Source organism: Coffea eugenioides, chromosome 3, assembly GCF_003713205.1.
Source record: "Coffea eugenioides isolate CCC68of chromosome 3, Ceug_1.0, whole genome shotgun sequence".
Classification (NCBI taxonomy): Eukaryota; Viridiplantae; Streptophyta; class Magnoliopsida; order Gentianales; family Rubiaceae; genus Coffea; species Coffea eugenioides.
In genome coordinates, this window is record NC_040037.1 from 5,383,369 (window position 1) to 5,452,722 (window position 69,354).

The 69,354-nt window shown below is 34.7% G+C and overlaps 7 protein-coding genes across 10 annotated transcripts; 5 read left to right on the top strand and 2 right to left on the bottom strand.

Moving 5' to 3' along the window:
- Positions 1-13,346: 13,346 nt before the first annotated feature.
- Positions 13,347-23,385, top strand: LOC113765497 (serine/threonine-protein kinase tricorner). 2 transcript variants are annotated; one of them, XM_027309704.1, is made up of 15 exons: positions 13,347-13,543; positions 13,627-13,715; positions 14,479-14,857; positions 16,834-17,008; positions 17,723-17,806; positions 17,897-18,138; positions 18,246-18,465; positions 19,129-19,208; positions 19,299-19,383; positions 19,493-19,624; positions 19,714-19,827; positions 19,936-19,983; positions 20,710-20,794; positions 20,995-21,051; positions 22,480-22,973. In XM_027309704.1, the coding sequence occupies exons 3-15, from the start codon at positions 14,640-14,642 to the stop codon at positions 22,575-22,577; spliced, it is 1,638 nt and encodes a 545-aa protein (XP_027165505.1). In that variant the 5' UTR covers positions 13,347-13,543; positions 13,627-13,715; positions 14,479-14,639; the 3' UTR covers positions 22,578-22,973. The 2 variants fall into 2 exon arrangements, 1 of the variants encoding a protein (XP_027165505.1); XR_003467727.1 differs by lacking the exon at positions 13,347-13,543 and adding an exon at positions 23,045-23,385 and having other exon boundaries at positions 13,568-13,715; positions 22,480-22,693.
- A 326-nt stretch (positions 23,386-23,711) lies between these two features.
- Positions 23,712-25,413, top strand: LOC113765209 (uncharacterized protein At4g14342). Its single transcript, XM_027309301.1, has 4 exons — positions 23,712-23,803; positions 24,036-24,121; positions 24,207-24,330; positions 25,143-25,413. Exons 1-4 carry the CDS (start codon positions 23,798-23,800, stop codon positions 25,188-25,190), a joined length of 264 nt encoding a protein of 87 aa, XP_027165102.1. The 5' UTR covers positions 23,712-23,797; the 3' UTR covers positions 25,191-25,413.
- Positions 25,414-26,305: 892 nt separating this feature from the next.
- On the top strand, positions 26,306-28,556 carry LOC113767008 (putative pentatricopeptide repeat-containing protein At3g23330). 2 transcript variants are annotated; one of them, XM_027311180.1, is made up of 2 exons: positions 26,306-26,823; positions 26,896-28,556. In XM_027311180.1, the coding sequence occupies exons 1-2, from the start codon at positions 26,306-26,308 to the stop codon at positions 28,523-28,525; spliced, it is 2,148 nt and encodes a 715-aa protein (XP_027166981.1). In that variant the 3' UTR covers positions 28,526-28,556. The 2 variants fall into 2 exon arrangements, with proteins under 2 accessions (XP_027166981.1, XP_027166982.1); XM_027311181.1 differs by having other exon boundaries at positions 26,306-26,764; positions 26,936-28,556.
- Positions 28,557-33,518: 4,962 nt separating this feature from the next.
- Positions 33,519-41,119, top strand: LOC113765047 (casein kinase 1-like protein 11). Its single transcript, XM_027309098.1, has 13 exons — positions 33,519-34,308; positions 34,406-34,446; positions 34,902-34,971; positions 35,073-35,221; positions 35,296-35,391; positions 37,548-37,618; positions 37,831-37,892; positions 37,997-38,060; positions 38,152-38,236; positions 38,520-38,646; positions 38,769-38,852; positions 40,320-40,441; positions 40,528-41,119. The coding sequence occupies exons 1-13, from the start codon at positions 34,233-34,235 to the stop codon at positions 40,807-40,809; spliced, it is 1,329 nt and encodes a 442-aa protein (XP_027164899.1). The 5' UTR covers positions 33,519-34,232; the 3' UTR covers positions 40,810-41,119.
- Positions 41,120-50,960: 9,841 nt separating this feature from the next.
- LOC113764728 (COP1-interacting protein 7) lies at positions 50,961-60,108 on the top strand. 2 transcript variants are annotated; one of them, XM_027308703.1, is made up of 15 exons: positions 50,969-50,999; positions 51,131-51,233; positions 51,342-51,474; positions 52,457-52,636; positions 53,632-53,752; positions 53,827-53,866; positions 54,105-54,157; positions 54,234-54,289; positions 54,710-54,862; positions 55,050-55,267; positions 55,554-57,172; positions 57,588-58,529; positions 58,979-59,369; positions 59,631-59,696; positions 59,788-60,108. In XM_027308703.1, the coding sequence occupies exons 3-15, from the start codon at positions 51,416-51,418 to the stop codon at positions 59,853-59,855; spliced, it is 3,966 nt and encodes a 1,321-aa protein (XP_027164504.1). In that variant the 5' UTR covers positions 50,969-50,999; positions 51,131-51,233; positions 51,342-51,415; the 3' UTR covers positions 59,856-60,108. The 2 variants fall into 2 exon arrangements, with proteins under 2 accessions (XP_027164503.1, XP_027164504.1); XM_027308702.1 differs by having other exon boundaries at positions 50,961-51,233.
- Positions 60,109-61,605: 1,497 nt separating this feature from the next.
- LOC113765827 (adhesive plaque matrix protein 2-like) lies at positions 61,606-63,048 on the bottom strand. The gene is made up of 5 exons (XM_027310074.1): positions 62,952-63,048; positions 62,686-62,847; positions 62,046-62,171; positions 61,836-61,922; positions 61,606-61,673 (listed from the first exon to the last, which is right to left on the bottom strand). Exons 1-5 carry the CDS (start codon positions 63,046-63,048, stop codon positions 61,606-61,608), a joined length of 540 nt encoding a protein of 179 aa, XP_027165875.1.
- A 1,085-nt stretch (positions 63,049-64,133) lies between these two features.
- LOC113764650 (putative protein phosphatase 2C-like protein 44) lies at positions 64,134-66,227 on the bottom strand. Its single transcript, XM_027308620.1, has 5 exons — positions 66,195-66,227; positions 65,502-65,804; positions 64,861-65,153; positions 64,420-64,519; positions 64,134-64,271 (listed from the first exon to the last, which is right to left on the bottom strand). The coding sequence occupies exons 1-5, from the start codon at positions 66,225-66,227 to the stop codon at positions 64,134-64,136; spliced, it is 867 nt and encodes a 288-aa protein (XP_027164421.1).
- Between the last annotated feature and the right edge of the window lie 3,127 nt (positions 66,228-69,354).

Here is a 69,354-nt window from a genome sequence, read left to right on the forward strand (position 1 = left end):
ATTCTAATCCACTAGGCTGACCAAATACTAGTACTTCCATTTCTGTCATCCTTTGGCATTCCTATTTTAGCAGAAAGCTGATTGTTTCCCTGTGACAGTTCCCTGTTTGATTACTAGTTTCCGCTGCATATTACAGAGTTAGTTCATGCATGGGTCACATCCTTTTTTGGCATCTTTGCTATCTGTGTTGACTTTACCGTCTCCCGTGGCAGAATATCTCAACAAAAACCAATCAAAATTTAGATCTACCTGTTGAAGAGGTACTGCAATCTGAGTGGCAGGGTACTATTTCTCTTCTATTTGTGAGTGTCAGGGTGCTAAACTAGTAAACAGTTGAATCCAGATTTACTAAATCTACTCCGAGCTTTTTTTAATAAACACTGTTAACACATTTAAATTTCATCCAACTTATCGTATATATACGTATTAACAATTAGAAGTATTATATTTTTTTGTATTTATATACTTTTTTCTAATTAATTTAATATTTTCAAAATTTAACACCTGAAGTATATCTTGAATATTCGTTAGACAGACCCTTACATCAATGATGCCAAAATTTCAGTTTACAACTACTAAAAATTCAATCAAAATAGGGGTGACTCAAGAAGAATGAAAACACAAATTAATGAAAATCTTCAAAGAAAATGATACCATCCAAAATGGGAAAAAATAAAAAAAAAAAAGGAATTATCAACTCAAAAAAAAAATATTAACACTTCTATCCGAAATATTTGGACCAATCTCTATCTTATAGACCCTTCAATAGCAGAAAACATTGGTAGATTTTCAGGCACAAGATTTCTTTTTTCTTTTTTTTTTGTCGAGAACGGTAGATAATTCAGGCACAATATTTCAACAAGGCCCTCGTATGATCTAATGTATCCCTCAACCTCATAGGAGAGCCCATTAATCCTTGGGCTATATGCAAAACAGCTTGAAGCTTAATACAACGTGGTCAGAGGCAGATGTGGTGTTCTTTGATGAAATTGACTAACAATTGGTCTTCGAAAAGGTAAGGCAAGTTCTGCTTCTATTACTCCCACCGCGTGTCAGGACATACTTCTAGCACCACAAATCGCTTATAAGAATATTTATAGATTATTCATTATTACAAAACTTATTGGACTAAAGTAATCTGTTCATACCAATTGAGCGAGGATGCTTGGACGACAAAGTACTAGTAATAGAGATTTTGCTTCAGTGGTAAAGCAATTCATTTTTTGGAACTTGATACTCGAATTTGAGGTTCATTGCCTCGTTTCCTTTTCCCCTTCCAATGAAAAGGAATAAGAACGAATAATTCTTAAGCAAAATGAGAACCAAAACTGAGGGGCCATACCACCAACTGATTTAACATCTTTGGCTATGTTGGTCAACCTGCCATGTTGGGCAAGTATATCTGCCATAGTACCATGCCATGCATGGATGTCGCATGACATGTAAAGGATCTGAATCCAAACATGTATTCAGATTCAAAGGCACATGCAGTGTTTCTGGGGCCTTTCCAATTAAATCAAGTGGGCACTTGTTTCCTATCATCAGTAACTTGCTTAGACATCTTGTGGAAGAGCATATGGATTGAGTACGTAGATCCTCATAGGTGGATAATGGTTTTGTTATTCTTGTTCCCATCCATTTCTCTAACTAGCAAACTTATTGATAACATTGGCTAGAATGTTCCCATCACTAACAACATATGCTACTACCTGTTTCATATCCCTTCATTCCTCTTCCTCCCAAATATGTCTGCTTAATTAGGCCATTCTCTGGCATCAGATGTTTTGTTCTATTAGTAATATATATTCATGTCAACGTCTCTTCTAGGTTTTGTTCTGAGGTTCTTCTGTCCTTGGGGCACAGAATAAGAAGTGCGGGTCAATTACTTTTCATCTGCAAAAGTTTAAACTTCTTATGCAAATGCGTACGCAGAATAGAACGTGGGGGATCGGATAACTTTATAATTTTATGGTGGATCCATCGTCTGCGTTAGTGCGTTTAGTATACTTATCATAATACCCTAACGTATAGAATAGAAAAGGCCTTGTTTTATCAGTATCTTTTCTTTTTCGAAAACGATAAAATTTTTATTGATGAGTCAAAACTGTACGGTATCTGAGCAACGGCTCAAATATCTTTACATAAGTGTACCATGGCACTTAAGAAAAGATATAAATTCTCTCCTCATCCAGTATTAGTGAATATGCAGTAAGAGTATTAGTGAATATGTAGTAGGCATACTAATGGATCAGGGGAGAATCTATATCTCTTCTTAAGCGTCAGGGATGAGCAATGACTCAAACTTTGTTTTATCAGTATCTTCTTTTGTTTTTCAACTCATTTACTTTAACTGTAGTGAATTATAAATTTAAGATGAGCAAGGTTCAAGCCTATTGACTCTTTAGAACCCCACACTAACTCCATCAATATGGCACAGTGAATATTGATAATGGCCAGTATGGTGCTAGCAATGATAGCTTGCATAATAGTAGTTAATCAAGGAAAAAGTTGAATGTATATTCTCTTTATAAAGGTTTGTTTAATGTTGAAGAGTTGTGAGGAACAATGATCTTGCAGGATAATTTGGAAAGCTAAATTTCAAACTTAACCTTTTCCTTTGTTGTCGAACCAACCAAATGCTTTGACAATGGTCCCCAAATGATATCCTTATTCCCTTAATTTTGGGGCATCCCCACCTTACTCAAACTCAACTTGCCTGTCTTGCGGGCTCTCCACCCAAATCTCCTCTCTTTTTTAAAGCTTACTACTTAAAAAGTCAAATTGCCATTTATGCAAACGTTTCACATTATTGGTCCATATTCACAGCAGTAGAGTATCCGATTTGCTGAAAACAATTTAAAAAAATAACAATAGGGATCCGAAAAATGTACAAAAATCATTCACACGAATCAAGATTTAAACTCCCTACATTTTCGTTTGATCATTTATTTGTTTTGTGATTATTTATGATTTGGACTACTAGTTACAAAGCGCATACGGGTTTTTCTTGGGTTACAAAAGTAAAAGTCCTCCACTTAAGTTCAAGAAACCGGCTGACTTGACTCTTCCAAGAAGTAATCAATTTGCTAGTGACCTTCTCAAAATAGAAGCAAAAAGGGCAGAAATAATTGTGGATGATAAATTATTACCTGACCTTTATTTTTCTCTTCTAAGCCATACTCATGTTGTTGTTTCTTTTTCCTTCTTTTTTTCCTTTACGTAGATGATTTCAGATGGATAGCTTGACAAATCACAATTGCAAGGTCCAATGTCTAAATAAAAGCCAAGCCAATGATGTGTAATAATACACCTATTTGGTCCCATCTTTCTCTGTTAATGTGGTCAGTGATCTTAAACCTGAGTTACTTTTTTATGAGTAGTAAAGTAGGATGACGGCTTTAGGATAGTGGAAGGAGGGCTAACTCTTGAAGTTACCAATGGCTTTCGCAAACTCAACTTTAAAAATATGATCATGCAGCTATCTTTAAAGGTGTTATTTTTCCTACCCTTATCGTTTTCTTTCTGAGAAGATCAAATTCATGTAGATGAGCCAAATAGAACAGACAAATTTAAACTTGGACTCAAAATTGAGATTAAAGGAAAGGAATCGTTTGGATTGAAGGAAAGGAAAGGAAAGAACTTTAGTAGCAAAAAAAAATAAAGGAAAGGAGAGTAGAGGAAAGCGAATTCTATCCATTTTATTTTGATTAAATATGAAAGAAAAGAAAGAAAAAGAAACTATTATGCATTAGTTTATATTTTTATCTATAATTTAAAAGCCTAACATATAAAACAATAGGTTTTTTTAGAAGACTTTAAAATTTTCATTAATCTTGATTTCCTTTTCTTTCATTTTTGCCCACCTTTGGACGGAAAACAGATTGACAAAAAAATATTAGATCTGATCGCTCTCTGCCCTTTCCTTTCCTTGCTCATAAATCAATCCGAACATACAAAATATTATCCCTCCTTTTTTCCTTTCCTTTCCCTCCTACTCCCTCAAAACAAACAATACCTAAGAGTATAATACTTCCCTTTTCTTTTCTAATCTTTCTAAACCATGCAACCAAATGACAAGAAAATTTTTTGGAATTTTTCTTAAACACGTTGTTCATTAATTTTTTTTCATCTCACATATATAAGATCATAAAAAGTGCTATAATAAAAAATGCAATCCAAAAGTATTAACGTATAATAGTGTAATATCACATGATATTATCATTTATATCTTATTCTTATGTGACAGACTTATCATTTACCACGACATAAGAAACTTTTTGTATCAATCTTGGATATCATAAATATGTTTTTCATTCATTTTTTAATCTTTTCAACTATCTTTGAGATATATCATCATATTGTAAAAAAAAAATACTACAGTTATTATTCAAAATAATATATCAAATAATCTCTTAATCATACGCACCCAGTCTAATACTATGATAAATTAACAGTAGACGGCAGGTCAACATAGAAAAAGGACCAATGCAAAGAACCCAATAAAGTAAAACTAAATAAAACTAGATGTGGGAATACGGCTGGCTATTGTTGTTTGGCAATCAGAAGGAAAACCCTTTTATGGACTTCACTGCAAAGCATAGAACAGCGATTTTCCAACCAAAAGGGCCCAAATTGGGAAGGAAAAAGTGGTTTGGAGGACGGCTGGCAGTAGAGTTTTGGTGGAACAATGTGACAATTATGCTCTGCAGTGTTTCAGGCGGACATCAAGGCTATCTATTTGGTTTTCTTGTTTGTGGGGTTTGCAGCCCAGCCAAAGTAAAGGAGTAGTACATTGAGCATTAAAAATTGTTTTCCTTCTTTCTTCCTTTATTTTTTCCACATTTGAAGTGCATGTTCTTGTAGCTTAAAATATTTGATGGTTTAATTGTTTCAAACAAAATTTGTTTTAGGCTTTTTGTTTGTTTTCCTATTCTTTGTGGTTTAAAAGATAAACGAAGTTAAATGTTAAGAGTCTCTTGGGTAAGTTTTTTGAGAGAAAAAATTTTAGTAGAAAATCGTTCATTTTATGGTCAGTTCTCTATCGATTTTTTTTAATCCGACTTTAGTCTATGATTTTTTTTTTTAAAAATCAATTATGTGATGCTCTCAACTACGTTTGCTCTTAGATGTTAGGTTTTTTAAAGTTACAAAAAGTCTAAATCAGAAGTTACAAAATGCATGTTTTTTGGATTCTGGTTTTGACTTTCAAAAATCAAATCAAAAGAAGAACAAGTTCTTAGTCTTCATATTAATTTATCAAAAAAATTTGTTCTATTAGAAACTTTATAACTTTTTAATTCATGCAATGATCCTATGGCCGTGCCCCTCTTGAAAATATTTTTTTTTTGGGAAAAGGATTCGAACCTGATATTTCTCGCTTACACTCCATCTCCCTTCTTGAAAAATATTAACTCACTTGTGAACTCAAATTATCATTCTATGCATTATAACTATAGAAAGGGCTATGATACAAAAGTTCTCACAAGAGATAAGCCCTTCTTTTCCTGTATAGTAATTCACGATGTCGATTTTTGTTGTCAAAACATTTCCTGTCAAACATGATTGTTGAAATAATAATAATTTCTGATATCTTACGTAGCAAATTCTAATCAAATGAAGCATGCCATTTTTTTCTCAAAAAAAATTTATTTTTTTCGTAAATATATTTTTCAATCACCTATTTATCATGCATACAGCAAATCGTTGCGATACATTTTTGTACAAAATCTCCAGAAAATAGCAATTTTTTTTTTAACAGACAGCAAATGACAGTTTGGCCTTCAGATTATATATATATCAACCAAGTCTCATTCATTACAAGAATTCCTTTTAATCCATCTTCAAGATATTTATTACTGCTTACAAGTTTTCACAGAATTTTTACGCGGATGGCTTGCAATTTAAGTTGTTATCTTTTGGAGGAAAAAAAAAAAGTAGTAGTCTTTTGGAGCAGTTATGCTGGAAACGTGTGATTATTTTATTGTGATTTCTCGTACTAATAATTTTTAATAATAATTTCTTGGGCTGTCTTAGGTAGTGGTCCAGCGCAGCTGCCGCGTTTTCTCACTTTTCTGATTACCATTTTCTTCAGACTTTTCCCTTTATATCCTGTGTCTTTATTGTGATTGTTGGAAACCCGCGTTTTCTTAAAACTTTTCTTTTTCTTATTTCTTCGCTTTTATATTTTTATTGAACTTTCTTTCTTTTTTTCTTTTTTTTTTTATTCTACTTCAATATTAATTTATCCAATCCAAAAAGTCAAAAACTAAGAACGACTAATATTCAACATGTTATCACAAAGACTATTCAACATGTTATCACACTTCTAAAAGAAACAATGGGCGTAAAACCTTTTTTTTTTCCCTTCATTTATTGTGGTGATTCTGTGGTTTTAGCTTCTAAAGTGAAGGTGGAACTAAGAAAATTGTAGTTCTGGTGTTAGAGGTAGATGATATTTAAATGTGGACCAAAATTGGCTTTGTTGTGTAATACTCCTTCCGTCCCACTTTGATAGTCCTGTTTTCCTTTTTCATCTGTCCCAAATTGTAGTCCACTTTTCAATTGAAGAATGTAGTTGTATTTTAATTTTCTAAAATACCCTTATTGAATGTAAGTTGTTGTTACTATAAACCTACTACATTTAATGAGAGTTGACTCTTTTTTTACCATCAATTCAAGTTCCCATAAAGTTGTACTCTATTTAATGTGAGGATATTTTAGAAAAATAACAATCTAAATTTACTTTTCTAACAAAGTTAGTTATTTTTTCTTAAACTGTGTGAAAAAAGAAACATGACTATCAAAGTGGGACGGAGGGAGTATATTGTTTTTTCTCTTTGCCAGAATCATAGTTGTTGAATTGCAATTTACTCGATAGAATTAATACTTTTTTTTTTACCCTCTCACCCTGTCCACATCTTTCCTCACCCTCAATTTTTAAGTACAGTATTTGAATTCTGAATTTGGCAGCGGGAATATTATAATATGTATCACTAATGAATTTATAAATAGCTCTTTCCTTCACAATAATATTAATATGCGTAGACAATTGTAACAAAAAAGTCAGAACAAATTTTACTTGGAATGACTATTAAAGTCAATCTTGAACTAAGTTTCTTTTAAGTATCCATAAAAAGGTGCTTAAAGGGTTGGCAAGAATTGATGTTCTATGTATTCAATTGGAACCAATCACTTGCTCACAGGGCTGTTAAGCACTGACTATCTTTTCTTCAAGGGAATTTATGTAAACAACCTAGACTCAAAGGAAACACATGATCAGGTGGCGCATCCTTTTCTTTCACCTTCAAGGTTCGAACTGGGCACTGAATTAATTAACACGGCAAGACTTTCCAAGACCACCATGATTTGCATTACCGGTCTTCTAAGGTAATTAGAGTTGTTGTGTATTTGTAATTGACCATTAAATTAGTATTTGGATTGGAGATTATTTGGGATAATTTTTTTTAAAAATGATACTGTTACACCTTTTTTTTATATGATGTATGTGAGATAAAAATATTGTAAAAAAAATATATTTATAATGTAAGCAGTCAAACTTATATAAATAATTTGTTATCCCCAATGCATAACAATTAAACCTATGTGAGATGGTCATAACTTGTCTACTCAAATCTCTTTTCCATTCAAGAAAAAAAAAAGCCCTACATAACAAGTATCATGCTCATGATGAAATCATTTGTTTGATAGAGATTTTGAGTCATTTTACACTTAAAGCACATTACTTTTTTTTTTCTTTCTAAATCTCATGCCACCATCAAGAATCAAGACATGGAAGCTGCACGATCAAGAAGCTAGGCTTTGTACCATTTAATAAGTGCTGCCATTTATGTTGGTGGAACAGCACAATATTCGATTTCATATGCAATAAAGGGCTTGTCTTTGTGGATGAAGTTAAGGCATTTCTGACAATAACTGATGGTAACTGATAGCCAGATACTGCATTTTTCTATTGGCAATTATAAAACCAGAATATCCACCTCGATTTGCATCCCATGCACTCCAAAACAGTACTAGTATTGTATGGATAGGGTATTATTCGAAATATTATTTAGAATAATTACTGTAGTACTTTTTGTGATGTGATATATGTGAGATAAAAAGGTAGTTGGGAATATAAAAAGGTGGATTGAAAAATGTGTTTATGATGAAAGCGAAATATTATTTGAAATAAGTTCACTATCCAAACAAATTTGGATTTTATTTTCTTATTCCTCAGTGGCTCCAAATAAAGAGCTCATAGAGTAAGATTCAAAACCCACAAATAGCAAATAGACAGAATGGAATACAAAAGTTAAGAGTCCTATTCGTCTTAAGAGAATATATAGTAAGTTACATATGCAAAAATGGATTTCATTTAGAGCATAATAAGTCGTTTTTTACCTCATTCTTTATAGGTTTCTCCGTTATTGGACCCAAAAGAAATCAATCTATTTTAGCAGTCATTATTCTCATTTTGAAGGAAGTTTGCTTTGCTGTGCCTAAAACTAAATTCTAATGAAGGAGATGTTGCATCTTTTCGATATCTAGATTCTATAAAAGAATACCCCTCCCCCCGGGGTTAGATCACCCGGTCTGCGGCTGGAAAACCACTCGCAAGGTCGTGGGATCGAACCTCACCTAACGCCTGGGTGCGGTTGGGGTGGCGCTGTACTCCAGGCGCAGGGGATTAGTCGGGCCGCCTTCGGGTCTTGACCCGGACACCCCTGTGTTGACAAAAAAAAAAAAAAAAAAAAAAAAAAGAATACCCCTCATTTGGATCTGTGCTTCTAATTTAGATAAACGTGACCTTTGACTTGCTGGATAAAAGTAAGTTACTGAAACTTTTCGCACCTTTCTAAATTATTTAGGAGTATTAATTTTTTTTACACCAACAGTGTATACACTGTCAATATTAGATAAATACTCCCTCCCTTTTTTTATAACTGTCGTTTAAGGAATTTGCTCTTAAGTACTTTTATCTGTCGTTTTACTATCCCCATGCAGCATTTATTATTTTTTCACAATTTTACCCTTTTATCTCTCTTACAGGATTCTTAATTACTACTCCTAGTAATTATTGCTTCTCTCTGCCCTTCCATATTCTTTCCTAGAAAACATGGGTGAATTGAATAATTAATGAGGGTATAAAAGGAAAGTGGTGTATAGATTTAAGCAATGAAAACTTTTCTTAATTGGTGTGCAAAACCTTAAACGACAGTTATAAAAAAAGGGAGGGAGTAATAACTATACAAAATTTGAATTTGAAATTCAATTTTTACACATATGCCATGAATTTAATAATAACAGTGAACATACTGTTAAGTATATAAGATTTACTCTTGTTAATAAACTAACAGTATTTTGTCTCTGCACTGTACATATACGTTACCTAGTGAAGTTTGATTTCATTTCAATAACTCATCGTGATTTGGGCTTTGAGAATGAACAATGTAGTGGTTGTTCATGTCTTAGTATCTATATGTAAGAATCAATAATATTCTTGAGAATTTGAATCAGTAAATTTTATGGTACATCATATCTCTTTAAACCTTAGTTGGATAACTGTGTAATTTACAAGTTAAAGTTTTTGCTTTAATCTGAATTTTTGGTTTAAACTCGTCTTGTAGATATTAGAGCTGATTACGGTACATGGACAGACTTGTGAAGCATTTAATTGAATATTTTTTCTTAATTAGAAACTTAGGACAAAGTGCAGTATGTTCTTTTTTTTTTAATTCAAACATAAAACTATTTGTTCTTCAATCCAAGCAATGTGGTATTTTTTCTTGATGGAAACATTGAGTTTTGGACCTTTATTTGTTTTTTCCTGTTGTGTTTTCTTGATAGTTTTCGTGCTTATATTATTCTACAATGACCAGAGGTTATCTACACAGCAAATACAACTATTTTTCAAGATTCAAATTCAAAGCAAGTCATGACTAAAAAAATGAAAAAACTTGATTCAAAATATCAACCTTTTTAATTAGATTAATATTTTATGCAATGTAGTGTAAAGATGACTTTGCAGTTTCGATGCTGCATGATGCATAATTTCAATTCAAATTTTAAATTTACTTTTATACATTTGTCATGCATCAACGGTTACTCGTGTGTAAAATCTGATAGTGGGGATAAATGGTCCTTGTTAATTAGGTTAGGTTTGCACACAATACTTTTCTTTTTTCTTTCTAAAAAATAAAAAGAGCTTTCATTTCATTAAATTAAGTTGAGCAGGAGCAGCATATATAGGTGGCAAACACACCTATTTAATTAAATTTACCCATATCTGTCCATGAATAGATAGATATGAATATCTTAAATTTATGTATATGAATATAAATGAGTTACCAGCAGCATACAAGACTTCTTTGGGAAAGCTAACAAACCATCATACATAGCTTCCATCAATGGACAATAAAACCTTAGGCATAATTTCTCCCACCGTTCTTGAATTTCAGAACATAACCTAAGCCTTACGCATATGCGTGCAACAGTCCACCAAAAGTACAGAAAAAGCCATGTAAAGTAAAACTCTCTGCAAATGAACAACTAGCCTATGAGAGTTGGTCTAAGACCTCAACTGTCTAAGCGAGTATAAATAATTTCTAACGGGATAAAATGTTTGAACCGGTAACCAACGTAGCTGGCTTTGAGTTGGCCACTAGCGAGGGTCCTCCTAATCGTAGGCCGTGGAACCAAGTCTCTTTTTTTTTTTTTTTTTTTAATCAAAAACGACACAAGACACACACCCAATTAATTAAATATTGACTGAGGGTTAAAACTAAGAGGACCTAAGAGGAAATCTAAGGGAGACCCACAAAGCTTACCTATCCAGCCAATTGGTGGAACCAAGTCTCTCGATTTGCATTTTTTTTCATAATTTGTTGAAAAATTTTGCTAAAAGGTGATTTGGTGGCTGAATTTTTTGAGGAGTGTTGTAGTTTTGTTTGAATCGGTAATTACTTAGAAAAAAAATTTAACGTTTGAACACCAGCATTTTATTATCAAAATAACACAATTTTCTCGTCTTTTCTCATATGGGAAGGAGAAAATTCAGTGACTTTAATTACAATGAAAATCATTCAATTAATTTCACCGTATGCTACTTAGCAGACTTACATGACAATTCATTTATGGATGAATCAATTTGGAAAATAAGTTGATCCAATCTATGATAAATATTCTCTGTTTGGATTGTAAATTATTTGAGATATTTTTACTGTAGTACTTTTTGTGATGTGATGTATGTGAGATAAAAAGGTAATTGGGAAGATAAAAAAGTGTGTTGGAAATTGCAATGATGATGTAAGCAAATAAATTTTGGCAAATAATCCTCAATCCAAACAAACATAAACATGTTTGTTTGGATTACACGTTATTTACACACGCTAATTTATTTGCATCATTAATATATTTTTCAATCATTTTTTTATCTCACATAATCACATAAAAAAAGTGTTACAATATTTTTTTACAAAATTATCTCAAATAATTTACTATCCAAACACCAACCATTCTCCCAACCCAAAACTTCTTGCCTTTTGGGATGAAAAAGAAGAAAAAAAAAAAAAAAAAAAAAAAGACCAGTTGTATGAAAAGAAATTAAAGAAGGAAAAGTCAAAAGCTAAAAAAAAGGATGCAAATCTTGGAAGACCACGCCGCATTGAGACATTCGACATGATCGCGATTTCCCAAACTTCGCGCGAGAGACTCAATGAAACCGTCCATCCGGCGGCGTTAGGTTTGGTGCTGACTTTATGGGTCCATTGTCTATTAACGTTTGGTTCCGCAAAACATTTGCTAAAGTCATACAGTACTATATAAGTAGTACTTAATTCGACAATTTGACGTTTCAGATTTTTCTTAAGCACCTGATATTTCTAAAATCAACAGCTGCCTGAAATTGGTAATTAAGAAACCGGGGGAAGCATTAATGGCGTTCTTTTACTTGTTAATTATTCGAACTCGTGATCTGTCGATTACAAATGAAACGTTTTATTAAATGAACAACAATAAACAACATGGAAAGTTTTAATGAAAAATACGAGAGATATTATTGTCATTGATGATTCATCTATATCTATACACACATATTGACGAGTGAGGGATCATTTTAGGATAATTATAATTGCACTCTTAAGTTGAGACAGATTATTCATCTTTTATAAAAATTATTTCAGTTTTAATTGAACCAAAATAGTTATACTAAACACTTCTAGAGATACAATAATTATACTTTTTATCTTTGTGTGAATTTAGAAAAGCATGGAGTACCAATAGTGGATCCTTTTTTTTTTTCTCATTTTAAATTAGTATTTGTATATGTTTGCAAAGAAATTGGAGTCAAATGCGTCCTTTTTACATCTGATGACTCGAGGCTTTTTGTAATCTAAATGATTACACGTCATAAACTCCACGCTTTCAAAAACAACTGGAACAAATGACAGGCTGAGAACACATTATTAGTAGAAAACACTAGTTTTATTCATCATGTATTCTTCTAGTCTTATAAAACTCTAGATAACGTCGCTGACCATTTTCATCATGCTACCATGTTATCTTATTTTCAATGCAAAATCTATTGACAAAACAAACTATCATTTCATTAGCAAGAAAAACTCATTGCCTATTAACTTGAACAATCCAATTCCATTTTAAAATTCTCTAATTAATTTCTAGAAATTCGTTGCAATTCCATTTCAAATGCATTAATAAAAGAAGTCATTAGGGCCTTCATAATTGGAAGTAGTTAGGCATAAAATACTTGGTAATAATAAGCTATGTTAATATCATCTATATCGACTCTATATATTGACCCTTCTATTTTAATAATGAGTTTTCATTTTACTTTCTTACGTAACAACCCTATATAGATATCATAATATAATGCAAAAGACGGCTTATGATTAAGATAATTTTTTCGATGATGTTAGAGTATCCCATTTTCCTAAATTTTTTAAGTAAAATATTTGAGTTTAATTTTTTTTTAAAAAAAGAATCCGGATCACTTCTATACATTGTACATTTATCAATTTCGGTAATCTCATTTAATATATTGGCAAGAAACCAAATTAAGTATTCTTTAATGGAATGCTTGGTCAAATTCACAATGGGATCCACCTTACTCCAACTGTCTTAGAACTCTGATTCCAGACATCTCTATCCCTAATAACAAAAAAAAAAAAAAAAGAAAGAAAAGAAATTTTGTTACAAAATACTTAAAACCTCACAATTTTGTTAATTTAAAAAAAGGCAACTAATCAAATCAAAGAAGTCCCTCCTTTTTCTTTTTTCTCTTCTATCTCTTGAAGGAAAGCTGAACTGTGTGTTGTATTTGTTGTTTCTGGTATGTGTTGTGTGTTTTTTTCCCTTTCTTTGGTGAATGAATGATGCCACCACAACACAGCACAGACTCAAAGTGGTCATCACTCATTACTATTGCTTCACCAACAACAGCTACAAAAATCACCAGTCTTCTTCCCTACCTAAACTGAAACCATCTTTTTGCTGCTTTTCTCTCCTTTTTCTTTCTCTTTTTTTAGGGGTGGGTTTTTTCTTTTTCCTTTTTTCATATATATTTTTTAAGATATACTCTTATGCTAATCTTACTTTACTCCTACTTCTTAGTCTCTCCAAAAAGACACCCTCCACACTGAAAAAATAGCACTGGAAGGCTAAAATCAATCCAATTCAAAATTCTTGCTGGGTTCTTGGAGGTGAATTCTGGGTCTTTTGATTTTTCTGGAATTTTGCTCCTTGGGTTCTTCTTTTTGTTTATTTATTTTTTTGGTGACTTTATTTTAGCTCAAGGTTGTGTAAAGTGCATCTTGGCTGTCTTTTTGGATCAGGTGTTTAATCGAATTATGGTAGAGTTTGAATCTTGGCTCTGACTTTTATCCTGAATTGTGGTCAATATTGTGTGTTTTTTAGTTCTTCAATTTTGACTCTAGTTTTTGAGGAGTCAATGTGCTATTTTCAGTCCTTCCTTTTTGTTTTTTGGGAGAAAAAAAAAGAGATTTCGGGTCTCTATTAGGAGAGTTTAGAGAGTGTATTAGAATTTTAATTTTTGCAACATTCGGCCAATTTAGTTGCTTGAGTATCTGTGTATGTAAATTCTTTTAGTCCGTGATGTGTGAAGTGAGCAAGCAGCAAATTTGGAAGGATATTTTGTTTTTTAAACTTCATTTGCTTTTAGTTATTATGGTCAAGGTGATCAGCCAATTTGGTTTGCTTTAATTGGAAAAAAAATCTTGTATTTAAAAAAAGTCGTGAACTTTTGCAATTTGGAATAAATGCTATTAGAGTAATCTTTATTTCCAGATACTATAGCTATAATAGTGAAAAGGGAAAAAGAAGAAGTAAAGTAGATACCGCAAGGCTTAAGTCCAGATGGGTCTAGTTCTAACAACTAGTAAAATTTTTGTTTCCTGTTCAAGAGATTGTCCTATTCATTTTCTCTTATTTTTGTGTCTTATGCAGAGTATATTGATCAGATTCTTTATGGTTGCTGAAGATTACTTTCAGAGTTGATGTGCTGGATGGTTGTGGATAGAAGGGGAATAGTTGAGATTGTGGACTTGTAGCATTTTAGGTTTTGGTGCGATTCTGATCAGAAGTGGCATAACGGACTTGTCAAGCAGATGGAGGCTCTGAGGCGATGGTTTGGAAAATCCCGATCAAAGGATAAGCCAAAGCCAGCAAAGAGGAAGGAAACAGTTAATGGGAAAGAAGGATCAAAACTGGTTGCAAGTGAGGAGGCGCCCTCAAATGCTACCAAGCAGAAGGCTGCAGCTGCTAAGCAGTATATAGAGAAGCATTACAAGGAGCAGATGAAGAATCTTCAGGAGCGGAGGGAGAGGTATGACCTTTATTTTCTATTTGATTGCAATTGGTGTGATTTCTGTAACGAGTGTTGGACAAAATATATTTTCAATGTCTTCTACTTAATACGTTCATTTTAGTTGCAACAGGAATAGGATTATAATGCTGTTTTCATTCAAAGGCTTCAAATTTAAAACAACAGTGGTTGTAATCCCGTTGTTAACCGATAAGGGGATCCTAATGAGCAATTCTTAAGATGATTTTTGTGGTGTCCTTGGTAAGAAAAGGGATCTTCAGTTGCATTACATTTGCACACAATTTTGTAGGAAGACATGCTTGTTGTTTTACATGATCGCTCCCAGGGTGTAGTGGATCATCTGGAAGGATAATATCTCGGCTGCTCAAAGATGGATTGCTGCAAATTTTGGTAGCGACCTGTTAGTGCTGAGGCTGTACTTTGGTGTTAGATGAACAATAGTCATTTATCTTTCTTTGACCCACACGCACATGCGTTGCAGTATGCCCCTTGGACTAGTTGTAATAGACGTCAGGGAGTTGTTAAGGATTGTCTCAGCTGATTGCATGCTTTGGGTAATAAATCTCCTCTGGGCTTATTTAGAAACATGAAAGATTTTTCAAAAAATATCGGCTAGGGGTGTTGTAGAAAAGTTGCTCCAGCTCTATCTTTGGTAGAGGCTTCTCTGATTTTTATGCTTTAGCATTCCACTTTGGAACCTGACAATCAAATTGCTGGTCAAAGAGTCCCAGCTTTTGTGCCTCAACATTTGACATGTAACCAATCTCATATCCATGTTAAGCTCTTTCTTTTGCAGGTACCTATATGATTGTAGGTACCAATATCGATTTGTTAAGCTCTTTCTTTTGCAGTTAAATATCCATTTGTCTTAACATGAATTGCTCATATCCATGTTAACCAATCTCATATCTCGTCTTTGGATATGAAGACAAATGGGACTCCAACTCTGTTGAAGTGCTTAATCTGCTTTCATTACATACAATAACAGAATCCATGGTGGACATTAACAGTAACTTATCTGCACAAATAGAAGAGCAATTGTCAGTCACTTATATGTTGCTTTGTATGTGAAATATTATCAGTAAACTCCTGAAAGATACACTTACAGGGCAAAATAACTAGGATGGCCATGAAAAACCAATTGTAGATTGTCCATATGCAGAAATGAATTAGAAATAAATGTCTTCCTATGAGAAAATGGAACACAAATGTCTCTATTATGGCAAGAACATATCATATTTTATTAATGAGAAATGCAAATTGTTTCTATAGTTTAGTAATTCCTCGAAGATTTTATAAACAGAAGAGGGAACAAAAGCGAATCTCATGTTTAGTTGCTCATTCTAGATTTTTAAATGTGGATTTTTATGTGATATGTCCATGGGCTCCTTTTTGTCAGAGCGTGTCTAATGACGATCAGTTCTCCTTAGTCTGCACAAAACTAACCTTCAGATTTCCTGTGAATTTAAAATTGGCCATTCTGACAACTTTTGAAATGCCAGAGAATTTGGCCTTAGAAAGCAAGTAAACTCTAGCAGTCTACTCGACACAGTTATTCGAAACTATCTACCATCCGTTCTTTTGGTACCTTTCCCTTTTTGACAAATGCTGCCTGTGAACAAGGTGAACTTCTGCACTAGCAACAAAAAGTTCCATGCATTAAAAGTGATCCAGATGTTCGATTTGAAGGAAGGTTGTTTTTAGTGAATATGTCATGCTACGACAAAAAGTATCAAGTCTTTTCAGTATGAAGAGTTAAACTATTTGTCCTGACCATTAAGAATGCAGACTTTGCTTGTCTTTCTTTTGACTAAACAAAGTGCTGCTTGATCAATATATTTTTCTGGCACGGCCTTGTTCTTATCTTGCTTGTATTCTTGTGCCATTCTTTCCTTTTCTTGCTCAGAAACAAGGGTTTTTAATTATTTTGAGTAGAGCATTACAGAGAATATTAATGTCTTTCTTTGTGCTTGCAGACGTCATGTCCTTGAAAGGAAATTGGCTGATGCTGACGTCACTGAGGAAGAACAAAGTAACCTATTAAAGTACCTGGAGAAAAAGGAGACAGAATATATGCGCCTTCAGAGGCACAAAATGGGTTCTGATGATTTTGAGCCATTGACGATGATAGGGAAGGGTGCTTTTGGGGAGGTATGACTCTTTTTGTGGGGGTGTTTGAGCACATGTGGAAAAATCTGTTGCAAAATCCATCAAATTTATTCAGGCCAGAAAACATTCAAATTACCTTTTTTTTTTTCTTTTTTAACATATTACCTTTCTCTTTTCATTGGGCTGTTTTCTTGTCCTAGGTTGGCAAGGGAACATTAACTCTTGGCACTATAGTAGCGTGTTTGTTTTATGTCAACAGAAGAGGTTTTGAAAATGGGATGCACTTTTTCTTTTTCTTTTTCATTTTTTTGAATTTGTTTCCTCAAAATTTATAACACTAGAATTTTGGTGCATAAATATGATTGTCTAGGTGGGGGAAGTTTGTGAATAGTAGAAATGGTCAAAGAGGCGAGTTCTTATATTTTTGTTATGAAATTTTAAGCCTAGTCATTGCGTTTTCAAGTGAGTATAGGATGAAATGGGTGGTGACATAACTCAGTCCACTGTTGATAGGATATGCGTCCTTCAATCCTGTCTATGACATGTGGTTCTGGGTGGGTAACTTTCTCTTTTGTTTGGCCAAAGTCTCCTCGTGCAAATTGTTAACTACTGTTCTTATTTATCCTTTTTTCTCTCTTTTATCCACAAGAATAAGATGAGCTCTGCTGGAGATAGTGATATTACAGATTAACAATGTTTTTATTACAGGGATTGATATATGCTTCTCCTTTATTTATTATTTGTTTTGTATTGCAGGTTAGGATCTGCAGGGAAAAGACCACAGGCAATGTATATGCTATGAAAAAACTAAAGAAGTCGGAAATGCTTCGTAGAGGCCAGGTAGAGGATTATTTTCTTATTGATCTTTTCTTAAGGATCGTTTCTTGTTGCACTTTTCTCCTTAATCTTTCGAAATATATTCTTGTACAGGTTGAACATGTGAAAGCAGAAAGAAATCTTCTGGCTGAAGTTGACAGCAATTGCATCGTCAAACTTTATTGTTCTTTCCAAGATGAAGAGTATCTTTATCTTATTATGGAATATTTACCTGGTGGAGATATGATGACTTTGCTTATGAGAAAGGATACGCTGACTGAAGATGAGGCCAGGTTTTATGTTGGGGAAACAGTCCTTGCAATTGAATCCATCCACAAACACAATTATATTCATAGGTCAGTTAAGTTATTCTGACAATTGCTTTTGGGTTTATTTTTATTTTCAAACTTGAGAGTAAATGTTCTATAGCAGGAATAATTTGTTTTTCATTGACATTTAACAGAGATATCAAGCCTGATAACTTGCTCCTAGATCGTAATGGGCATATGAAATTGTCTGATTTTGGGCTATGTAAGCCGTTAGACTGTAGTAACCTTCAGGAGAAGGATTTTTCAGTTGGGAATAATTACAGTGGTGCTTTGCAAAGTGATGGGCGACCAGCAGCACCAAAGCGAACTCAGCAAGAGCAGCTGTTGCATTGGCAAAGGAACAGGAGGATGCTTGTAAGTTCCTGCTGTGAATAATGTTGCATGGCATAAATGACTTCAAATTAGAAAAAGTAACAAGGAAAAGTGCTATATAGTCAGGTAGATAGAGAGGTTGTCTTCATCTGCCAGTGTTTTATTTTTCTCTTGCCCTTTTATTGCTCTTTGTATCCATGCCTCTGTGTATTCTATTTGTTTCTCAAATGGCTGCAGTATAATCTGGTTTCAGATCTGGTGTTGTTCCTTAAACAAGCCAATTGTAACGAGATTGTTCTACAACGTGCCCTTATTTCATTGTCTTTCCTGCCTAAAGTCATTTGATTATGTCTCAGAATCAACACATACTTCGACATTTCCTGTACATGATGACCTGTCTTCTTCTCTTTTTTGTGAGTGGATTAACATTGCATGTTACCTTAATAAGTTATTTACCTTCTAAGTTTTCATATATGTATGTCACACGCTTATTGGTTAGCTCTATTGCTGGAACTTGAATTTCTGGTATCCTTTTGAATATCCAGCTTGCAAGTTTTGGGAACATGCTAAATTGTCTAGGTCCTTTCCTCTTCTTTTAGCAGATCTGTTTAGGAGATGATGTTTTCAGACTCTTGAATTATGAAGACTTTGTGGAAGAAGCATATGTTGACATTTCTTTTTTCTTTCTATATTTTGAATATGCAGGCCTACTCAACTGTTGGTACGCCTGATTATATTGCTCCAGAAGTGTTGTTGAAGAAGGGCTATGGAATGGAATGTGACTGGTATGTATATTGTGGCATTCATTCGCCTCCTACAACAACAAGAAGATTTATGTTAAGCAAAATTATCTGGACTCTTTTTTTTTTTTATAGGTGGTCTCTTGGTGCTATTATGTATGAGATGCTTGTTGGTTTTCCCCCTTTCTACTCGGATGAACCTATGTCTACTTGTAGGAAGGTAATAATGTTTTTCCATTTTTGATTACAGTTCCTCATCAACTATGTTTCTACTTGTTGCTTTCTTGGACATGGCCAAGTAATTTTTTTTTTTTTTCTGTTTGTTGCAGATAGTCAACTGGAGAACGTATCTAAAATTTCCTGAAGAGGTAAAACTATCCCCAGAAGCGAAAGATCTTATCTGTAAGCTATTATGCAATGTGGAACAAAGGCTTGGAACGAAAGGCGCTGATGAAATAAAGGTTCCTTTTCATCGATCTAATCTGAAAGTTGAAATCTGATTTTGATAAAAGAATTGCAGAGTGAGAAATTCCTGGTGCAATATTTTCAGGCTCACCCATGGTTCCGAGGTATTGAGTGGGACAAGTTGTACCAAATGAAAGCAGCATTTATTCCAGAAGTTAACGATGAGTTGGATACCCAAAATTTCGAGAAGTTTGAAGAGGTGCACTAGACTTTCCTTTTAAACATCTTCAAGCTATGGTTACTCTAATCTCAGCCAGTCCTACTCAAACATTATTATTTTTCTCATGATCAATTTACATTGTTGTAGGGTGATAGTCAAGTTGCTACATCAGCCAAATCTGGTCCATGGAGGAAGGTTGGTTTATGACGCTCCTTTATACACATGTTAAACTAATGAAGCACAGCATTTCTTTTAGTTGGTGGTTACTATTGTTTCTCTTTCACATGGTGCTCTGTTATTTTATGTGGTGGTCCATGTTCATGTTTGCTGTCTACTGATAAGTGAGAAAAGTTTGTCGCAGTAAAATAGTTGAAGCCTTTGTGCAAGTGGTTTTAGTTGTGATGTTGGTCGCACGTAGTATGTTATTAGCTTGCTGTGAATACAACTGTATCCCATTCGCAAGTTTGGGTTGTAGAGAATTTGTAGGGTCAACAGATTAAAGAATTATATCTAGGCTAATACATTCAATCTTCCATGAATTTAACATTCAAACTCTTACTGAAATTTTGTTTTTTAGTAAATTACATTATTGTTAGTGAATATCAGAAACTTTGTTTTATCAAAACAGACTGTCAGTTGCATTGTTATCGAAATAATAAAAAAATAAAAAATAAAAAAGAAAAAGAAAAAGGAAAGAAGAAGTCACTGGCCAAAGCCTGTGACTAAGAAAGCATGATGGCAACTCCTCTACTTAAAGTGCTACTTAAAGCATGATGACTAAGAAAATTTTGGACGTCTAGATACTTCTATTTCTTAAATTATGCTTGTTTTTTATTATATAATAATGCTTGCTTACGTGTGATATTGCAAGGAAAGTGTTCATGCTTGTGTACCATTTCATTGTTCCTTTTATTGTTGCAGATGCTCTCATCTAAGGATGTCAACTTTATGGGTTACACATACAAAAACTTCGAAATTGTCAACGATCATGAAGTTCCTGGAATTGGTATCAAGCTTCTCCATTTATATTCCAGTTTCATGGGTTCCTTTAGTTTTCTAATAAAATGTGGCAAAAACATAACAGAAATTTGTGCTTGATGCTTATCTTTAGCTTCATGTGATATTTACTAGGGGGAAAATTTTCTAATGTGGCGTACTCAATTTTAATGGTTCTGATAGGTTTCTGAAATGATTTTCTTTTTTCAGCTGAACTGAAGAAGAAGAGCACTAAGCCTAAGAGACCCACTGTCAAATCCCTCTTCAGTATGTTTCTTTATACCCCTTGTCTGTTCATCTGTTTGTAATTTGTTTATAAGTGTCTCTTTACATTGATACAACTGTTTCTGGTTGTTTATTATGCCATGTGACTGTTACCAGAATAGGAAGACATGCTCCTTGTGCTAATTATAAGTATGAAGAGAGAAAAATGTGTAGTAATTGTTGCGTCCTCCCAGTTTCAGATACACTTTGTTGCAGGTGTTCCTTGGATGCTGTTTTGATTTTGAACTAATGATGGATTTTGCATGTAAATGGCAAAAGTCAAGTTATAGATGGTTGCTTGCTTAAATGGACAAGGTTAAAGTCCAAAGAGTAATACTTTCCGGAAAGAGTGCTGTGTGTGTTTATGTTTCCTTCTGGAAAGAGAAGCTGTATCTTGGCTGGGGAACATATGAAATATAATGATGAATGTACTTGTTTGTTGCCTGAAGTCTTTCACATTTCCTCGTTTCCTTGTCATTTCGCATTTTATTGTTGGCAGGCTGTTTCTTTTGATTGTAGCTATGGAAAGGAAGTTGCTTTCGTACCAAAAGTGAATATCCAAGTAACATGTACCACTTGTGTCTACAAAATGAGACATGCTCGTTGAAATTTTCTCCTTTCCTTGTATGTTTTCATGATACTGTTTGAGTCCCATCTTTCTGTTGCAATTTATATATCTAAAAGGTTCGGTACCGTAGACAACTCTGGTTAGTTTACTAGTTCGGACTACTAAGATTCCTCTACGTATGAAAAGCAATCTGTCGGGGACCCGTCTGATGTGCGCCGCACAATCTTGATGAAGTCTCACCCACAGTCTCCACTGCTGATAGTCTCGATTTGGAATAGCTACTATTAGCATTAGTTAGAGGTGTCAAAATGGATGATTTGGACGAATTTGAATTGGTTAAAATGAATAATGGGTATAAATGAGTCAAACTATTTATTCCCATTTAATTAGATGGGTATAAATGGGCAAGTCAAAAAATTCTTGTTTGATTCTGTTGTTGTTTCTTTTGCAATGTCTTGTTTGTTAGGCATCTCCAACTTTACTTGATGAAAAGGTATTCTACTGACTTTACCCACGGTCATCTTCCATTACCCTTGGACAGCATTCCCGTCCCAAAAGAGGAGGTGGAAAAATTACTTAACCTCACTGCTCAATTCAAACTTTAGAAATTCGTGTTTTAGCATGTTGGTGATGACTCAAAATGGATCTTGTGCTGTGTCATAGAGGGTCTGACTTCATCCATCCCATAATTGCATGTTCATATAGGTCTACTTGTTACTTGATGTTCTTTTGTTTTGTGCATTTCACAGTTTTACGGCTTGACTCCACCCTAGAATTGCTGTGGCTATGTGATGTGATTGGTAAAAGATACATGGAAATGCCAAATTCAGAGTTTTCTGATCTCCTTATGTTTCATTTCGCAGATGAGGAATCAGATGCTTCTTCAAATCAGTCTGCTCAAGGAAGCTTTCTGAATCTATTACCTCGGCAATTTGAAGTTTCGAAACGGGGGGAACCATGAAAAATGACTAATCTGTGCATAACTTCAGATGACTCTAGCAATTGCCGGACAGGATTAAGTTAATTATGACCGAATAGCTTCTGTTACAGCTGTTTTCGTTTTTGTACACCCAAAGTGTAAGTATGCATGATGAAGGCGTTTTGGCGTTTGTTACAGTTTGCATTTGGATTGGCTCGGCTTTGATCGTGATCTGTGTAAATTATCTCCAGAAAGTATATATATATTCAATTCTTTTTGGATAGTTGCAAAATGTGCAAGTCTTCTGGTTTTTTTCTGGTGTCAAAACTGTAGAGAACTGATACAATAGCCTGTTCTTGTAATTACCTTTCTTGATACAGCTTTAGTCATAGCAATACCAATCTTTAAGTTTACAAAGCTTTGAATTTTGGGCTCTTATATCTGATTATTCTCTGACTCTAGCTTTCTCTTTCTGATTGGTTCATACCGGCGAAAACAATTCATCACAGGTTTCTGTTCAATTAATGGCTATGTAGCTTTCCTTCGTCTGCAACCATGGACAAAAATCTGCAGATGTACCATGTTCTACTCCACAGGATAAATTATGAATGGTGACAAATGTCTGTGAAGGCTCAAGATTTGGAAGATTTATCCTATTCTGTCATAATTACCCTCTTTTTTTTCTTCCCTGCACTATGGAAGAGCGTCATGTTCTTTGTTCTTCCATTGTCTTATTGCTGCCTAGCTCATCAATTCAAGAATTGGTAGATGTTGAAGCAAGGGTCAATCCAGAATTGGTTTAGAGTTGACTACAATCCTGAAGAATTGAACTTTTCGAACAAATGCAATATATTTTCTTCACAATTTCAATGTTTTTTGGATGGATTACCGTTACAATATGATACTCGAACTGATCAAATTCTTTGTTCTTCGTTAGTCAAATTTTGTTAAGATATTATTATAACTAACACTTAATTTTAAAGTGATGATATTCACATTAATAACTCGCAAATATTCACATTGATGACCAAAAAATAGTGGGACGAACACTAAAATCTAGTGAAAATTGAACAAAAAATCTCTAATTTATGGCTAATAAAAAGAGTTGAGGAAAAGAAAAAAAATTCTCAAAAACTAGTATAAACCCGGCCCAAGGCCCAAGCAGCACTTTGGTCAATGCCATACTAGTAATCTACTGATCTCCGTTCTTCCCCATCTTTTTCTCTCTTTCTTCTCTTTTGGCTCTCCAAAACCCCCAAATCATGCAGGTAAAAAACCCTAAAATTTATAGATAAATTTTCGATACAACAAAATTACCGTTAGATTCGATTCCAAAATCCATTCCGTCTTCTCCGTCAGCTTATTTTCATGAATTATTATGCAAAATCGAATTTTAATAACCCTAAATCCTTTCCTCTAAACCCTTCCCCTAAAACCCTAATCTTCCAATATTTTCCAATTGCATTCAATTTAATGATTTTTGTTCCCGTATGGGTGCAGGCGAGCGACAGGTTTAATATAAACTCACAGTTAGAGCATTTGCAAGCTAAGTATGTGGGCACTGGCCACGCCGACTTGAACAGATTGTAAGTTTGCAATTCTCTCCCTTTTTTTTTGACTGGATATGATTTATGATTTTTGGATTTGGTTTTAAATTTTGGAACTTTATAGTGAATGGGCAGTGAACGTTCAGCGGGATAGTTATGCATCGTATGTTGGGCACTACCCAATGCTAGCTTATTTTGCAATTGCAGAGAACGAATCAGTTGGTAGAGAACGCTATAATTTCATGCAGGTAAAGTTCTGCAATTTCAGAAAGATCGATTCTTGCTCTATTTCTTTTTCTCTGGATCACTTGGTGTTGATTTTGTTCCGTATGCTGCTTTGTCATTCTAACATCTTATTTTTGCCCACTTTAGAGGTGTAATTTAATTGATGACTGTTTCAGGAAATAACCAAGTTGCTAGGTTTGCGGTTCTTTCTTTCCTTTTGTTCCCTGTCGTTTTAGTACGTAATATGTTGCTTCATGATTAATTAGGCCAGTTCATTTTGCCCTTTCTAAGCAAGGAGGGCGGTGCTTTTCTCTGTTGGGTTGCTTTACCTGTTTTTAGCTAGTAGTAAAGTGTCCCTTCTTGTTCGAAACATCAACTTTTCTCATGTTTTGTACTTAAAAATATGAGGTACATTGTGGGTAGTTGTGCAAGTTTGATAATACGACCTGGTGTTTAGTATAAAAGATGAAAAGAATGACGAAAGTAAAAATCAAGCTAGCTGCTTTGAAATGATGAATGAAAGATGTAGTGGTAGCATCAAGTTGATGATTTCTTTTGAGTTTTTGATGTGCCTATCCGTTTCCTATATCCTATATCAAGCTGAATCACAGGTAATTAGAATTTTGTGAATATGGTCCACCTGTTATATTAAGGAAATGCTGGAGATGCAGGATTGCCACTTTGAAGGATTTAAAGTTACCTTATCTTGGATAATTTTGTTTTTTCCTTGTCAGTTTTCGTGTGTGAAAAAATTTAATTGTTCTGTAGTACTCTTATTGTATTTCCTTAACTAAAACTAAGAGGACTGTTGGATTTGCTTCCCTGAATGTTGCAGAAAATGCTTTTGCCCTGTGGTCTCCCACCTGAGAGAGAAGATGATTGAGAATTGCAAAGTTCAGATTTTAGCATTGTCCTGCTGCATGTTTGGAAGCTGAGATACTATCTTTTGTTTATGATGTACTCAGTACAGCTTTAGGGATGTGATTTCTGTCACTGACAAGGGCATATGTATGATGTGTATCTTGAATTTTCATGGATGTTACTCTTAATGTAACCATTATAATTTGATGGGATACTTTGTTCTCCAATTGCCTTCTGGTTTCCAATGGCTGTGTTTGAGTCTTTTGGGTTTTATCTTTCATGTATGTTAGATTTTGTTCCAGGCAGCCACCTGATACAGCAGGAGAAATTTATGCCTTGATTAATTCGACTTTGGAGTTAGGGAGGTCATTGTCATCTGGATACTTATGGATACCAAATTAAGGATCTGAACCACCTAATCCGAGTTTTGGATGATCGGTAAGAAGGAAGAACATGAAATGGAAGAAACGCTTTCAGGTTTTAGTGTTTTTACCTCCATCAATGTCACATGGAGACATTGAGTTGGGAACAAATGCACCTGTTTGTATGTGTTTATTCTTTTTTGAGATTGTGGGATCCTTTTTGATAGTTGAACGTTGGAGAACCAGGGCATAATTAGTGGGGATAATTACTTGACGCACGATAAACATTGTGGCACATATGATCGGGAAAAATCACTTCTTGGGAGTTTTGCATTCCAATTTCCATTTCCATTTCCATTCAACTCTTTTTTTTTTTTCAGTAAAAGCCAAGTTGGAATTGGGGATGGTTTTGGAAATATAATTTCTTTATAAAAGCATGAAGAAATTTACTTGAAGACGGCTTACAATAATTAACGAATTCATTAGCAATCGTGCCTCGTGTGTGGGATGACTGTCCTTGAAGGTTCTTAGGAAGCCCATGGGGGCATACTCGGAAACAGAAAGCCTGCTGGGGAGGAGCATAGCCTCGCTCCCGTCCTACTCTCCAATGAAGCTCCAGCTTAGGCGGTTCAGTGTTGATGAACACAGAGCAGAAAGCCGCGTACGTACTTTAAATCAAATCTTCAATCTGTGAATCGTGTAATAAATGTTAAAACGAGCATAAAAGTTGAATCTTTATTAGTCCAATATTTCACAAATATTCCAGCAAAATCCCATGAGTACTTGCTATCAAAAGTCTCTGAGGGCTTTCCTCGAACACGAATCAGTCATCAAGACAAAGCACCAAGCAAAAGAACTCCATGCACGACTCATCAGAACAATGGCGCCAGTATCAGCAATTCTCAACTCTAAGATCATCTCCATTTACTCGAACTTTAACCTTTTACAAGATTCTTTAACTCTTTTCAACACTATTGATTCACCACAGCCCACAAAGGCCTGGAAATCCATCATTAAATGCTATGCTTCAAGCGGGCTTTTCTTGAATTCCTTTACTTCTTTTAATGAAATGAGGTCTGTCGGAAGAATCCCAGATAGAAATGTGTTCCCTTCTGTGTTAAAATCTTGTGTGCAATTGAGGGATCTAAGGCTTGGTGAGAGTGTTCATGGCTGTGTTATGAGGCTTGGCTTGGATTGTGATCTTTATACTGGGAATGCATTGATGAATATGTATGCCAAGTTGCAGCTTCCAAAGGCCCAACAGCCGTTTGATGAATTTCCTGAAAGAAAGAAGCAGGTAGGTAGCTTTAGAAATAGTTGGATGGGAATTAATCATCCAGATGAGGTTAATGTACATTTAATAAGTGGAGTTGGGTTGAAAGATATGACTGAAAAGCCTATAGAGATGGAAGCTTTAGGAATGGATACAGTAAGGAAAGTTTTCCAAACGATGCCAATAAGAGATGTTGTTTCATGGAATACGATTATTCAGGGAAATGTTCATGGTGGGCGCTATAAGGAAGCTTTGGGAATGTTAAGAGAAATGGGAAATTCTGACTTGATGCCTGATTCATTTACTTTGTCTACTGTGCTTCCTATCTTTTCTAAGTATGTTGATCTCAAGAAGGGAAAGGAGATCCATGGCTTTGCAATTAGACATGGGTTCGATGGAGATGGTTTCATTGGGAGCAGTTTGATTGATATGTATGCAAATTGTACCAGGGTGGAGGATTCATATAAATTGTTTAGTTTGTTACCTCAGTGTGATGCTGTTTCTTGGAACTCAATTATAGCAGCATGTGTACAAAATGGTAGGTTTGATGAAGGCTTGGAACTGTTCAGGCAGATGTTGAGGGCTGATATTGAGCCTCTGGGACATTCATTTTCAATAATAATGCCGGCTTGTGCTCATTTGACAACCCTAACTTTGGGGAAGCAGCTTCATGCATACATAATTAGGACAGGGAATGTTGAGAATTTATATGTAGCTAGCTCACTGGTGGACATGTATGCTAAATGTGGGAACATAAAAAATGCTTGGTGGATTTTTGATAACATGGAAATACAAGATTCAGTTTCCTGGACAGCCATGATTATGGGGTATGCAATGCATGGGCATGCTCGTGATGCCATCTCATTGTTTGAGGAAATGCAGATGGCAGGAGTGCAGTCTAATTCTGTGGTCTTTGTTGCTGTTTTGACTGCTTGTAGCCATGCTGGATTGGTCAATGAAGCTTGGAAATATTTCAGCACTATGACTCAAAATCATGGGATTGCTCCTGAACTGGAACATTATGCTGCGCTTGCTGATCTTCTTGGTCGAGCAGGAAGACTACAGGAAGCTTATGACTTCATCTCTAGCATGCATATAAAACCAACAGGGAGTGTTTGGTCTGCACTATTGTCTGCTTGCCGAGTTCACAGAAATTTTGAAATGGCTGATAAGGTGGCTAAAGAAATATTTAAGATTGATCCCGAGTACACAGGCGCTTATGCTCTTTTGTCAAATATGTATGGTGCTGCTGGAAGTTGGAAAGAGGCTCAAAAAATAAGAATCACCATGAGACGAAAAGGCATGAAGAAGAAACCAGCTTGCAGCTGGATTGAAGTTAAGAACAAAGTACATGCTTTTGTGGCAGGAGATAAATCTCACTCATTTTATGGTCAGATAAATGAGGCTCTGCAAGATATTTTAGAGCAAATAGAGAACGAAGGTTATGTGCCTGACACAAGTGAGGTTCCACATGATGTTGATGAAGAGCAAAAGAGGTATGCTGTGAGCACTCATAGTGAAAGGCTAGCAATAGCATTTGGTATTATTAGCTCTCCTGCTGGGACAACCATTCGCGTGACAAAGAATCTTCGTGTATGTGTGGACTGCCATACAGCAATAAAGTTCATATCAAAGACTATGGGCAGGGAGATTATTGTCAGAGACAACATTCGTTTTCATCATTTCAAGGATGGTAATTGTTCATGTGGAGATTATTGGTGAGAAACTGTGTGATGGCATCAATCATGTAGATACCAGAAGTTTGTGTTTGTTATATTGTCAGTTGACGATCAAATCTGGAGTATCCTTGGGTGATAGATGGTGCTTATATGTAATTAACCATTATCTAAAGGTGGAGTGCATCCTTTTCTGGTTAACGCTGAGATTCTATGACCCTAAAGTCTTAGATGAGGTTGAATGCTTTAGTGGTGAAGGTCAGGGCACCTTTATCTTTTGCATTCAAGTAAATCTATAGCTAAGACAGAGCAGAGATTTCTAGTTTGCCCAAGTTTTTGACAAACCCTTTTATTGCTTTGGTGGCTACTAGAAGGTGTTATGTATATATATCCAATCTCAAACCCTGGTAAGTGGGAAGGGAGTCAATCAACATGCCTGCTCAAACCTAATTTTATTTACTCATCAAACAGAAGTCTTCTGATAGCAATTATTGGAGAAACTTCTTCATATCATATTCTGGAGGGACATTTTTGGTACTATATCAGTATTGCTCATTAATGGATTTTTAGCTACTTGGATGTATATGCAAGGTGAGGGCAAAAGCTTTCACTATGAGGAGGTAAGCCCATTTATATCTGGCATACATGGTCTTATATAGCACTAGTAAGCATTTGTCTGAAGCGGAGTGTATTTGTGCTATCTGTGACTTGAATTTTGATTGTTTGTACAATTTGAGCTTAGATTGTTAATGACTGTTTTTTCATCTTCTACCTCAATTGGCGGGAAGTCTTTGTTGCATGTATATTGTGGCAAAGGATAATGTTTTATATATGACTGATGGATCATCCCGATAGTAATCATGTTGAAAGCTCCTGACTTTCTGGCTGTGATTTATTTGTGTAAACTAACGATGAATATTATTCAGAACTTACACCGATGGTAGGTTTTAGAAGTTACCTTTTTTTCTTTTGAGCATTGAAATAGATAGTAGTTTTTAAGAGTTACATGGGATTGATATGCACTGGGTTCTCATGAAAGAAGGCTTTGTCAGTTTTAATTACTGCATATTATGTTATCACAGTCTTTTTGAGGAGTTTAAGGGTAATATTATTGAACATCATCTGTGGAAGGTTGATAAATTATGCGGAGGTCAGACTTCTGAGATGTAAGTCCCACCTTGTTTATGTCAACTCTTTGTTCCACTGACATTTCAGTTATGGGACTGTCATTTCCACTTACTGGAAAATTCAGTGGAAAGAGTAAAATTTACCTATGTGTTGCTTCAATAAGACAGAAGATTCAACTCTCTAATCTAGAAATTTAAAAAGGATCCAGCTAGGAAATGCTACTAACTGGATGTATGAAGCTTTAGACTTTCACTTTGAGAATTGGATTCGTTAAATGAAATTGATCGGATAACAGATAGAGCTTGATTGGCTTCATAATACGGGTTCACTCAGAATTTCAATATTTGGTTTAGTTCGGATATTTTCTTAATTTCTTTGGCAGTTCGCATAATGCTTAATGTATCTTGTGCATTGTTAATTAACTTTCATTTGGACAAGGATTTCATTCAGCGTTTGTTCATTTTCTTTTTCACTGGTGTGATTACAGAAAGTTCTGCTCCAGATTGAATCAGTAAAAAGAATTTCTAGCAGGTCAAGTGGGTAAATGAATTGATGACTAGCGGTCCTGCATGAGATCCCATTGTTATGGTCGTCTAGTGAATATTCTGGTGAAGATGTTCGAAGCTGGTATGTGGTGTCATACTCATGAGGCCAGAAAAGCATGTTCTACTGTGGATTGCTAATGTGGGGATGATTGTGACAACTTTACCAGTCTCAAACTCTCCTGGAAGACGTTCAGAATTGGTATATGGTTTCATATAACTTTTGTTCACGTATTGGAGAGCCAAATTTTCTCCTTCAATTGCTTTTTTTTGTGTTTCCAAATCAAGCATTATTCTGTTTCATTTCCATAATAATTGCTCTCATACTGTCAATATCTGCTGTTGTCCATTGTACAGTGAATTACCATTGCACTCGAGACGTTTATATTGTCCGACTTGCTGATCATTTTAAACAGCCAGCAGGATGACTTTCAAGCAAAACCAACAACGAAATTCTTGGAGAAGAACCGTCGTAAAATGTTCAGAAAAAGATAAAAAAAAGAAGAAGAAGAAGACGGTCTGCTACAAATCTGGAAGGCGAATGTAATTGAAGTTTCGATCTACTAGCATTGTAGCTGGATATATGTAGTTATATATGTTTATGCTCAGTATGTGTAGACTTTATGATGGATAAAGGACTTTCAACTTTGTTATGTCAATACATGGGGAAAGTGATGAATGATGTTCTCGTGTAGTTGCTCCAAGTTTAAGCTAGGTCATGATGGATTTCTGCCCTGTTTTCCATGCAAGCATATGAGGTGAATCCATCAAGCTAGCTATGCTCTTCGAGCACAAGACAAATGTTCATAATTTTCTCCATTTTAGGTGGATCTTGCTTCAGTTTCCATTGACCATAACCTTATATTTCTAGCTTTGGCCTTCATAATGAAGAGGTCCTGCGCAAAGAAGAAAGTAAAGAAGGCAAGGGGCTAAGCAAACACAGATGATATATGCACCTCTTTAGCGTCAATGTTGCGTCCTATTTTAGTGGATATTCCAAAGAGAACCAGAAGAACAATAATTCTGCACAAAGGGATCTAATTGACTACGTTAAGCTTGAATCAAGAAATGAACTGATTATTCTCGAGGTCACTTGGGTCACCTACTTTTCTTTTTTCCTGTCTGGTGGCATGTGAAAGCAACATCTCAGATATGGACATAGTTAAAGTCACCAAAAGGTATTTCAGAGATGAGTTAATTCTCAGCCTAGATTAAGAGGAAAAGGGCAGAAAAAGAAAATAGAGCAGTGAAAAAAAAATGTTTCATTCTACATTGTAATCTTCAACTTCTCACCAACATCTTGAAGTCTAGCCAGTGGTCTCCCTCCTCTAAGAAGGTTAGGCAGGGTGTGGAAGGTGAGACAAAAGTTGGCTCCTGGCAAGTCAGTGATCATCTTCAGTTTTATGTCTTTAGTTTTATTGTTTTCTTGCCAAACTGAGAAATGAAGACAATTGTTGAGTGGACTTGGTCCACAAGTTATGTCATGTTCTAAAGGTTTGATGATCTCTTCACCAGACAAAAACAGGGTAGTAGTGTTCAATTTAATGGATCTTAGTGCCTAATAGAGCATCATTGGCTGATCAGGAGATGAGATTATGATCCTCTTTTTTTTCTCTTTTTTTTTTCAATTGTAGTATAATCAAAATATAATGAGGACAAAGAGAAGCACATTAGCCACATACACAATTGCATTAGAAAAATCAAAGATAAATTCCAATAGTTCCAAAGCTTTTGGGCTTGTAAAGTGACTTAGAAGATGGAGTAGGAAAGGGAAGCTTGAAGAAAGGTCAAATCTCAAAAAATTGCAATTTAAAGTCTTTTAAAAGTTGAAGTGGTTATCCGTGATCTTCACGGAATCATGTGGATTTAGACTATTCTTAACTTGTTATTAATACATTTTTCAACCACTTTTTTATCTCAAAAATGTCAGATCGTTACAGTATATATTTATTTTTTGACAAAAATATCAAAAAATAGCAATCCAAACAGACTTTTTAATTTTCCTTGCAAAGTTAACTAAAGAAGAGATGAAAGTTCTCTCTTACATGTGCGTTAAGTATCATTAACATGAAAGAGAAAAGGTTAAGTACAGTAATACAGGTTAATCATAATTTAACAGTGAAACAACTAAAAAATAAGACAAGACTTTCATCATCTTTCCATTCAACAAATTCTAGAAAAAAAAAAAGAAAGACTATTTTATAGGCATAGTGATATTAACTGCATGACAGCATTAAATACTCTCCCGTCCCACTTTGATAGTCCTGTTTTTCTTTTTCGTCTGTCCCAAATTATAGTCCATTTTCCAATTGAAGAATATAGTTGTATTTTAATTTTTCTATAATACTCTTATTCAATGTAAGTTGTCGTTACTATAAACCTACCCCATTTAATGAGAGTTGATTCTTTTTTTACCATCAATTCAAGTTTCCATAAAGTTGTACTTTAATTAACATGAGGGTATTTTAGTAAAATAGTTACCTAAATTGATGATTCCAACAAAGTTAACTACTTTTTCTTAAACTGTGTGAAAAAAAAATCAGGACTATCAAAGTGGGACGAAGGAAGTATGAAGTATTGAATTTGAACCAAAACATTTGACAAGTAACAAATGATTGTTCAACTTCAACCCAAAAGAAATAAAGAAAGAGGAAACTGCTGTCCATTTAATCTCTCCCCTAACTCTTTAACCTAATTCCTGTCCTTTATTTACTGCCGCCACTAATAGATGCTTAGAGAAACAATTAAATTTTAATAATGTCATTATACTCATTCTTGTCGCTATGGTCAAAAAAAAAAAAAACCTCTGTTTATCCTTTAATCCAATTCTTTAGTTATAATCCAAGAAGCACTGAAAATCTCTAAAAATGACTAATTGCTTCATTATTACATAAAGAAAAATTATCTCAAGAGTGAAATTGAGCTAAATTTTCTAAAATACTATAATTGAATTCAACAAACATTTCCTATTGGCTATTTAAATTTTCAAAACTTTTACAAATTCATAATTAGATACTATATTTTTGTATCACAATTAAGAAAATAACTAAGATAATAAAGAAGGGTGCAGATTATCGAAGAGTCAAAACAAATAATTAATTCAATTAAAGGTAAATAAAAAGCTCAACCATTTATCCATGTTGGAAGGTAACAAGCTTTAATGTGCAAGAGTGCTCTGATTTATACAACAGTGGAAAGAGATTAGTTGGATTATGTAAAAAAAACTATTTATTAATTTGACTCTATATTTCTCTATTTAGAAAAAAATTAGAGCTAATTCTTTTAGTCATTTGAATAGTTTACAATTAAACAAATAAAAAAGCCAGTAATGTCCCAACAGCTCTTTATTCTTATTTCCATATGGTTTTACAGACCATCACAATCCACATTTCTAGTCCTCATCTCTTTTGTCTCAATCTCTTTCCCTTTCCTTCTTACACAGATCCCTCTCAGAATCTATTTTCTGCCCGTGGATTTCGTTTTCCTTAGATTCCTCCCTCCAGAATTAGACCTTCTTCTCATTTTCCTCACCTTCTATTTTCACTCAAATGTATATATGCGTTTAATTGTTCACTTGTTTCCCTTGTTGGATGCAAAACCAAACTGGATTTCTATTTAATGTACCTTCTTTCTTCCCTTTTTCTTTTCCCTGCATCCCAAGATGTAGATTTTAAAAGGGTCAATTTTAATTCGTTAATTTATTGAAAAAAAAAACCATCTTTTTCAGAATTTATGTGAAAGAGTACATAAATTCTTGAATTCCCAAGCTCATATATCAAGACTTGATTTTGGGACTTGTTTGGTTTTTGGTTAATTTGTTTGTCTGCTGAGGAATTTTTTTTGAGGTGGGATTTTTGGATGGTTTTTTCTCGCTTTTCTTTTGATGGTGGATCTGAAGATTGTCTAAATATTGGAGCTTTGGACGATCGATCGAAGGAAGTTTTGATGGTTAATATGTGGAATGTTGTATTCGGTTCAGCTTGAAATCAAGAAGGAAAATTTTTTGGGTTCCTTATTTTTTTGACCTCATTTTTACCCCTTAATATTGGCTCTGAAGGGTAGTTTTTCTTAGAAGGTTTAGTTATGGATCATGTGATTGGTGGAAAGTTTAAGCTTGGCAGGAAGATTGGCAGTGGATCATTTGGGGAGCTATATTTGGGTAATTTTAGCTCCTATGCTTTTCTATCTGAATAAATTTTTCTAGTTTATGTTGTCATGGTATTTTTATGCGTTCATGGGGTTTATTTGTATTTCAGGAGTAAACGTACAAACTGGAGAAGAAGTTGGTGTAAAACTTGTGAGTGCTAAACCGTTGTTTTAATATTTACATTTAATTTATGCTGCGCTTAGTTCTTTTTGGTATATATTTCTGATGATGCGTCTTCGGTAGTGAATAAAATGAATTGCTGATCTCCTCTCTGATTAGTTTTAGTTCGCCGGTCTAGTTGGTTTTTGAGCTTTTTGATATGTTTTTGTACAGATATGCCTTATGACCTATAGAGTTACAGGATTTTGAGCTTAGTAGGTTGGATTTTAAGTTCGATTTTTCAAATGGACTTGTCATTGACGATTCTTTTCTTAGCATGTAAATTAGGAGTTTTAGTTGCCTGATGTGGCCTAAATAAATCATTAGAGAGTTGAGTTTGAGCTTTTTGTTAACTATTGGTATCATCATTCCAGTTGACTGAATTTACTACTGTTGAAATGTAGCAGCATGTGCTTATCCTAGAAAGCTTGTTGAATTTTTTCCAGGAACCACTTAAAACTAAGCATCCTCAACTTCACTATGAATCAAAGTTGTATATGCTTCTTCAGGGAGGAAGTGAGTATTGAATTGTTTCCTCTTGCTATTTTCCTTTCCCTTAAGTGCTTATATGGTAAAGATAAAGCTCTTTGCCAATTTTTCCTTTTTTTTGCATGAAGCTGGGGTTCCCCATCTGAAATGGTTTGGCGTTGAAGGCGAATACAGTGCCATGGTCATCGACCTTCTTGGCCCAAGCTTAGAGGACTTATTTAACTACTGCAATCGAAAGTTCACATTGAAAACCGTTTTAATGCTTGCAGATCAGCTAGTGAGTGACTTACTTTGTCAGGAAAGTTTTGTTTCACTTGTAGCTACTCTACTTATGATATCTTGTTTACGCAGATTAATAGAGTTGAATACATGCATTCTAGAGGTTTTCTTCACCGTGATATCAAGCCTGACAACTTCTTAATGGGTTTAGGGCGCAAAGCAAATCAGGTTAGACCATTTTCAACCACTAGTTTCTGTGTTTTGTTTGTGTGAGTTTATTGCTTTCGTGGACTTCATTCATGTGTTTCGTCATTCCTTGTGTATTTCTTTGTCACATTAGAGGCTGACCTGGAGTTAAGCAAATGAGGTCATGTCTTACTTTTGGAGATACTGAGGTCTAGGATTTCTGTTGTCATTTCCTCTGGGGGCTCAAAATTTGGGAAGTGTGTTGGCAAACACAAAAAAATGTATTATTGACTGTAATCTTTTTGAAGGATTAGGCTGGTATCTACTGCCTGTAAAACTGTTCTGGAGATAGCGAAAGTGATGCAAATTACAGTGGAATGGCCATTTATATTATTGCTAAACTTTTGAGTCAAGTGAAACATTTAAAGTGCATATTATTTTTGGATGCTGGACTATCAGAATAATGAAAGAGAATTCCAGAGGCACGGTTAATAGTTTCTTCTGTGGTCTTAAAAATGAAGGCTTCCGCATATCCTAGTGCTAAAGATTAGTTTTTCTGTTCCTTGAATTCAGCTTTCCATGTTTTATGTATTTTCGTTTCCTGTCAATGGTGTAATGTAAAATTCATGCATGCTTGTTTGTGCTTTGACTCTAAGATTGACATTTTCTGTATTACATGGACCACTTCAGTCAGCAAAATGATTTCTCCTCTGTTATGTACTTAAATTGTTCTGATACCATAGACCGAATATAGCAAGTTGATATTTGGTTGTCTTTCACTACAATTTTTTTATACATACTCCAAGCACTTCCCTTAGGTTGTGTTTGGATTTTATGCCCTTTATTAATTTGTGTAAATTTGACCATGTGGATCTTGACTTTTCCTCTTGACCCTCGAAGTTGCCAAAACAATCCAAACATTAGATACAATAATCACACAATTGGAGTCAAATAGATTGGACAATACTGAAATACAGAAGCATGCTAGCTTTTTAAACATGATGAAATGTTGTGTAAGCTTCCCACCAAGTACCAAATATAAGTTCCTTTTCCATGTATTTGGTTTTGGCTGTTCAACTAATGGAACAAAATACCATGACCATAAACTATGGTTATCTCATGTTGTCATCTGTTTCTACAATTGTCCATTTGCATTGACAGATACTGTAGTAGTGCAAGCTCTTTAAGCTTTCACTTCTGGAAGAAAACAAAGGCCTTAGCTTAGCTGTAGTATCTGGAATTTGTTTTATTATATTTTGTTTTTCCCCTTTTGAGGGGAGAGTGGGATCAACCTTGTGGTCAAATGTCTTCTGTCATGCATGAAGTGGGATATGATCCTACATCTTTTTCCGATTTTTCCTGACATCTTGATGGAGTGCTTGCAGAGGTAGCATTATAAGAAAACTGAACAATTTCCTACGCCTTCCAAAATCACAGTGAAAGAAAGAAGAAGAATATTAAATGCAAAAGGAAAAGGTAATAGAAGAATTAGTTGCTCATACATTCATTTTTTAGATGTTTTTTCCTTCATCATGGAGCTTTCCTCCTTGGAAGCAGGTGGGTTGCTCTTAACATTACTGCTTCCTCCTTGGAAGCAGGTGGTGACTTGTACAAGCATCAGGGTCTCATCAAGAGATTAGCGGGGATAAGTATGACCAGACAGTCCTGTATCAGTTTTAAATGCGGAGGGGGTTGGATAGTTGGCGAATCCATACAATAATAGCATTTTTATTTATGATGTATTAGGACTCCGTGTGCTGCTTAGAAATTTGAGGCCTTCTGTTTCCGCCTTTTGCCATTTCCCTTTTTTTAAATACTGTTTGGCTGCCTATCATTCTCATTTAAAGTTGTGAATGGTTAACTGTAACAATTTAGGTTGAGCTTCTGGCTTGTATTATTGCATTATGCATTGATCTTATCAACTTCAATTCTAATAAGTTTGGAGCTTTTATATATATTTTTGGTGCTCTGATTATCAAATCTGACAAGAATAATGGTAAATGAGTGTACAAACACGAATATCATATGCATGACTACAAACTTGTACTTGTTAGATGAGGTGATGCTGTATCTTTAGAAATTGTCGTGCTTGTAGACATGCAGGCTCAATTGCTCATGTTTCCTGCTTCCCATGCTCGTGTTTCCTACATTCCTTTGTGCAGTTGTATCTCAGTTTTCTTCATTTTGTTGTACAACAGGTCTACATCATTGACTATGGTCTTGCCAAAAAGTATAGAGATCTTCAAACACATAAACACATACCATACAGGTATTGGAATGATCATACATGCGCGTCATTTAGGTCTAAAAATTGTATCTGTTCTTGTTTTTTCCCAATTACCTTATCCTTCTATGAATCTGCATTTTCGTGTCTGTGAGATGACATTTGGAATCTGAATCTGAATGAGATGACATTTCTGCATTTACATAAATGTGCTATTCTATATGACTTTTCTCAACCTTTCTTTTTCTTTTTTACAGGGAAAACAAAAATCTTACTGGCACAGCTCGTTATGCGAGTGTTAACACCCATCTTGGAGTTGGTAAGTGAACCAGTATGCGGGTTAATTTTTAAGTTCATATTCTTGGATCCTTTCCTTGTGTATTCTTAGATGCGTCACATCGAGATTCTATTGCTCCCTTGCAGAGCAGAGTAGAAGGGATGATTTGGAGTCTCTTGGCTATGTGCTTATGTATTTCCTCAGGGGAAGGTTGAGTGAAAGTTCCTTACTCCACATCTTTCCTTTATCTTTGCATCGACTAATATTCATGAATCTGATTGTTTTTTATCTTTTATTCTAGCCTTCCCTGGCAGGGGTTGAAAGCTGGAACTAAGAAGCAGAAATATGACAAAATTAGCGAAAAAAAGATGCTTACACCAATTGAGGTACTCAAAAAATTCTTCTTGTTCAACTGTGATGTTGTCACATCATTAGACTTTTTTTTGGGTAAAAGGGAAATTTATTTTTCAATCTCTTTTGAATGCTCATGGTGAGGCTCTCTTGGCTAATTGTTTAGTCTGGACATCACACACCATACAACACCTAAAGCAGAAGCACATACATACACATACACAGTCATTCAATACCTGTTCACGTGTTCTTGCATGTGTATGCCCACACACACTATTTTGTATAGTGTAATTTGAATTGCTGTTTTGCTATGGGTAGGTGCTCTGCAAATCTCATCCATCTGAATTCATATCATACTTCCATTACTGTCGATCGCTGCGGTTTGATGACAAACCAGATTATTCATACCTGAAAAGACTTTTCCGGGACCTATTTATTCGAGAAGGTGAGATGTTTCATTAATCCCAAAAATATATTGCCAATATTTATAGAAGATTCTTGTCAAAGTTGATCTGAATCTCATTCTGGGTCGTGTTTTGAATATTGATGTAGTGGTGTCTGTTGCAGGTTATCAGTTTGACTATGTTTTTGACTGGACCGTGTTGAAGTACCCACAGATTGCCTCTAGTTCAAGAGCAGTAAAGAACCCAGGTCTGTTTAGGCTTAAAAACACTTGATTTTTTGGTTTTTGAAATCTTAGTTTTGACATGGTCATGTAAGATACATTTTCTGCAATCAAAGATTCCAATATGGGTTCCTGTAAAACCTATTTGTAGTTTAATCTAATGTTCCTTTACTTTCAGCCGTTCTTCATTTTTGTATTCCCTTCTCAACAGTTCAGTATTTATCCAAAAAAATTTTCAACCTCCATCCCCATCCTACCTTCATAAAACAGGAAGGGGAATAGAAAATGTCTACTCATCCAGATACATCACTAAAAGAAGGGTAAAGGGTAAAAATTGTATAAAACGAAAGGAATGTGAAAAATTTGTTTAGAGAGAGACAGTCAGACACAGAATCCAGAAGGAAAAGTTAGAATAGTGAACCGAGAAAATGTTCCATTAGCCATCAATATGGTTGTCTTCAGATTGAACACTTAATAATTAAAAAAAAAAAAGAAAGAGGAAAATTTTCTATAGGATAATTTCCTATTCATCTGGTGGGATGAAGGACAGGTGGGCATGTGGGAATTTGGAGGTTGCTGCAGGCGAAAGAGATGCTTCTTTCTCACCCCTGTTGTTAGCCTTTTTTAAATTCACCCATAGTGCTCAAGATTAGAGTGTCTCTGGTTTCATCTGGTTATGACATATCTGCTGTAAAATATTTCTTAGCTAATAGGTCCAGTTAGAGATGACGCTCCTATATTTTGTATTCATGAATAGTTTCAAAACACAACTTTGAAGTTTACTTCATTTGAACTGCTTATCTTTAAAGATAATTGGAATATAAGGTTACACTTTGCTCAATTAGTCAATTTAGCAAATTTTGTTTTTATTTTTACTAGCTTAAAATCACATTCTAAATTGGGCGATGTTATGTGAACTGCAACTTCTTAAAAAAGGGTTTGATTTCTTAAATAGGTATACGAATTAGTCCAGGTTTTTTTATTACATTTTGCTGGAATTACATCTGAAAATTGAATTCTGCTCTCTCAGTTTTTTCTTCATCTTGTTCCTCAGTCTTGTGTTAGTACCACCACTAGATTAGGTCTATAGTTGAATTTGGCTTGCTTGTGGCTAGCTGTTATGGGTATTTGGTCATATATGTGGATAGTGAATGGAACAATGGAAGGTTGTCAAGCCGTGGATTTTCAAAAAAGTTGCTGCAAAGGTGAAAACATTCGCAGTTTCTGTGTCAAAACACTTCTGGAATTGTAACTTTGGGTGCAAGGTGTATTAATTGTGTTTAAGCGCATTCTGTGAAAGGTGATGAGTCCTTTCCTGCCTTTTGCCACATGGAGATGGGGTAAAATGTATATTTTTGTGAAAGAAAATGAATGAAAACTGATGATAGAGCAAAGGAAATGTGTTTCATTATGATTATAACTCTTGGGGTTGATTTTGAATGAGTTGCAGTGAGGCTAGTCATTTAATACTTGTTGTAATGTGTCATATCTAGTGAGACAGGAGGTTCGGGATAAATACGAGTCATTTGGCAGAAGGAATGGTTCTGGCGCTGGCTTGCATGGGGATCCCCTGAGGCACAGAGCTTCTGAGGACGTGCCATCGTCCAAGGAGGTGGTGAGTGGAATTGCCACTGCTTCTTTGCTTCATAATACTCCATGTACTTGTGTGTCCATTAATCTCTCCTTTTCCTTGTGGATCAGCTGACAGATTCTGAAAGAGGGCGTGTAGCTCGAACTGGTAGCACTTCAAAGAGGGCTGTAGCCTCAAGCAGCAGACCAAACTCGTCTAGTGAACCTAATGAAAATCGTCCTGGCCGGCTGGGATCCTCGGGCACTGGTCGCCTATCTACAACCCAAAGACTGCAACCTGGATTTGAGTCCAAGTCATCATCTTTCACTCGAGTTGCAGCCTTGAGAGGTGGTCGTGATGATACTCTCCGTAGCTTTGAGCTGCTGACAATTGGCTCAGGCAAAAGGAAATGAGAATATCTAAAGATAATTTTCTGTATGAGACAGTTTCATTTCCTTCCGTGGTTCAGCATGGTTGTTCAATATCTTAAAACTGCAATGGCTGGACTCTGTTCCTAGCCAATCGCGGACTTCTTTCATCCCACTACCCCAGATCGCTTAACCTGTATTCTGCTCTACCAAGGCCTGCTTTTGCTTTTGAAGCCATGTAAACGTGTGAAAGAAAGAGATTAGTACCTTGTTAATTCTGAGACTTGAATGATAACACACATTTTTTGCGACTGTTGTCGTTGAAAAGTATATACTTATGACTTGTCTTCTGCTACATGCCCGGTGCATTTTTACGTGTGGTTGTACTGGGATTTCTTTTGTTTCTGGAAGAAAATTCTTGACTAAGGTGGATGTTCTTGCAAGACTAAGTTTTTACTGATAATTAGGGCTGCAAATGAGCCGAATCGAGTCGAGTTTTAGCCTAATCGAGCTGAACCTTGATTTAATTTTATTGAACTCGAACTCGAGCTCGAATAGGATGAGCTGATAATTTAAAACATGAGCTCGATTCGATTCGAGTCGAACTCGAGTTTCAAAAAAAATAAAAAATAATTATTTTATTTTTTAAAAAATAAATAAAATAATATTTTATTTTTAATAAATAATAAAATATTAAGGATATATATATGTGTAATTTTACTATTAAAATAAAAAAAAATTATATATACTCGAATTCGCGAACGAGTTTAATATTTTGAGATCGAATTGTTGCTCGAATTTGATCCGAATCAGCTCGAGCTCAACTCGGATGACTCGCGAGTGGCGCGGTTCATTCGCAGCCCTACTGATAACAGTCTCTGCAAATGTCTTCCCTTGGTACCTCTGCAATTCTGAAAACAAAGGGAAAAGTGAAGGAGTCCTAGGGGATCTATGCCCAAGGATCCTACTAGTTTCACGTCAGTCCAGTGTTCAGTAAATTTTATCTGCTTACATCATCATTACAATTTTCAATACACCTTTTTATCTTCCCAATTATCTTTTTATCTCACACACATCATATCACAAAAAGTGCTACAGTAAAAATATTCCAAATAAAACACAATCCAAACAAACCTTTCATCATGTGCAAGTGAATTCTTACGAGCAATTCTATAACATCCACATGTTTTCCTATAATGATTTGTGATATGCAAGTTCTTCAAGACTCTGCATATGGCATGCTTGTTTCTTTCTTTCACAGGATTAATTATGTCCCTGAGAAATCTTATGATTCAATCGAAATAAACTGAAGACTTTGTCTTCACTTCAAGTAGTAGTATAAGCATATACTTTTGATCATTACAGTATATTTTTTTATAAAACTTTCAAAAAATAACAATCCAAACGGGTTCATGTAGCATGCTTTTCTTTCTTTTTAAAAAAAAAAGAAGTTTCATGTAACATGCTCAAAGAAATAGAGACTCAATATGGTCAATGAATAATTTAGAGGCCATCCAAAAGTTTATTGCAAAACATGTATGTGGTAAGCATCGGATTATAAGTTTTATGTAGCACAATTGTTCAAAGATGGTGACTCCATATATTTTTTAGGGTCAACTTTTAACTTTCTCAGGCATCCATCTCAATGTCTCATAAGTACCCTGGACTATGAGGGAGACTTTTTTTTTTTTTTTTGTCGACATAGGGGTGTCCGGGTCAATCCTTACGGGGCCCGACTAATCCCCTGCGGCCCGGGCCTTGGCGCCCCAACCCGACCCAAGCACGGTAAGTGCGCGGAGGACTATAAGGGAGACTGATGAGAATGTTTTTTGAAGTCACTAGCTAGGAGGCTGGAAAACCGTGTTACGCACGGTTTTGTACATATTATAGTAGAGTGTCCATGATTACGTGCGATTATGTTAATATTTTTTTATTAAATAGTAAGTGAATATTTTCAAGATTACTTAACATGAAGGTTAATATTTTTGTAATATGCATTGATATTTAATAGAATTGTGTTTAAATAATATGGAAAATTATAATTTATTTACTGTAATAGTGAATGTGCTATATTTGTTAATAAGATTTGACCAATTATATCTAAGTCGTGAACAATAGGGATATTAGAGTCAAAGACAATTATTTAGCATATGGATGGAAAAAAAGGATAAAATTTTAAGCAATGAATATAAGGTGTACTATTGTATTTACTCACTTAATATTCAACAAATATAGACTTCTAGCAATGAATTAATGGATTTTCTTGAGACGACTCCCAACAACTACGATCATTTCTCACATTATAAATAAATAACTTCCACTCGATAGACAACTAAATTACACAAAAAATTAATAAAGCAACAACCACTAAAAGTATAAACACCTGTTTATCAACAGGACTTAGTATATAATTATCACTACAACAAAGAAAAAAAAAGCCGCATGATAATCACAATGGAAAGGAGGAGGTCGAAAATGGCTTGGAAGGTTTCTTAGCCACTTTGCTATAGCAAGTATTAAAATCCAAAATCTCTCAAGGGCGTCTGGATAAGTATTTTACCTTTTAAGGAAGATTAGTGAATCTTTTCAGCTTTGCTCAATTATTGAGTTACCATGAGATGCTCACGTATTCTCCTGTTGCTATAATAAGTAATGCATACTTAACAAGGAAAATAACATCCGTCCTTCAATAACTAGAGAACCAAAAATCATGAAACGTTAATTTGGTAAGAGATAAACGGCTCATAAAATTCTATACAATTAATTAAATAATTGCTGGAAGGAAAACAAACCAATGCATGACAATTATGTTAACTTTGGAAGTAAAATCCAACTTATACCTTAAAAATTAATATTTAACATGAATTGCTAATAAAATCTCCAAATAAAGGATGTTGGTGTAACAACAAAAACTTGAATCTAGTTGCTTGGAATTTTTATAAAGCTGAAGGAAAGTTAATCATAAGCGGACCACATAAAAGTCTTGCAAAGTGCAATAAAATCACGATAATTTTACTCCCGTTATTCATCGACTACTTTTGCTTTCTCGCAATCTCCGAGTCATTTTTACGTCGAATAGAATGTCTGAGAGTCATCAAAATATGAGCAATAATATTCTTCCTCAAATGATAATTGTGCTGCAATTGTCATATCATCCACTGCTTACCACATGCCCATTTTGCAATGGGATATTTGAGACCTTTCTTGATTTCTTTAAGACCACATGCCCATCTTGATTTCTTGATTTCTTCCACAACCTTTTCCTACATTAGGAAGAAGCAATGCTACAAACCATCCTACAATCCCAGCTCAACCTTACTCTGTTGGATCATTGACTATGACATCATTACAGGCTTTTCTACCTTGCAACCAAATACATAATCTAAGTGGCAATACCCCATCAATAAATCGACCTAATAGGTTTTTCTACAGGCGCAGTTGGGAGCTAAAGATTATACCAATTATGTTCCCATTAAACTCCAGTGGCTCTAGAGGGTTTGTACATCATAGAGCATCTAGACAAACAATTGAGTCAACATCTACAGTGATTGTACATGATTCACAACAGGCTTCAAGCCCAACTTCAGCTAACCCTGATCAACTAGCGCAAGTAATCCCAGAGACAGATGAAGCAGACCGTAGGAGGCAAGATCAAGATTTATGGAGTCATCATCCGCCAGGTGTTGGTGAACCAAATGAGGGACTCATGACTTGGATTTGGAATTAAAGCTATAAAGTAAATAATTAAAGGCTATAAAAGCAAAGAAACTTGTGTATTTATTCTTTTTTTTGTTGTCATGTGGCACTTTTTATTCAGTTTCACTATCCGCGAACATTTTAGTAGTTGTGTGAGAAAGGAAGTTTTTTTTTTTTTTTGTTTTTTAATTGTTTTCTTCAAATAATTCTGAAGCCCATGAATCCTTTTCTACCATAGTGTCTTGAAGAAACAAACTCAAACGTTTGAATATAAAAGGACAAGTTTGAGTTAGATTTAGAGAATAGACATTAAGCAACTTTGATGTTCAAGAGAAGGTGGGCTTAATCTCGGATTGGCCAAACACTATTAAATGGAAAGCACGAGTAAAAAATATAGATAAAATTGAGAATAATCAAAATCAGTATGTATCTGCAAGTGTGCACATTATGAGAAAAATATACACAAAAAGAAAGAGAGAAAAACATACCAAGATGATTGTTGTGGTGAAGCTAAATACTTTATTTTGGAGGGCGAAATTATGGTTAATGAATTAATAGAAAATTACATGCCTAAAAGGGGTTGTTGGGGGGGGGGGGGTGGAGAGAAGGGAAGAGTGGACAAGTGCATTTGTCTATATATAGAGGAGGATAGACAATTTAAAGCCTGCTTATCTGGATAAACTCTTGCTTGGTATACATTTTACAGATAAAAGTTTACTCTGCATCATTGATTATTCTTAGTTATGAATAACTATGTATATTAAGATTAGTGCAAATAATTCTTTCTCTAATGGAAAGTCACAAGTGCAGGCATCATAATGCCAAAGACATGAATTACCAAAATTTGGAACGACTGAACATTTGTTTTAAAAGAAGAATATCAACACTTTTAACTGTTAAGCTATATCTAATTTTCAAGGTATTTTACAGCATGATTTCATCTTTTGACATTGACTGCTCTATAGGAGTTATTTACTGATGGATTCTTTTGTAATAAGATGCAGGGTTGATGCAATTGTCGTAAATTTTTCTTTCGAATAAATCTTATATATACCAACAATGTATACACTATCACCGTTTGATTCATAATATATGTGCAAAAGTTAAATTTCAATTCAAATTTTACATAGTTATCATTCATCCAACGCTGACAGTATACACACTGTCAGTATAGGAAAGATTAATCTTTTTTTTTTTCAAAAATAAATTTTTTGGTAAGAAATTCCCAAAAATGATTAAGTCTATGACTATATAACTAGATTGTGAATAGATAAGATAACAAAAGAATATTTATGGGCTATTAATGTCTCACTAGCATTGTTGAGCAACACTATTTTCTTTTTTAATAAAGCGCACTTGTCACACATTCATTAGCGAAAATTAGTTTCCTTTCGCCCCCTTTTTAGCTAAAATGTAGTGCAAATATCTAATTGAAGTTAGTAGGCTGAGAAACCTCGCCAACCAAGAAGGATGGAGGAAATCAGGAAGAGACAATACAGCGTCGGTGCAAGGGAATAAAGAAGCGCGTTGGTTTATTTGTTTATTTGTATCTTCTGTTCCTTTTTTATCCATCTTTTTCCTTTCTTTCTAGTTTTCAGTCTTCATATTCTGTTCATTTGCAAATTGCAAGTACATGTGTAACTCCCCAAACTGCAAACTGCATGGATCTAGTTATAACTATGGTGTAAACGAGTCGAGCTCAATCGAGTAATTTACGAGTTTGCTCAGTCAAAACTCAAACTAAAACTTGCATTGATCGAATTCGAACTCGAGTTCAAGTTGCTCGAGCTATTTTATTTGTTTATTTGTATCTTCTGGTCCTTTTTTATATCTATCTTCCCTTTTCTTGCTAGTTTTCAGTCTTCATATTCTGCATGGATCCAGTTACAACGTATGCAATACTTTTCCATCTCTCTGAACCAGTGAATCAAATCATTCTTGATGATGCTAAGGAAATTCTCTATTCCCATTCTTTTTTCCCCATTAATCTGGTGTTCCTCAGCCAGTGGCAAGTTCAATCTTGTTTTTTTGCATGTCCCTGAAATCTTTGGCAGGCTGAAAAACGTTTAAAATCATGCAGTTTTAAACTACCAATAACAATAATTTACCAGACGGCATAATGGTGTGGCAAGGCAAGTCATTATCCAAACGAAAAAGTGGCAGCAACAAAGACAAGAAAGCATTAACAAAGATTTTGATTTCCGTTGTTGGACTTGTCGAAAATAAAATATCAGCGTTCACCAGCCACCGTCCATTCACATGACATGTCAAGAAAATAGCAGTTTCTGTCTTATTTACCAAACCAAGTCCAAGTCCCGGGATGTCCCTCCACTGGACCTTCTCTTTATTTTCTTCTTGTTGGAGCATAAGAATATTCTTCAATTCTTTAAAAGTTAAAACCCTCTCCAGCAAATATAAAGACAGAAAGAAAGAAAGAAATACAACTTTGTCTCTGTTACACCCCCCCCCCCCAAAAAAAAAACACCCAAGAAAAAAAAACATTAATTTATAGAACTTGAAGAGGGATAAATTCCTGTTAGTAATCTCTAGCTAAATATTGGATTTTCTGCCAAAGAAGATGAAAGAGAAAATTAATTTCTCACTTGCCAAAATAAAGCTAAAATAACAATAGTTTTGTAGTTGTATTCAAGAAAATTGACAAATAACAAAAATGTAGTTAGGGTTATGAAAATTAATATTCATTAATTTAATCTTGATTATTTTAAAACAATTTTCTTGAGATTTGACCGTTTCTCCGATACTGAATTCTGAATTGCAAGCCTAAACTTAGCAATTTTATTAGATGGGAATAACATGTAAAGGTTTTTGTATCATTTTTACTAACTCAAGCACTAAGACAAACTACTTTTTTCCTTTGTTTTTGTTTCGACTAAATGTATTTTCTCACAATAAAATGACTTTTACTAATAAAAGTTGTAGCTATGCTGTATTTCAAAGATAAAAAGAAAGAATTATGGCCCATGTCATGATTTTCTCTCGAATGGTTGGTAGTTTCTTGTGGAAAGTTTATGATAATTAAAACCAAAAGTATACCATAATGATTCTTCTTAGAGATAAACATTACATTAGTCCACAGCAGACAAACTATGTCTTCATGCTATTAATGAAAAGGGAGCGGTGGGCGAGCTATTACATCCAACCTGCACTCAATTATTGGAGGAAAGAGTTGTTGAAATGGATTTGTAGAATCTATTGGTTGCTGATCAAAATTCTGGCCAAGTATTAACAGAAATTTACTAATAGATAGAAGAGAATTTTGAGATTTTGTTTGACTAATACAGCTGATTGCTTGATTACTTGCAGGAAATACTTCAATTTTAGTTCATTAAAAAAAAAGAATCAACTTAATTTATTTTTTGTTTTTAATGAAGGCAAAAGGAATTGAACATAAATAATAAAAAATATTTACTTAAAGAATATTTGAATATCCTCATCCCTTAGTTTGGCTTACCTTTTTCAACCATCGAAATTATAATCTTAATCTTTCTTTTAGCGTGCAAATAAAAATATATAAAACATCATCTTGTTTCATATATATATATATATATATATATTTCCTTTTTACCACAATTAGAGATCAGAAACTCTCAAAGATATTATGATAGTAAAATTGGTGAACAGATTTGCATAAATGCCCTTTTTTTTGCAGCCTTATGTTTTATTAACAAACTTAAAATTAGGAGGAGGATGTATGCCAAGTCTCCAACAAATGAATAATAGTAATTACATTAATAAGGAGTATTACTCCCTTACAATTATAACAAATCAATCTTCTAACATTCAGCAAACTAATGCTAAAAAACATTAATAATAAATAATCTCAACATGCTCCACAGTTATGGTCGAAGTATATAAATGCCCTTCATGTTATCTGAGTAAATTTATTTGGCTTTGGTCTTGAGAAAAGAAAAATGAAATTCCTCAAAACTCCAAAGGGTGCCAAATTTCCTATTTTGGTGTTATTACAAAACAAGAAAACTCCTCAAAGCCCAAAAAAAAATCCCCATGTCCAAATACAATATATATATATTTATATATATATATACACAAATATAGTGGCGGATTTACACTGGGGGCACTGGGGGCCCTTAAATTTCTATGATACCTATAAAAATTTGATGTAATTTCAACTGTGCCCTCTGGAGTTTTTGTGTATCTATTGGTTTATAGGCCCCCACTGCCCCCCTTAAATTTCTATAATACCTATAAAAATTTGATATAATTTTAAGTGTGCCCCCTGGAGTTTTGTATATCTATTGATTTATATGCTTTTAAAGTTGTCTTTGATTTTACCTGTTGTTACAGTTACCTTAGAAAGGGTTTTTTCAATAATGAATATAGTGAAGAATCGGTTACAAAATAAAATGGAAGACACTTAGATGAATAATTGTTTAGTTATTTATATTGAGAAAAATATACTTCGTGAAGTTCAAAATGAAAAGGTTGTAAACCGTTATCAAAATATGAAAACTCGTTATGAGCAATTGTAAATGGTTTAGTTTGCTTTTGAAATAAAATTATTATTATATTAATAATTTTGAGTTTGTTTTTTGATGTTTTTCATAAAATATATGCATCATTTGTACTTGTTGATGAATATTTTTTTCCTTAAAAAACTAAAACAAGAGTAAATAAAAAATTTTAGAGTTGCTTTTGCCCCAACTGAAAATTTTTTCTGGCTCCGCCACTGCAGACATATATATATATTACGAACATGCAGCCCCTGCCAACGGTATAAAGTATCCTATGTGATAGATAGGTCTACATAATAAATATTTTGTTTGTTTCCCATATAGAAAATTGGAATTTTGTTCTGCTTGGTGCCCATCTATTGGTACTTTTTTTTTGTACATTTAAATATAATAATCTGCTGATCTATTATGTTGTTGAAATTTCTTTTTCAACTTAAATTCATGATCAAGAGGAAGAATTATATAATCACATTTCCGATCTATTTTTAGCCAAGTAAATGCCTTACTGTCATTATCCCTTGAAAGTTCGATTGAGATGGATCCATATCACTATTCATGATTTTGATGTTTGGGGAATGAAATGAAATATGATGGTATCAAGATTCAAGCTATGGGAGGAATCACGAGAAGAATTAAACAGCCTTTGTTTATTGTATATTGTATATTGTATATTGATTTCTCCATTGTTGTCGGGGGTATCTTATACCTTTGTTTAGCATCCAATGTTGCCTAGTTGATTACCATAATTGGCGTGATTGCTTGATGAGTTTGTTTCCTGTCTCCTAAAAGTGGGCAATTATTTTAATCCAGGGCCTAAGCTCCATCACCTTTTTTGTTTTTAAAATTTTCCTGCATTCTTATCATTTTTATTTTTGTGACTTTTTCTAAAGAAAGGTTGTTCTTGCTCTCATGTGCCCTTTCTCATCGTCTATTGTAAAATCATGTAGATACTAAAATTGGAATACTTTTCATTTTATTTCGTCAATTTTTTATAAGAACTCATAAGTCAAGTTTAAATTCAAATTAATTATTTTGATTGTACTCGAATTCATTTGTAGAAATACCACTTTTTAAATCTCTGCATTGAGTTAGGAGACAACCCCCTTCCTTTTTTTTTTTGGAAAGAAAAACTACTAAATTATATATGGCATTCCCTTACTACATTTAGAAGAAGATGAAAAAGGAAAAGAGAAAAGAAGGTACTATGAGTTATTACTACAAATATTATAAGAAGTGAACGTCCTTTGTATATGCAATCAAAAAATATTTGCCCCGAGCTGCATATTAGCCATTAATATTATAAATTTTTTTTTCATAATTCAAGGTGTCTCGACTAATTTGATTGTGCAAGACTAATAATTAAAAAAAAAACTTGTATAGATTTTATTTTGTAACACGGCCTTTCCTAATGCCTTTCTTTTTAAATTTTTTGTTGGATAATATTAAACATAATCTATCGATAGTCAAATGTTTCGTCATTACACAATAACAAATAAAAATATGACAATAAACTAAAATACTTTATCAGACATAAATGAAGTCATTGGGCATGCTTGCATGCATGCCCATTAACTAACTCATATTACGTAAAAATCTCAAAATTACTTCAAATCGAACATTTTCTTGCCAGGAATTTTTATTGAAAACTTCATAAAATTTGAAGTAAAAACAAAAAATAATTAAATTATTTTAGTTACTTTAGTCAACTCCAGTTGTCACAATAAATTATAAATAATTGACTAATAATGCACACAGCCAGCGTACAACTGGCTGCAATGCCATACCCCACTCCCTGATCTCTTCCTCTTTAACCCAGCAGCCCTAAGGTTATTAACGTCATTTTACTTGAATTATTCCCCACCCATTTGTCCCTTCTCCTTCTCATCCTGTCACTCTTTCGTCCCTTCGCTTCTCGAATTACCAAAATTACCCCTACCTTTTTTCCCTTTTTACCTCTGGCGGGTTTTCAACGTCTAATTCCTACTCCTGAGATTTTTTTTTCCTTCCACCTTTCGCCATCCTCTCCGGTCGGCTTCCTGAGTAAAAGTGACCACTTTCTCTCTCACGCACTCACACACTATCTCTTTCTCTCTCTACCTACATATATGCTCACATATTCAGCTGAGAGATAGAGAGAGGGATACACACTCACTCGCTCTTTCTCTCCTTGTATGCAGATGCACACCCACTCCGAGGTGATACAGTCACTTTCTCTCTCTACACGGAGAGAATGAATGTGGATGAATGAGCAGCATTGATTGGAAGCCAAGCTTTTTAAAGGTATTTATTCAACTATTCTTTTATGGTTTGAAGAGTGATGAAGAATGATGAATGGAGGCAATTGCGATGATGGAATTATTTGTGAATTAACAAATTGAAGATTTTCAGGCTCATTCTCGGAGATCTCTGCTCGAATTCAGCTCAGCTGATCGGTTCGGATTGAAGTGAAGAACGGCGAAGAGATGAAGTCGACTACTAGGCTTGACTCGGCTGTATTTCACCTCACTCCTACTCGAACTAGGTGAAGGTTTTTGCTTTTTGGTCAGAAGTTTCGAAATTTTTATTTGCATGAGCTTATTTCCTTTTGATGGGTATTTGATTGGATGACGTGGAATAAAGAATTTTTGCTGATGAGTTATTAACTTTTTTGGTCTGTTATTGTTTGGAAAATTTCGGCATGTATTTGCAATGATTTTCCAGAACTAAATGAATACGTACAGGCTAAGGATTCCTCAAATTTGAGTTATTTTTTGCCCAATATATAGTATATGCCTCAATAGTGTGTTTTTTTGACCCCTCCTTTGTGTAAAGCTTTTAAAATTTGGTCCGATTAATTCGGTTTTTTACCGATATTATTGCATTATGAAACAATGCATAATTCCTTGAACTTTTAAGTCTTTTCTTCATCTTTTGATTCATGTGAATGAAAATGCTTGTAAAATAAAAAAAAAAGAATGATATTAAGTATTTCTGGTGATTTTGATTGAGAAAAGTTCTTAATTTGGTTTGTAAACTATTGGTGAAACGAAAATGTAACAGCTTTATTAATTCCCTGCGGCCTCCATATTGAGATGAGACAAAGCTACCTCTCAGGAGAGGTTGCACCTGACTTTTTCTGGTTGGTCAATGAGAGTCAATATTACTGTCTAGCTAAATTTGTGACTCATTCACTTTGGGGACATTATTTCATTTACCTTTTGTTCTTTTACAACTAGAGAGCAGGAATCTTAACGATTTTTAATTAGTAAAGAGAACGAAGAACAAAAGCAAACAGTGTAAGCTGGTTTGTAGTTTCTTGTTCTGCTGCATTCTTCAGGCTGCAGCAAAGCTCCTATTCATTAGTCAATGCTATGTTATTGCTCCTATAATTTCTATTGTGCCTACTTTTATTTGTATTTTGCTGTCATGTACTTTTCAATACTGATAACTTGTTGCAGTAAAGACATGAGGTAGTTAAATTGTGACTTTTGACAGTTTCTGATGCAATTAACTGCTTTTATCAGGTGTGATTTGTTTATTATTGCGAATGGAAAGAAGGAGAAAATTGCTTCAGGTTTATTAAATCCGTTTCTTGCCCACTTGAAGACTGCACGAGATCAGATTGAGAAGGGTGGTTATTCTATTGTGCTTGAACCAGAGCCGCAAACTGATGCATCATGGTTTACCAAAGGAACAGTGGAAAGGTTTATATCAGTATCTGATAATATCTCGGGAGTTTTCTATTTTACAAATTGCTGGCATAACAGTGATGTCTACTAACATGACTTGTACTTTTTGTCTTTTCGCTTGAACTACTCTTCCTGTCCTGCTGCCTTTTGGCTGTGAACGAATATTGTGTCATGATACAACTAACTTGCAATTGATGATACAAATGTTACTTATGAGATTAGAATTTGGGTAGGGATAAAACGATTGTATAGGTCTTTTATCCGATTGGGGTGAACTTTATTCAGGCTGGTGCTTTCAGTTACTAAAGAAACTGTTTTTGACTGATGCTTTCTCTGCTTCTGCAAAATATTCGGTGTGGAAAAAGAAGTTTGATGCGGCAAATAAATTTACTGCAAGCTTTTCAGTTTTATTGTAACCCAACAAATTACCAAACCTGTTAGGCCATTATCTTTGATGCTAGCTTATGTCGCGATCCTTGCATATGAATAGGATCATTAAGTAAAATTGAATGGTATTATTATCTCTTCACAGGGCACGAAGTTGTGTCATTCTTGGGCCTTGTTGCTTGGAAGGATCCAAGATTTCCATTTTTTGTTTTAGTACTGCAGAGCTAAGATGTCTTTATGTTTGAGTTGTAAGAACCTTTTTTTTTTTTTCCCAGAAGTGATTTCATGTTACCTAACAAGATAAAGCCATTCCTCTTGGTATGGTGGTATCTGCATTCTGTATTAGCTACTTGCTCGTGTAGATAATTTTAATGCTGATGAAGCTGTATATACTCGTGGATCTAACCTCAATCTTCAGTTTTCAGTTATTCAAATTCTCATTCTGATTTAATCCAAAGAGAAATCATCCCTGCTTAGTTGAAAATTGACAATACTAGCATAGATGGTTGTTAATGTACTGAGACAAGCAAGGAAAACAGCATCTCTGTTAACGTCTCTCTTACTACTGCAACAGTACTAATATCAATCACATAGTGGAAATGATATTTGTTGCTTTAAAATAGGTTTGTTCGTTTTGTGAGCACTCCTGAGATCTTGGAAAGGGTGCATACTGTAGAGTCTGAGATCTTACAGATTGAGGAAGCAATCACCCTCCAAGGAAGCAATGATGCAGGGCAGAAAATGGTAAGCATCTTCAATTAGAATGTCCTGTCTTCTGGCCATCAATTAGTTTATTCATGTTGTTGTGTGTTTTGTAGGTTGAAGACCATGAAGTGAAGCCTTTAAAAGCTAATGAAGGTATTGCCTGAGGACAATAACATATTCCATGTGTTTGTATGTAATTGATAGTCCATTTCCCGTTTCGCCTTTTCTTTGCATCTTGGATCATTTGGTTTTGTAAGCAGTTTGCATCAGCGGTTCTGAATTCATATTTTTGGTTTCTTTCTTGTCCTTTTGTATAGTGATTTTGGTCTTGTACCATTGACTAATAGTTGATAGGACAAGGCATTGATTTGCATGTCTAAAATTTTGACAGGTTCCAAAAGCAGTCCAGACCTAAATGATGAGAAAGCAATTGTCTTATACAAGGTACTTGTCATTTGCCACTTACACCAAATCCACCATATGTTGTATCTCTAAATCATAACCATTGTGTTTCTGGCAGCCTGAGGCAACTCAAGCTCAAACAAGCGGTGAATACACGCAGGATGGAAATTCAAAGTATGTCTACTGAAAATTACATGACTGAATTGCATAAGTATAAATCAAATAATGTTTACATGTTGTGCAAAATATTAGTCGTGGGACTTCTCGATCAGGTTAGATTGAACTTAATCCAGTACCTATGCTGCATTATTCTGGTATGTGATTATTTGGAAGTAAAGAGAAATTTTGTCAGGTTGTGGAACATATACTGCTAATTAAAGTCCTGAAATAAGTGCGTGGCTTTCTGACATTAAAAGAAAAGCTATAAATTTCTTTGGATGGATATATTGATTTTTAAGTTAATCTCTTCACAGAGTTGAGCTTTGTTTTCAATATTTAATCACATTTTTGCATATCTCTCAGAATAACGTGCCGGGGATGAAAAGATCTATTATGTGCTTTAGTCTTACTGTAGTCAATTTTCTTGTTCAACAGAGTCCAGCTTCTGAAAGTCCTAGAGACACGCAAACAAGTGCTGCGCAAAGAACAGGGTATGGCTTTTGCTCGTGCGGTGGCTGCTGGTTTTGATGTTGATGACATGGCACCACTTGCATCATTTGCTGAATGCTTTGGTGCTTCACGATTAAAGTAAGCAATTTTTGTCTCATTCTTTCTGTTCCCTCGCCTTCTGCATTATCATTCTTCTGGTTTTTTAGTTATGGCATGTCATTAATAGGACATTGACTGTCAAAGGGCTATGTTCCCAATTATTATATTCCAGCAGCATCTGGTCTTTAGAGTTGATTATTCTGGTATTATGCTAATTCTGTGCCAGGGATGCGTCCTCAAAATTCATTAATCTGTGGAAGAAAAAGCATGAGACTGGGCAGTGGGTAGAAATTGAAGCAACAGAAGCATTGTCTGGCCGATCGGACTTTTCTGCCATGAATGCCTCTGGTATTGTGCTTTCCAGTATGGGTAACAAACAGAATGACTTCAATAATGAGTCAGCTTCCGAAAATAATGAGAAATCGGGTGTAGATATCAATTCGGGTAAATGTTCAATCTTGGTCCCTATCTAGACGTCTCATCTCGCTCTTTTACCTGTTGCTGTGATTCTGTTTGGTATTTTAACTGTTAAACGAAATGGCAATTGTCTGTGAATTATCTAGCAGCAAAAAAATCTCTTTTTTTTTTCTTTGTATTTCATTAGTTTGCACACTTTTTTAACTCGATTGGGATGTTATTTACTGCTTTCGCCTCGAAGTTGTTGCCGAATTCAAAGTAGTTCTATTTTTCGTTCACAATTAAATGACATTCACGTTTATTTGGTCCCTAGGTGAAAAACCTCCAATGAATCACCAGCCTTCATTCAGTCAACAAGATTATTTTCAAGGCCAATTTCCGCATCCAATGTATCCACCTTGGCCTATGCATTCTGCAAATGGTTCCATGCCAATGTTTCCGCCATATCCTGTGCAGGGGATGCCCTATTATCAGGCTTTTCCGGGTGGTGTTCCTTTTTACCAGCCACCTTATCCACCTATGGAGGATACTCGATTCAGTGCTAGTCCTAAGAATAGACAGAAAAGGCAGTCTATGGATGATAGAGATGACAATTATGAATCCGAAATTTCAGACATGGACACCAAATCAAGGTTGCAGGAGAGTGGAGACTTGGATAAGGAAGGTTCACAGCATCTTCAATCACGGAAGAAAGATGGACGATCTGGTAAAAAGCAGTCAGGTGTTGTTGTCATCCGAAACATTAATTACATAACCTCTGAAGCAAAGAACTCTACTGGCGATGGTTCAGAATCAGAAGCTGATTCTGAAAGTGGTATAGATGATGAAGATTATCAGGCTGACAATATTGGTGCATATTGTACCAAAACTTCAAGGTCATCAAAAAGAAAAGGGGATCATTCCAAGTCAAAAGCTGAACCAATTGACAATAAAGAAGAGAGTATATTTGAAAAGGATACTGATGGTGGGCACTGGGCAGCATTTCAAAATTTTCTGTTGAAAGGTGCTGATGAAGAAAATCATACTTCCAATGAAGGCATGTTTGCAAAGGAAAATGCTGGCAAGGCGCGAAGACGACAAAATACTGTTATTGATGATCCTTCGGGTCTTGTTGGGAGAGATTCAAATGAAATACTAGATAGGAGAATGACTTCAGTCCATGAAGGTAATGGATATAGAACTCGCATTGGCAGAGGATCAAATGATGAAGGTGTGCTTTCCAGAGGAGGATATAACGATGCAAGGGGACTCGATGATCCAATGGATATGCAATATGCAGAGACAAAAGGAAGAAGGTTCATCTCTAGGACTTCAAATGATGATTTTATGGTTGGCAGAAGAGAAAAGCTTTCAGAACGACACAATTCTTCAGATCCATTAGCAGTTAATGAATTTGAACATGTGAACAGTAAGTTGCATGGAGAGTCATCCTGTGGTATCAGAGATGAGTCTTTCATAGTACCATTCAGGTCAATGGCATTAAATCAAGCTGTACCAGAGGGTAGAACTGCTATTGATATGGATTCTGAGCTTCCATCTTCTTATCAAAATTCTGAGAACCTTTCTAGTGGTATTAGGAAAACGGTCAGCTATGAGCCAGATGACATGAGCCTGATACCAGAACGTGGCACAGAGAAAAGGTCTGTTGGATATGATCCTGCTTTGGACTATGAAATGCAGGTCTCCAAGGAAGGTACTGCTACACTGAATAAAGGTGCAAAGGCAGCTTTGAATAACGTCAAGGCAACTACTAAAAAATCAGAGAAAACCCGGAGCTCTAAAGGTACTTCAGGAACTTTAGATAAGGAAAGGACTGGAGGACCTATAAGAAAAGGAAAACCATCAAAGACAAGTCCTTTAGAGGATGCACGGGCACGTGCTGAGAGGATACGTGCCTTCAAGGCTGATATCCAGAAAATGAAGAAAGAGAAGGTACAATTGATTCTGATTGACAGGATACTGTTAAGTATCAAATTCAAGGTCGAGATAGGTGTAAATAGTTGTTACTGATCTTGTTGAGCCATCTATTCAAGTTTGCACTTGCAGTATTTTAAGGAAGTTAACAAAACAACTGGAGAGTAACGATGTATCTAAAGATTAATTTTACAATTGTCTTATGAAAATGGCAATGTGGCAGATAAAATTCTTGCTCTGTGTTTGAAACACAGTTTCTAATATGAAGACCATGTACTCTCCAAGTGGCTGGTTAAGTTCATGTATCAGTGACTTTTTCTGTTTGCCTGTACCTGAAAGCTTATGCTACTCTCCTTCATTTTTTTTTCTACAATACATTTAATAGCTTTGCAGACTTTTGTTTTATTAGAGTTTAACATATGTATCTTGACAGGAGGAGGCAGACTTAAAGCGGCTTGAAGCTCTAAAGTTGGATAGGCAGAAAAGGATTGCTGCAAGATGCGGCTCTACCTCTGCTGGTTCAACAGCACCATCACTGCAAACAAGAAAACTGCCAACCAAACTTTCTCCTATCTCTCATAGAGGATCCAAGTTCAGTGATTCAGAGCCTGGGTCATCGTCACCTTTGCAGAGATCAAAAGTCAGAACGTCTCTTGTATCCAATGAGTCTCGTAAAGCCTCCAAATCCAGTAAACTAAGTGAAGGCGGTCTCTTTCCTGGAAATAGATTGACAAGATCAGCCTCATCATTGTCTGACCCAAAGAAAGATAGCAGTGGGGTTACTCCTGAATCAAAGACTTCCATGGCCCGGATTAGAAGATTATCGGAGCCAAAAACTGTTGGCAACCATTCTTTAACTTCAACAAAGGTACAAAGTGCTGAGAGAGTATCAAAGCTGAAATTATCTGATGAGCCTGACAGCACAAAAATGTCTGCTATTATGAACCTTGACAAAAGAAAGGCTGCAACTCTTCCTGAACTTAAGCTGAAAACAACCAAGGGGCCGTCCAATGTTGTCAACAAGAAGTTGCTACTTCCTAAGGAAACAAGGAACATAGATGAGGCCAAGCCTTCAGCAACTTCTGGAAGTTCTGAGTTTTTTGTGAGCAATGTCACATTATCTCAGCATACGGAAGCAGATGATTACCCAATTGTCGAGAAAAATGTTGTTCTTGAAAATGACAAGCCTTCTCTTCCTGTTCTAAATGCTTCTGGAGCAAAAATTGAGATTTCTCAGTTTGAAAGTCCTGGCATGCTGGATCAATCTGACAGAGTATCCAATTATGCTGCAATATGTGCACCACCATCCCCCAGCAACATGGTTGATGAAGCTCTCATACCTGGTCCATTGCAAAGGCAATCCAATTCTAATGAGGTAGTATTTGAAAGTCAGAACTCTGTTTATATATTTTTTTTTACGATGCACAGTTGAAGTGGTTGAGGATCTTAAGCAGTTAATATAATCTGGTATGGGAAAGGGGAAAAAAAGAAAAAAAAAAGCAATGATCAAAAAACTGTATTGCAAAAGTATGCAACACGTACATAACTGATGCATTTTTTGCGGAAAATTTTTATTTATTATCCCAATATAACATGGCTTTGATAGAGTCAGGAAGTTTTCGATGTCTATTATGGGTTCTTTACAGTTACGATTTGATAATATAGTTCTAGAAAGTAAACTACAGAAGGTTGAAACTGTTTACTAATGATTTCAGTTATTATTTGTTGCATTTAGAGTTACCGATTTTCTCTAGACGCTTTTACACCTGCCATATAATATGTGGGCTGTATGAATTTTTGTTTCTTTTATTGTGCGATAATCAGGTGAACACCAGTCGTGTGGAGGAATCATCCAAAAGTTTGGAAGTTAGTGCTGCTGAAAAACCTTACCATGCCCCTTTTGCTCGACTCTCCTCTTTGGAAGACCCTTGTACTCGAAATTGTGATTATGGTAAAGCAGTCCCGACAAGCTCAGGAACAACTACAGCTGCTAAAGCTTATATGGTTAATGAAAAATCACTACAAATTGAGACCATTCCAGAAGCTTTAGCAAAAGTTCAAGTAAAAGAGTCACCAAAAGGGCTTAGAAAGCTTTTGAAGTTTGGAAAGAAGAGCCATAGTACAGCTGCAGGCGATCAAAGCCTCGAATTAGATAATGCGACTAGCAATGGTTTTAAGCCACATAATAATGCTTCATGCACAGGGTCTGGTGAAGGTATTGCATAGTTCCTACCTTTTATACAGTCGATTTGTGTCTAGAAAATTTTGAGACTCTTGACTAGGATGTCCATTTAACAATGACAACTACAATATTCTAAGGAACATCTGGTCCTTGCATCAGTCTTTAGCAGATGAGTCCAGAAGTATTAGAATGTGCATCTCCTTCTGTTGTGGAAAATCACATAATCATGGTTAAGTCAGTCTGACTTAAATTAATCTGCTAACTGACCACATTTAACATACGTGTTTATTGCAGTTCATACGTTAAAGAATCTAATTTCGGAAGACGAAACTCCTACATCGGGCAATGCTTCCCAGAAATGTAAGTCCATTTACAACTTACAAAAATCCTTTTGCTGTTTACATCTTTGGAGATCGTGGAATGTGTATTTGACAATCTTTGTTCGCTGCAGCTTCTCGCCATTTCTCTTTGTTGTCGTCATTTCGTAGCAAGACAGGTGAAAAGAAGTTGACAACATGAAGAGGAGTCTCAACATCGTTGCTTTCAGTTTTGTTGTGTCATCGGCTCTTTCCTTTAAGAAGTTTTGTTGTATAAATGGATCCTTGTAAATTCTCAGGCCTTAACCTGAACATCCAGATGGTTGATTGCATTGCAACTTTACTCTCATCTTTTTCGTAAGTGAATTGTTTGAGATTCATTTGCACTTCATTGTGTTAAACAGGAACTCGAAATGCACAACTCTCTATTTATTGCGCTGTGCCTAAATTCTTAACCTCGTGGATTTTTAGATGACAAAGTGGATACATTTTCCGCGTAATATCAAGTGGAACTAATTTTTGACGTCTGCGTCTTATTATTATGCATATAATGAAATGACTGATTACAAAGGCTCTTAATTGAGCAGCCAGTCTATTAGCCGATGGAATTTTGTTCACTGTGGTTGAGGATTCATAAAGCATAGCATTTAAGATATTACGTGAGAAGTATCTATAAAAAAGATCCCGAGTCCTTTTTGTTGTAATTTCCAGTACATGGTTTATTTCATGAGAGAACTTTCCGATGTGGGCTTAACGGTGATGATGGTGGTAGTACTGCAAATTGGAGTGATATCTCGACGAAAATAAGCCTGTGTAGGTGTTAACTTGGTGTGTGAACTTTGTTTGTTTTTAAATTTACTTTTATTTCTATTATTCATTAATTCTTATTTCTATTATCCATTAATTGTTATCTCTATTATCAACTGGCACACAAATCCTAGTCAATCAAAATTACATCCCTTCAATTCTCACGTTCTCCCTTGCTAGCGGCTTTTTTACTTCCAATTATACATGTTTTTGTATGATACACTTTTTATGACATATTATATAAAATAGTTATATTCACTTGTACTATTTTTGTGATTCTTTCAATTAAAAATATTTTTTGACAAGTTGCACACGTATTGAGTGTGCCTCAATAGCTAGTTATGATAATGGAGGACTGCTATTGGGTGTAAATTGAAAGGGGAAAAATGATATGTTAGATATGGTATTACCTGCTTAATTCCTGAATCACAAAGGATGACTTGTCCTCCTTTTAATTATATTGTCATTGATCCTTCACAAATATCTTATTTTAATCCTTCATTTTTTTAATTTCAATAACTAATAATAGGGTAAAAAATAAAATAAAACGACTGAAAAAGGCAAAATGTGAGAAACAAATAGAATTTTTAATGAATTTTTGTTTTTTTAATTATATAGTGTTGTTTTAACTTACTATATTTTGTATTTTTATCATGCTATTAGTTATTAAAACTCAAGGTCAAGAATGCCCTGCTATTAGTTATTAGAACTTGTGGAAACCAAAAAAGGAGTTAAAATAGAATGTTTGTGAAGGACAAATTATAATATAATGAAAGGTATGATAGGAAGTGAGATCGAGGATTTTTTTTGTTTTTTTGTTGCAAGACACTAGATGCGAGATGCATGTCATTTCCTTTGATACCAATATACATGGGAACCCAAACCTCTAGATGAATTGAGATCTTTATTTTTGAGAACTCTGTACTTTGCATGCTGCACCTTAAGCAATAATTCTTTTTAAAGAGTAGAAAACATATTCAACAACAAAAGACTAAAAGAAACTGAAGTTTATGCAGCTTCCTAAAGATGCTAATTGAAACTGAAGTACATGGAAATGACAACAACAAAAGACTAAACAAAAATCATCCCATCCTCTAGAAGGCTATATAGTACATAAAATCTTAGCTAGTCGATTGTTGTCATAATCATATGACTACCCCAACTATTCCAGGAACAGAAAATAGCGTACTGATAATCAACCACTTAGCATCTCCTGTGAGGGGCAAATAGAAACGTTGCAGGAATCAAATGATATTTCAAAGGGTTAAAAAAAAAAAAAACACAAGCATGGTCAAAATAAACAAATTTTATATTTGAATTTCTTCTCCTATGGTGTAAATACTCCAAATAATCTTTTAACCACGAATAGTCTCACCTTTGTCTCTACATGTGGCAGCTGAACTCTGCTGAGAGGAATCTGGTAACTCATTTCCAAGCTTCGAACAGTTATTTCCTAGTGCACCTAAACAAAATTACAATAGTTGACAACCCAAAAGTTTCTCCCAAAAAAGAGTCAGAACATCCACTGTCTTGAGTATAGATATGTATTATTGAGAGCATTTTGGACTTTGGAGTATATTCTTACAGTCATTATAGCAGGGAAGTCCAGTGTGGTTGTGTAGATTGTAGTAACCCTCTTCACATTCACAGCTATACTTGAAGAAAGAGGTCCTATTGCATGTCCCGCCTCCACAATCAATCCAATGGCACGCTAAAAGAAAGCCCCCCAAAACAAAAAGGTAATTTAACTTGTGAATAATAATCCAATCACTAATTTAGTAAGGCAGTAGAAAGTGTTGCTAAAAAAATAAAAAAAGAGGGAAAGTTGAAATTGCAATTACGGTCGAAGGCTGATGTAGAGGGCTTCTCTGTTTGTGGAGGAAGAGGAAATTGTGATTCTAAACAGGTCGAGTTCAGGGTACCTAGTGAAAAAAAAAAAGAAAAAATCCATATCAGAATGAGTTAAAAAAGCAAAAAAAATCAAGTATAGTAAGCATTTTACCAGTTAAGCTGCATTTTCTAGTCACCATTTATTTTCGTTTGCATTTTTATTTTTTGCATGCCACTGAATTTAACAAATCTATTCAGCCAATCCCTCAAGCTTAATTATATTAGTTTATGAAGCCCTTTACCATATATCTTGTGAATAAATAAGCAAGCTTAAAAAGCCTTAAATTTGCTTTTTTTTGAACCAAAAAAAAAAAAAAGATTGGACGGAAACTCACAGTTGGGAACCACACAAGGCAGAAACTTGAGATCATCAACATGAAATAGAGGTAGACTTGCTTGCTTCCAACCATCATCACATTCACATACAAAACCAAGAGTGCTGTTTTGTGAACGTTTGCAAGTACCCTTTCCACATTCCATCTTATCGCATAGAGCATCTGTACAAGTATAAAATCAAGAAACACCAACCAGCAGAGATGAAGATGTTTGATATCATTCAAAATATATGACAAATATGATAAAGGGTTCATCTCTAACATACCAAAGATTGGTGAAAATATGTTGCTTGCAGCACACCAAGGCTGTAGAATAAGAACGATTGCACTAATGAAGATTGCATGCGTATGAAAAGAAGCCATGTTTCAAAATGGTTTTCTAACAACCAGATTTGTGATGAGATGAAAGAAGAAAAATATGCCTAATTATTTATAGCTCAAATTTTAGTGACTACATTTATCCATATCAGAATCTTGAATTGTTATTTGGACTTGGTAGATTTGTTGGTGGAAGTGTTTATAGTTTTTAAATTTTTTATACCGTTTGGGTTTTTTTTTTTTGGAAGTTTAAGTTTGTAACTCCTAGTCTCCAATGGGAGTTGGACGTGGCTGATTTTACTCTTAACAGTATAAGATACTCTTAACATTAAACTCGCCTTGTAGATAGGTTAATTTTGTTCAAACCTCTAATCAATTTGAATTCGGAATCAAGATAATGAACTAGTTAAATCAGTTTAATTGTTTCTTATATGCTTATTTTTTCGATTAATCTTTATCATCAATTACAGTAAATTATGGGAGAATAGAGCAATTTTTCAATCGAAAAGTAGTACTGCAATCTTTTTTTCTTTTTTTTTAGCTCTGGGAATGTTTTGCCAATCTTGTCATCCGTTGGTAAAGCTTTCATGTGATTAAGGGTTATACGTTTTCTCGTACTATCATGGATTACAATAAATTATTAACCTTCAAAATGGCTTTAAAAACGTTGATTTCAGTCTTTCATTTTACATTAATTAACATGAGGTCCTTGCCTCTAATCCCACTGATGCAACCTATTGAATTATCTTATCAAGGAAAGTTTAATGTTTGTATCTCAGTTACATACTTAAGATGGGCAGCTGCAGCTGTACCAGGACAACAAAAATGCAGTCATCTTTGTAGTTGGTCTAAAATTTTTCTTCAGAATCAAACCAAAAGCAAGGAACTAAGGAAAAGATTTGAAAGTTTGAATCTTGGCCTATTTAATTAATCCATCAGGAGCTGTTGAGAATGTCTGTCTGCTGAAAAAAGTTGTTTGGCACTTCAATCATCTTTACAGTTTGCCTCAACGAGTACAAGAAACAAAAGTATTATGACTACTCGGACGTCGCAAATCAGTTCTCCAATTTCGGATTCTCTGCAGTTTGTCATGATGGAAATGGTGTTTCTGTTATAGAAGAGCAGCAATGTCAATCGAAACGAATGATCAAGCAAGAAATGTTGCTTCTGCTCATTCTTGTTACAGCCTCTTTTGCTAAGCAATCAGCAGCTTCCTGTGGATCTTCTATATGCCTGATAAGGTTAACAGCCTCCTGATGCTTCATCACCTGTTCACGGATGGTAGAAAGAATGATGTCATCAATAATTCACTGAAAACAGGTCTAGCATGGGGAGAAAAACAAAAGAAATCAATTAGCTAAGAAACAAGTTCTATCAAAAAGTTATCTCAATGAAGGGAATTAGCTTTCTAATTACCTCCCATATGCCGATGCTCGCCAAGATTAGAAATTCCGTATCAGACTCTACTCTTTCAGATACCACCACGAGTTCTGAGCATTTATAAGATTTATTTGCTCTTGCATTGCCAGAAACTCGGCCTATTAATCGCGCTTTAACCCTGTGAATAGCACCTGAAGTGATTGGAATATGTCAGCCTATGCCTAATTTGATCCCAGAGCATATGATTTGGTAAAACACAATATAAGCTGGATTAAGTGTGTTGGTAAAGACAGGACATCAAACTAAAATCTTATTGAAAGCATGCCACATTTGTAATTTGCAATTCCTCATTTCTCGAACAATCGTAGTTATATATGATGATCGCTTTCTTTGACAGTTAAAACTGGAGCAGCATTGTGATGGTAGCCTAGATCAGCTGCTGTCTAGGTGCAAAATTGACAACACTACTTGTCCAGCAAAGAAAGTAAATTTCTCAACTGAAGATTCATGCCTGGGATAAATTTTCGCGACCAACGTCTTCTAATCCCTCCTTGTTTTTCTCTGTTGATTTGATAAGCCTTGCCATCTCTACACAAAACTGCTTTATACTCCCCCATGTTAGCTATGACAAGCTTTTCCCCATTGATTACAATTGCCGTTGCTGAACTCACTTTCCATGCATCCTCTACCTTCTCTGCTTCTCTGATCTTTGCTCTAACATTCAAATGAGCCCTTTTTATGGCGTCCTCCGTCTTCTTCCTCATGTGGGACTGCAGCAAATAGATTTCTAATGTAAAATTTGATTCAAAGTAAAATAACAAACTGACAACTAACCGATAAAATGTTCTTTTTTTTCAATCAATTTGTACTTCAATCAAAACCCATTCTTTTCACAATTAAGGGTCTTACTTGTTGGATGATAAACTTGTGATTATTGAACTTAGACTGGATGGATTATGAATTCACAATCCCCTTTTTTTTCCTTTGTTTTTTTTTTTTTGTTCATCCTCTTAAGGGAAGAGGTAAAATACAACTTCATTTCCCTCATTTCCTCGCAAAAAACTACACATGCAAAAAATCAACAAAAATTTCGAAAAATAATTACTACCATAGTTTACCTCCTTCACCTTCTTGTCAAACAAATGTGCCTGAATGTACTTGCTGACTCCATCACCGATTCGTGCATCAAAAACTCCAAAGAACCACAATTCATTCTCTTGAATCTCTTCTCTTTGTACAACAACTTTGTCCGGTTCCAACTCCAACCCTCTACTCAGTGCTGCAACAAATGACCGATCTTCCGCTACATGATATCCATGTGATACTGCAGGCATCATCCATGAGGGCCTTTTTCCTCCGCTTGCTGTCTTTCCTTTGTCATCTCCCTCACCTCCCATTAGAAGTCTCCTCAGCCTAAATGTCTGTCCAAATTCAGGAATTAATATGCCACACAAAGTAACAATAATAATTTTCCATGTATGCAATACACATTGAAGCAGCCATTTCCTGTACTAGCATAACACAAACCAAGAACCATTGGGTAATGAATCAATCTGTATACAAATGTATGAGTAAATGATGGAAGATGATCACTAAAAGGAATTGGTTTTTACTTCAATTGAGCTATTCTAATTGGTGGACGTTACCAGTTATGGTTTGGAAAAAAAATTTTTTTTTTTTTGATGGATGTTACACCATCAAAAGAGGAGTTGTTACTTTCCAAAGAATCCATTGATCAAGAATTTGGAGAAATCAAGAACTCAGAATTTTGTTCACACAGTTCTGGGAGTATAAATAAGAGGGATGGTTACCTTGAGCTTGAGATGAAGATCTAACAGCCCCATGTTTCTGTTGTGAGTGTAAATGGTAACGGAAAGTTCTGAAGAACTCCAATTTTGAATGAATAAGATGATGATAATAAGGAGACAAAACAGTAAAAATTTCAAAAGGCTGGTAAAGAAACGCGGGTCCCTGGGAAATGAAGTAGTATTACTATTGTATAGGACTGCCAGCTACAGCCAGTGCTGATTAGCTTCATTATGGTTTTAGAGATAAAAATTTAAGGAGGAACTTTTAATGTAAGCATTTTATGAGCTTTGATATCAGTAGACAAATTTAATGCACTACTGGACTCAATGGTTAGTTGCCATTTTAGTGCTGGAGGGGTGCCATGGGGTGGTGGATGATTTTTTGTAAAGATGAAATCAATTTGGAAAAGTGTCTAAATACAAAGGGAACAATAAATGTGGATATATGTATTCATATGGTAAATTTAATTTAATTTAGGCATACTAAGTTATTAAAAATAGGCACCAGTTAAAAAAATTCTTCTATTTTTATCAAATATTTTTTTCTGAGAAAACTTTGAAGGGAAGGACTAAATCCACACCCTATGCATTTGTTAGACATTGATGCCCTTAGCATTTATTAAATAATTTTTTTTGTAATAATATGTTTTCTAAAGGCAAAAAATTCACACACTGATCTTTATGTAAGTTTTATATACAAATTTTTTTTCTTGTTTATTTCGTTTCAAAATTTATCTTTCTCTAAAGTTGCTTTAATTTCGTTCTCTTTCCTATTATATATGATTTACCACCTTTATTTTGTTAAACTTTTTGAAACACTTACATAGAGGGGTGCAGATTTAGCCCCTCCCAAATTGGAATTAATAGATACACATCTAATGCTGTTGAATTGGAGTTTCTGATATAAATGCACAGCTAACAATCTTGGTAAGTTAATATGAGTAGAAATTTGCATTAATCATGCATGCTGTGCAAGTTTTGTACTTAATACTAGTAATAATTAGTAAAAACCGTCAGCAAGAAGGAGATAGGCCTTTGATGACTCCTATTAATGACTCGAGTTCTTTACCAAGCCCAGTACTATAGAGGTCCAGATTAATTTTCATCCTTTTCAGGGGATGAGTAGATTCTTAAACAAGAAACAAAACGGTTAGCCAAAAACAAGAAAAAAAAATGGTTTGGAAAAAAATACATCTTCAGATGTGTACTTCCAAATACCCCAGAATAAGGGTGCAAACGAGTCGAGTTTAATCGAATAGCTCGCAAGATTGCTCGGTCAAAACTCGAACTCAAATTCGTATTAATCGAATTCGAACTGGAGTTCGAGCAACTCAAGCTACTTGATGAGTCGAATTCAAGTTTAATATGTAAAGGTCGAAAGCTTGTTGAGCTCAATTGAGTTTCACATATATATGTTTTTTTAAAATTTTTTTTATTTATAGTATGAAATGTCTATTTTGTCTCTTGTTTAAAATTATATAAAATATAAAATTATATTTTTTAATCTTGATTAGGCTCGATTGGGCTCCATAAGCATGAGCTTGAATAATGCAAAATAAAATCGAATTCGAACTCGAGTTTAACTCAAGATCTCGACGAACTCGAACTCGAGTAGTGCACCATTCGAGCTCGACTCGACTCAATTATCACTATGATACAAGCGAGTGTGCCACTAATGAATACTGAGCAATTTTTTTTTTTTTTTTGGTAAAAAAAAAGTCTGGATAGATTCGTTTCCAATCATCACCACGGATTAGGGCATGCTTCAGGATTATAGGGCGCACACAATCTTTTGTGAGGAAGTGATCCGTTCTTACCAATCAAACCAATTTGTATTGACACAAATAGTGAGCATGAAGATTATGAAAAAGTTCGCATAGACCAAATTTTTTGTTTTCAATAGTACATATGAAGATAGTCTATGAGAAAGTGACTCAAAGGTCATGACTTGGTTTTACAAGCCTGAAAATGTCATGGCTTCATTCTGTTAGCCTGTATAAATTTTGGAGAGAAAATTCTCCTTTTTAGAAAAATAAGCTCTCAATAAGACTTCTAGAAAGTTGAGAATAAATGAAAAAAAGAATTAACCTTAAGATTCTATAGGAGTCAAAGGTGGCCTCATTTCACTTATACAATACCAAGGTGTATTTTTTCACCACCCAAAAAAGAATGTTATACTAAAAAAAATACCAAGGCCTTGTATTTTAATAACTTGTACCAGCATGGGGTGCTTTCGCTTGCAGTTAATTCCCCTCTATACCTACAGCTAAAAGATTATTCATACACTTTACATTAAATTGCCAATTACGTAATTAGCAAAAAAAAAATTTTTGTTCATTGAATAATTAGCTTCTTTGGGTGTTTCTTGACAGTTGAAGAATACATTGCATATGACCTAATGTATTGAACTTTAAAGAATGACAGCTAAAGGACCTCCTGCTTACTTAAAATTCCACACACTTAAATGTGGCCATCACTTTTCATTTTCCATTTGCATTTATACCATTAGCTAATGACAACTTTTAACGGTGTGGTTAATTAAAAATTCTAAAATTTTAAGAAGCCCATAATAATTAAGAGTCGAACGAGTGTTCATATTTTGAAATATAAATATAGGGTAATAATTATGGATTAATCTTTTATACACTATCTGTGTATACACTAACGGGATTAGATGAACGTCACATCATCTAAATTTGAATTTAAACATCAAATTTTGTATATGTGGCAGACCTGCAAATGTATACACTGTTAGTGTATACAAGATTTACCCAATAATTATTAGTGCGTGAATTTATATTATAGATTAAATGTGATTTAGGTGTACTATAGAGTGTTCATTGGCTACTCATTAAAAAATAGAATAACTAAAACAAAATATTGCAGGTTACTTGATTGGCAAATTGAGGAGTTTAACAGACTCATTAGCTTGTATTGCCTATACTAAATCCACCTGTGATGATTGATTATATATTAACTTCAATACTAAACCAATACTAATATTAACGTTTGTTTTTAGACCTAATGAAAACTTTAATTTTTCATTTTTGCGAAGAAATCGACTTCTGTTCTTTTTTTTTAAAAAATGATTATTATTTTAAATTCTTATTGCCAGGAATCGCCGAATTGACTTCGGTTCTTTTCGCAAAATGAGGGGGAAAAA

Excerpts from the sequence above, each read along its gene's own strand:
- LOC113765497 (XM_027309704.1), top strand. The coding sequence starts at position 14,640 with ATGGAGGCTCTGAGGCGATGGTTTGGAAAATCCCGATCAAAGGATAAG. Across the intron at positions 17,807-17,896 it reads AAATGCTTCGTAGAGGCCAG|GTTGAACATGTGAAAGCAGA; the intron begins GTAGAGGATTAT and ends ATTCTTGTACAG. Across the intron at positions 19,984-20,709 it reads AATCTGGTCCATGGAGGAAG|ATGCTCTCATCTAAGGATGT; the intron begins GTTGGTTTATGA and ends TTATTGTTGCAG.
- LOC113765209 (XM_027309301.1), top strand. Across the intron at positions 24,122-24,206 it reads CACGCCGACTTGAACAGATT|TGAATGGGCAGTGAACGTTC; the intron begins GTAAGTTTGCAA and ends GGAACTTTATAG. Across the intron at positions 24,331-25,142 it reads AACGCTATAATTTCATGCAG|AAAATGCTTTTGCCCTGTGG; the intron begins GTAAAGTTCTGC and ends TGAATGTTGCAG.
- LOC113767008 (XM_027311180.1), top strand. The coding sequence starts at position 26,306 with ATGAGTACTTGCTATCAAAAGTCTCTGAGGGCTTTCCTCGAACACGAA. Across the intron at positions 26,824-26,895 it reads GAATTTCCTGAAAGAAAGAA|TGGAGTTGGGTTGAAAGATA; the intron begins GCAGGTAGGTAG and ends ACATTTAATAAG.
- LOC113765047 (XM_027309098.1), top strand. The coding sequence starts at position 34,233 with ATGGATCATGTGATTGGTGGAAAGTTTAAGCTTGGCAGGAAGATTGGC. Across the intron at positions 34,447-34,901 it reads AAGAAGTTGGTGTAAAACTT|GAACCACTTAAAACTAAGCA; the intron begins GTGAGTGCTAAA and ends AATTTTTTCCAG. Across the intron at positions 34,972-35,072 it reads TATGCTTCTTCAGGGAGGAA|CTGGGGTTCCCCATCTGAAA; the intron begins GTGAGTATTGAA and ends TTTTGCATGAAG.
- LOC113764728 (XM_027308702.1), top strand. The coding sequence starts at position 51,416 with ATGAAGTCGACTACTAGGCTTGACTCGGCTGTATTTCACCTCACTCCT. Across the intron at positions 52,637-53,631 it reads ACCAAAGGAACAGTGGAAAG|GTTTGTTCGTTTTGTGAGCA; the intron begins GTTTATATCAGT and ends GCTTTAAAATAG. Across the intron at positions 53,867-54,104 it reads GCCTTTAAAAGCTAATGAAG|GTTCCAAAAGCAGTCCAGAC; the intron begins GTATTGCCTGAG and ends AAATTTTGACAG.
- LOC113765827 (XM_027310074.1), bottom strand. The coding sequence starts at position 63,048 with ATGGCTTCTTTTCATACGCATGCAATCTTCATTAGTGCAATCGTTCTT. Across the intron at positions 62,848-62,951 it reads CATATTTTCACCAATCTTTG|ATGCTCTATGCGATAAGATG; the intron begins GTATGTTAGAGA and ends ATACTTGTACAG. Across the intron at positions 62,172-62,685 it reads GCCTTGTGTGGTTCCCAACT|CGTGCCATTGGATTGATTGT; the intron begins GTGAGTTTCCGT and ends GCTTTCTTTTAG.
- LOC113764650 (XM_027308620.1), bottom strand. The coding sequence starts at position 66,227 with ATGGGGCTGTTAGATCTTCATCTCAAGCTCAAG. Across the intron at positions 65,805-66,194 it reads ATCTTCATCTCAAGCTCAAG|ACATTTAGGCTGAGGAGACT; the intron begins GTAACCATCCCT and ends GAATTTGGACAG. Across the intron at positions 64,272-64,419 it reads CGAGCATCGGCATATGGGAG|GTGATGAAGCATCAGGAGGC; the intron begins GTAATTAGAAAG and ends ATCCGTGAACAG.